Source organism: Mytilus californianus, unplaced genomic scaffold, assembly GCF_021869535.1.
Source record: "Mytilus californianus isolate M0D057914Y unplaced genomic scaffold, xbMytCali1.0.p SCAF_11, whole genome shotgun sequence".
In the NCBI taxonomy this organism is placed as follows: domain Eukaryota; kingdom Metazoa; phylum Mollusca; class Bivalvia; order Mytilida; family Mytilidae; genus Mytilus; species Mytilus californianus.
The window spans coordinates 17,803,804-17,875,892 of NW_026262593.1; the positions used below are offsets into that span (position 1 = coordinate 17,803,804).

Sequence of the window (72,089 nt, forward strand, 5' to 3'; positions counted from 1 at the left end):
TAATTTTATTGGGTTGTAATAACGTTCATCGAGTGCACATTTTTAATATGAAGTGCTCTCGCGTTTCATATAAAATGTGCTCCGATCAACGCTTTTACACCACAATTAAATTACAAACAGAAGCATTCAATTCTTAATTACATTTCAGTTACGATTTGACACCGGTCGGGTCAAACCAGAGACTTTGAAATTGGTATCTGCTGCTTCTCCATCAAGCAGGTGACATTTAAGATTATGAGCAAGGAATGGTTTGCTCGGAATCAGAAAAATGAGTTCAGGTAGGGTGACATGTCTTCCTGTGGACTGTTAGCTGTCAGCTTGTTCATAAAAAAAATCAGGCAGAGCAGGGTATGATTATACTTCAAGAACATCGTCTTGATTATGTAAACACGTAATAATTTCCACCCGACTTAAGAGGCCCCTCATGGGGGTGTCCAAGTTAGTATCACATAATCACATTTTTTTTGCCAATATAATCACTTAATCACAATTTTTTTGCCAATATTATCACATACTCATTAACTATTTTTTAAACAAGATTATCAAATAATCATATAATCATGAAATATTTGATCTGGTAATCAAATAATCACTATAAAAACGGCCAAGTAATCACATAATCAAAAACCCCATGAGGAGGCTCACTTTATTGTTTCATCGTTCCATATCAAAATGTAATTCACTTTCTATATCTTTTTTGCTATTTACCAAATTCACAAAACTCTGGTAAAAAACTCATCAAAGGTAACAGGCTTATAATTGCGTACGCCATATGGACGTTTTCGTCTTCAAAAACTCATGAAAGATACCAGGCTTATAGTTTGTACACCATCTGCGCGTTTTCTCCTGCAAAAACTCATCAGTGATGCTAGAATAAAAAAAGTAAAGGTACTTCATATATAGAATAAACTTTAGGTAAAAAAAAATACCATGCATGCACTTTTGCGTTGACTATTGTGTGGAAACAACAATCGACCACCGAGGTTTTAGCTATCATGTATTGAAACATGAAATGCAACAATGAGGCCCATCATGAACAAATAAAAGGATATGTCATCTCAGGAATTCGAGTATTTGGCAAACCTATAAGACCGGCATGAACTCAAAATGAAATGACAACAGGTACATTAACAGAGTTTACATAAAAGTGGTACTCAAAAGATAAATTTTAGTTGGGGAGGATGTAAGGTAGGCAAGAATGTTCAGCATGGTCCTCATCTGTTTGACACCTTAGCAAACAAATCCGTAGAAAAAAGTTTTCACTTTTTTCTGTTTTGTTCTTTCTTGTTTCTAAGGAGATCTGTCATTTTTTGTTTATCAGCCTTTAAAAAGTGTACTTCATGATTTGTATATGCTTGGCAAGTTTGACGCATTTATTGCTATCATTATTATTAACATTCACCGGCGCCGTGCTCGTTAGCTTGAAGATGCGTTATTTGCTGTTTTGATGGGGTCTGATTGTTGGCTGATTTAATCTTCGCCAGCTTGAGTCTGGTCGTGAAAATTAGAGCCAAAAACATAGCTTTGTAATCCTTTTCACCCATTTAAAAGTAAGGATAGTCAATAATCGACCCTTTGCAAGCATGGCTTTTTTTTACATTGGTTGTTTCAGACTGTTTAAGTATTGTAATGCAGTGTGGATATTTTACGCCGCTAATGGTGTTTTCTGTTCAGCATTGTATTGCAGCATGAACTTGCATGGGTATTAGATGTTGTTTCAGTGCTGTATTCCACTAATAATATTTGAAACTGATCGTGTTAGACTATTAAATTGTTGGATTACACTAAAGCTTTTCGACGCTGCTCTTGTTAGAATTATTCAGTACTGTATTGCAAAATGGCTATTTGACGCCAGTCCTGTTAGTTTCTCTCAGTTTTGTACTGTAATATGCATATCAGACACAGGTCGTGTCAGCTTGTTTTGGTATTGGATTGCACTTGTGCCTTCTGACGGCGGTCATGATACCCTATTACAGTATTGCAGTATTTCACTGGTGGATATTTGACGCATGTTGTGCCATATCATTTAATTAAAGCTGGTCGTGTCAGGTTGTTTCAAAATTGTATTGTACAGTGGATATTTGACTCTGATCGTGAAAAGATTGTCTTGATATTGTAGAGCACTAAGACTGTTTGACGAAGGTCGTGACAGGTGTTTCAGTATTGTTTTGCACTAAGGTTTTTTGGTACTAGTCGTGACATGCTGTTCCAATAGTATATGGATTATATTTCTCTAGGGGTATTTTACGCTGGTTTCGGTATTATATATCACTATAGATGTTTGGTGTTGATCTTGTCAGGTGATTTCAGTATTGCATTTTGCAATGACTAATCATATTATAAACTATAGTATGAATCCCACTTAAATCGATGATGAACTCAGTATACAGTTTCTTCACGATTAGTATAATCCAAAACACTAAAACTTAAACAATGTTAAAATCTGACATGTTTCCAGTATTGAAATTGCTTGTCTTAAGTTTTGAAGATGAAGAGTAATCGAGAAAAACGATTGGTATGCGGCTTTTTGTTTGATATGTATTTACAAATAGTTCTTATTACACTGTCTGTTTTGGGAATTTTAGAAATGATTATCATATTTATGACTTGATACACTCTTTCCATGGAATAGTGGCGGATTAGCTCAGATCTTATAAGGGGTCAAGCGATAGTCATTTAAAGAGATATTCTTGTTTAGCTTTCAAACTAAAACATTTTTCTTACGATTATGAAGTTTAACTAAGACTTTCTTGGTGCACCTAAATAGCGACACTTTGGATTTTGTTGCTTTCCGTACATGTCTGGCGTGGATTTCAATTGTATTTAGCATTGAGCACTGATGAACGCTCATTTTCTCGTCCTGAACATGCATGAAATATTTGCCACTGGACGTTAAGCAACCAAAAATCAATCAATCAATCAATCAATCATGAAGAAGATTATTGAAGAAAAGTACTGTGAACTCGTCAATAAGTTGGTACAATGTATGCAAGACTTCGTTTCACTACGAACTTATGACGTTCTACAACAGTTGTTTTACATTCTTTCTGTGTCCAGTATTTGCCGACTTGTTTTGATTACTTCTAATTATCCCCTAATAATCAATATGTCAATAGTTTACTATTAATTGTCCATTATTACTGAACTAGTACATATTTTTGTTTAGGGGGCAGCTGAAGCACGCCTCCGGGTACGGTATTTTCTCACTGTATTGAAGACCCATTGGTGGCCTTCGGCTGTTTTCTGCTCTTTGGTCGGGTTGTTGTCTCTTTGACACATTCCCCATTTCCATTCTCAATTTTATTCTCTTAAATGTACGTATTTTCTTTTTTTACCTTGAATTAGTAAAAACATCAGGAATTACACATAAAAACATAAAATTTAAAGGGAAACCCCATATTTTTATACCCGATATTTTGTGTTTTATGACACATAAAACAAATGTTGACCTTTATATCTTAGTGTTATCTAGATCTTTTAGATAAAGTTATACAAAATACGAAGGTGCAGTACAGAAGTAGTTCAACAGTACACACCTTTAAATACTTAGTCAATGTATTAAAAGCATGGGAACAAAACCTTTTTTAATGACTTTTAACTGTTTCTTCTACAACGATTTAGATAATTTCTTTAAGCAGAACAGGTAGATAAAAAACATTCCAATGAACATAACGAATGAGATTTTTAAGTAAATATTAATTTTCATTTTACTGGGTTTTTTTTAAACATCTATAAACTAATCTACCGTAGATGCGTTCTGTAATATTTAAAAATGTTTTCGAAAAATTTAGTTCAGTATTTGCAGGAATGTAGTACCAATTAAGTATTAGCTCACAATATTTTTTTATATTTTATTTGCCACTAAATGTCACAAAAACCAACCTTTTTTTAACGAATCACATGTATTTTGAGTTGTTTTTCTTTACCGCTAACAGTTGCCTAGCTATCAAGCTTAGGAGTAAACTGTTGCAATTACCGTGTTTTCGTCGTATTTTGTAACTTTATTTGTTTGATCAAACACGGTTGTAAAAATCTATTTGGTTGTTTTATGCTTCGGTGAATAAAATGAAGAAAAACATTTCATTAATTTATTCTCACGGAAAAAATTGTAAGATTATATAACATGAACTTTTACAATTGTATTATTTTAAGGTATGTGTTCTTTGGGCCAATGAAAACATATATACAAGACAGAAGGAAGAAAAACAACTTCCGCTATTCAACGTCTTCTCAAAATTTTTGTATTGTTATACAAAATAATTTTGTATGAAATATTTATATATATAATTGTAAAAAAACTATATTCAAATTGCTTTAGTTCTCGCTCTGTGTTTTTGTTCAGATTACTTGTCCTCTACATTTGAATGGCTTTATTGTCAAAAACAATATCATGTCAAAGAACTTCTTCAATTTATTTTGTGGTAGTTAAGATCTAGAGAATATGTAAGCAGGCTTCACAAAAGCATACCCACTCTTCATTTGTAAGAATATGATAAAATCGATATTGTGACATGGAAAAAAACCCCGCTTTGTAAAAAAATATCATCATAGCACTGTAATTCAGTGGTTGTCGTTGGTCGCTGTCTATCTTATTTGTTTTTGGTTAATTATTTTGTACAATATTTTCTTGGTTGATTGTTTTTACATTTGTCATTGTTTAATTCGGGGCTTTTCATAGCTTACTATACGGTATAGGTTCTCCTCGCTGTAGAAGGCAGTGCGATGACATATAATTGCTTACGTATAGGTTCTCCTCGCTGTAGAAGGCAGTGCGATGACATATAATTGATTACGTATAGGTTCTCCTCGCTGTAGAAGGCAGTGCGATGACATATAATTGATTACGTATAGGTTCTCCTCGCTGTAGAAGGAAGTGCGATGACATATAATTGCTTACGTATAGGTTCTCCTCGCTGTAGAAGGCAGTGCGATGACATATAATTGATTACGTATAGGTTCTCCTCGCTGTAGAAGGAAGTGCGATGACATATAATTGCTTACGTATAGGTTCTCCTCGCTGTAGAAGGCAGTGCGATGACATATAATTGATTACGTATAGGTTCTCCTCGCTGTAGAAGGAAGTGCGATGACATATAATTGATTACGTATAGGTTCTCCTCGCTGTAGAAGGCAGTGCGATGACATATAATTGATTACGTATAGGTTCTCCTCGCTGTAGAAGGAAGTGCGATGACATATAATTGCTTACGTATAGGTTCTCCTCGCTGTAGAAGGCAGTGCGATGACATATAATTGATTACGTATAGGTTCTCCTCGCTGTAGAAGGAAGTGCGATGACATATAATTGCTTACGTATAGGTTCTCCTCGCTGTAGAAGGCAGTGCGATGACATATAATTGATTACGTATAGGTTCTCCTCGCTGTAGAAGGCAGTGCGATGACATATAATTGATTACGTATAGGTTCTCCTCGCTGTAGAAGGAAGTGCGATGACATATAATTGCTTACGTATAGGTTCTCCTCGCTGTAGAAGGCAGTGCGATGACATATAATTGATTACGTATAGGTTCTCCTCGCTGTAGAAGGAAGTGCGATGACATATAATTGCTTACGTATAGGTTCTCCTTATTGTAGAAGGCAGTGCGATGACATATAATTGCTTACGTATAGGTTCTCCTCGCTGTAGAAGGCAGTGCGATGACATATAATTGATTACGTATAGGTTCTCCTCGCTGTAGAAGGCAGTGCGATGACATATAATTGCTTACGTATAGGTTCTCCTCGCTGTAGAAGACAGTACGATGACATATAATTGCTTGCATCATTTGGTCTCTATTGGATAGTAGTCACATTGGCAATCATCTTCTTATTTTCCATAGACTCTTGGTATTTTATTACTTGTTAGGTCTTAAGGGCCATGTGAGCTTTATAAGCATTTCTTATCGTTTATCTATCCAATCAGATGGAAAACATAGCCACTAGATTGTGATTAACCGATCTACTGAGGTTTTCTAGATGTTATTAACTCTGGTTAAGCCTATTATTTTCTCTACCAATTACACCCATACTGTTTACTTAAACACTTAAAGACCGAAAGAACCTGAATGACAGATTTTATATCTATATATCCATTATCGACCAAATAATTCAAATGTGAGGAATAACAAAAGCTCCATGAACGGAGTGTGTGTGTGTATGTGTGCGTGCCTGTTTGTGTGTGTGTGTGTTTTTTTGGTTGTTTTTTTTGGGGGGGGGGGGGGGGGGGGTATTACAATTACCTTGTCCGTACAAGCTAGCGCATTCGCTCTTATATAGTAAACAGCGTTGAAAGTGAAACGTCTTAAATAGCCCACAATAATTTTGACTTTATGTGATTGCATGGTTGGTTCATTCCTTATTCAAATCAAAATCGTGTTTTCAGCCCTCATTGCTTAAAGGAATCCAGCTCAATTTTGGATCCGAATGACCTCGTCATACAAAAGATTAAGAGTTAGATTATAGCACAACTAACGAAAAAGTAGAAAATATTTAATGGCACAATGTCAGTTAACATCAAGTTCAACAAGTTGTCCGTTTAATATAGTAACAACAGGAAATTCACTTTCGGGATTCCTCGGAACTTGAGGGGGACAGTCAATACAACCGCAACACTGATAGGTGAATCTGAGAGGATCGAAAGGTAAACCCGGAATCCTTCGGATTTGTAAATGATGTTGACAGCAACTCATAATACATTGGCATGGTCCTTCTAATGGCTCTGTTGACAAGAAGGAAAAAAAACCATGAATGTTCAAAATTGAATTTATACAGTCAATATTCCTATACATTTGTATCGTGGAAAAAACATCTACAGTTACATCTGGTTTTGTGTTTTATGAACAGAACACAATGTCAAATAGCATTAACTTTTCCAACATTTACTAAATTACAGTTTCATCAAATTTCTTATAAAGCGTTTATAATATATAATTATAATTTATTTCGCGGGATTTAATTTCATTCTAATTTAAAATTTTATTTCATGAATTGCTTTGGCGCATCAACGTCATGCCAAAACACGATGTCATACATTAGTAAGAAAGAAAAATGTCAAACTGAAGCTTTATTCCGTTACTTGTATGTAGGTGTTGTTTTATTCTCGATTTTATTGTATTAAATGTAATCGAACATCTGTTGAGTTCAGCAAGTCGAAATGGCGGCTCACTCTTTAGTTTTAACATAAACATAAATATTTAGGATTTGACGGTAAAATTGTAGTAATAAAAAAAAATGTACATAAATATTGCATTTGAATAGGACACTGACCAATTATCTAGGAGAGTATGGGTTTTAAATAAATTGTTTGATTCTAAATTATTTAAAAAGATTTAGTTTCAGAAAGAAAGAAAAAAGAAAATTTTGTTTCCATTTACAAAAAAGTCAATGGTCGGTGTCTTACGATTTATCGTAAAAAAATCCTGTATCTTACCAGTTTCGCCTAGAGGAAGAATTGCTTGTGTCGCCACCATTCCAACGAGAGTCCACAAAATAATAAGCTGATGCATACTAAAATAAAACGTATACAATATTGTATGTGGATGAAATGAAATAAAATGAAATTTGTGCAACCTTATGTATTATATATTTAGTACAAAGTCTGGGGGAGTTTTGACAAATCAGTGACTTATTTTAGTGCTAATCAAACAACTCAGAATAAATATAGCTTAATTAATTATAAAACTAAAAACGTATTATTTTCTTTTTGATGCAAGTTAGTGGCCTCAGGAAAAAATTATATCTGAAAATAGTTTTTTTTGCTTAAAGAAATGAGCCGAAAAAGAATAGTTGTTTCATCACATTCTGATGAGAATAAGGCGTTTTCACATGTTCTCGATATGCATAATGGGAAGGTTGGTAATGTAAAGCGATTTAGCTCTCATTTTCAAAGTGTATAGTATGTAGAATTTTCCTTTCAAATTACTTTTATGAACCTTTTCCTAATTTTATTCTAAACTTCAGTTGATTGCCAATTAGACAACTATCCACCAGAGTTCAAATGATGAAGATAAGAGCATTTATAGGTCACTGGACGGCCTTCAACAATGAGAACTAGAGCTGTCCGCATAGCTGGACTAATACCCCCGTACTTGCATTTTATTTGCTGCTCTAAAATTCAGTATTGGGGCAATGACATTTTGCGATATTTGGTTTTCAGCCTTTCATTTTATATAAGCATTGCCTCTGAGTTAGATTGACACATGGTTACTGATAGGTTAATCTGGAAAAAAATATATTGACCCAGGAACAAATTCAGAAATTAAAGGTCAAGGTCAATGTCAGTACTATGCTTCTGCATACACATTTTTGTCTATCTAGGTGCTACAATACAAAGTTATGCACCAACAACAAATCAGACAATGTTTTACTATCAAAGGGGTCAAAGGTCAAATTCAAGGTCAGAAAGACCTTACTTTGATTTATGACCCCCCACCCCCCACCCCCCCAAAAAAAAAATCCCATGGTGTACCAGCATAAGTTTGGTCAACCTTAGTTTTATGGTACAAAAGTTATGTGCAGGACACAATTGAGACATTGAGGCAAGGTTTAACTATCAAAGGGGTCAAGTTCAGAGTGACCTGATTTTGGTATATGACACCCCCCCCCTTTCCCCCATGCCCATGATGCAACTGCTTACCAAGTTTTGTTAACTTAAGTTTAACGGTACAAAAGTTTCAAGCCAGATACGAAGTGTACAAGGTTTTCCTATCATAGGACTCAAAGGTAAAATTCAAGGTAAGAGTTACCTGACTATGATATATGATATATGATATATGACACCCCCATCCCATGAGGTATCAGCCTACCAAGTTTGTTCAACCTAAGGTCTATGGTACAAGTTATGTGTAGGACAAAAATCAAACACGATTTAACTATCATAGGGATCAAAGTCAGGGTCGGAGTGACCTGACTTTAGTATGTGACACATCCCCATCCAATGCATACTATTAAGTTTGGTTATCCGAAGTTAAACAATACAAAAGTTATGAGCGGATACAAATTGTACAAGGTTATACTATCATAGGGGTCAAAGGTCACATCCAATGATTTATCAGCATACCAAGTTTGGTCAACGTAAGTTCTGTGGTACAAATTCTGTGTAGGACACAAATTAGACATGGTTAACTATCATAGGGATCGAAAGTCAAAGTCAAGGTCATATATAGTGAAAGTTTGGTTATAAGTTAAATGGTACAAAAGTTTTTGAGCTGGACACAAATTGAAAGTTTTTACTATCATAGGGGTCAAAGGTCAAAGTCAAGGTCAGAGTTACCTGACTTTTGTATATATATGACACATCCCACCGTAGCCCATGATGCAAAAGTTATGCACCTGACGCGAAGCAGACAGACATTGTGATTCATAAATACCCCTAAGGGGGTAAAAAGACATACCGTACAGTCAGCTATAAAGGTGCCCGACATGAAAAATGTTTCAAACGAGAAAACTACCGGCCTAATTTATACAATACAATTTACGAAAAACAAAAATGGCAGATATGAACGAACGACAACCACTGAATTACAGGCATATAAAGAATGGCGTCTTTACACTTAGTCCATTGGATGTGTACTTATTGATAATTAAGTCTCAGATACATGATTTTTTTTAATTAATTGCTATTAGCTTTGATCTGGATTTTAGTAACTGTGAGATCTGTACTTTGTGTCTTTAGTGTTTTTGTTAATTGTTTTTGTACTTTGTGTCGAGCTGATGAGTCAAGGCTTTCTCAAATGATTTTTATAGTTAGTTATTATGTGGTGATGTTACACCACTGTCCTGTTTCCTATGTTATGGGGAGGGTTTGGTGACCGCACACGTGTTTATCCCCGCCACATTCTGTATGTCCATGTCCATAATGTCCATGTCCCAAGTCAGGAGCCTGTAACTCGGTGGTTGTCGTTTGTTGCTGTATATCATATTTCTTTTATGTTTATTATTTTGTACGTGAATCAGGTCGTTAGTTTTCTCGTTTAAATTGTTTTACATTTGGCATAGCGGGTACTTTTATCGCTTGCTATGCGGTATTGGTTTAGCTCATTGTTGAAGGACGTTCCCCGGTGGCCTATAGTTGTTATATGACTTTTACGTCATTTTGTCTCTGGTGGAGAGTTCTCTCATTGGCAATCATACTAAAATCTTTCTATTTCAAAAACTCAAGCTTATGAAGCCGTAACTCTAAACAAATTCTGATCGATATCGTTATTAGGTTGATTGTAAGAGAATATATAAATAAGATGTGGTATGAGTGCCAAAGAGACAACTCTCCATCCAAGTCATAATGTATAAAAAGTTAACAATTATAGGTCAAAGTACGGCCTTCAACAGGGATCCTTGGCTCACACCGAACAGCAAGCTATAAAGGGCCCCAAAATGACTAGTGTAAAACAATTCAAACAGGAAAACCAACGGTCTAATCTATATAAAAAACGAAAAACGAGAAACACCTATGAATCACACCAACAAACGACAACCACTGAATAACAGGCTCCTGACTTAGGAAAGGTGCATAAAAATGCAGCGGTATTAACAGGCACCAACCTTCATCCTAACCTGAGACAGTAGTGTAACATTACAACGTAAAAAGACACACTATAAAATATCAATTGAAATTGCTTAACTGGATCAAAAAGACATTTAAAAAAAAAACAAGTAAACATACACTGAACGAATAAGTTTGACCTATGACACAATATAAATACAATATTAAAACGTGGGTGCCTATATAACATAGACGTTACAGGTAGTAATAAAAAAGATGTAGGAAGAGTGTAAATAAGACAACTCTTACCTTGGACAAAATGGCGTTAAATAAAACAACGTACACAGGTAAATTCTAATATAATAATTTTGTTGTTAGGAGTACGGAAGTAAACATTTTTTTACAAAATTAATAAGTTTATTGGTCCGAGTACGCCCACTTCCGAGTTCGTTGCATTTCCGTCAAAAACATTGCTTTTACAGCCGGACAGCAAATCTCATAATGGCGTCGATTTTATTATTCTGGTCACGTGGTTTTCAGTTAAAAAAATGACAATTTTTAGCAACGGCAATGACGCCACGAAATCGACGGCGTAAAGATATTTTATGAATGTATCATGCTTAACCAAATATATCATTTGATACGGCAGTTTTCAAACATTCGTGCGCTTTGGGGCACCGTCACTTCCTTCCCATGTTGAGCGGTTGAAACAATATGATGCTATATTGCAGGAATTTTTCGGCAAATTAAATTCTTATAATTGATATTCAGCACTGCTGTCATTAGGGCATTGTGATTAAGAACCTACGGAACAACAATTATTTCTGGTTTATCCTGCATAATGACGATCACGAAGGCGCTTGATGAACTTTAAATAGTGCAGGGATACAGGTGGTCCCTAGCTCTATCTGGTAAAAGACGTCATAAAGGCGCGCATAATTGACGAACTTACCCGATGAAGGACATAACTCAAAAGTGGTCTATTAGCCAAAGTTAGACTAAGGGATATGTTCTGTCTGCTGCAGTCGCACTACTGCCATTCGTACTCTTCTGCGATGCAGGTATCCAAGCAAGAAGACTTTGTGATGAAAGCTAGAAGTTTCACAATATTTAACATTTTACTTTATATGGTTTTTGTGTATTCCTAGTGGTAAAACAGATTATTATAAGATCTTAGATAAGATATTCAATCAATAAATCAATGATATTTTTTTTATCTAAACGTAATAAAACTTACCTTGATATATTTTTCACCTGAAATGTCACATAAACGATCTCGTATCCGCCGGCAGTTTATGAAACTGTGAAACTTGTTGTTTTCTCTTTATACATAGTGTTAAATAATTCGGTTGAACATTTCCTACTATTTCTTCAAAATATTTTGTTATAAACATTTATAACGTGACAAAAATAAGGTTAAACATTTACTCTAACTGTTGTCCTTTCCATGTAAATTTTCGTGTATATGATTTTATTTATTATCGAGATGATGCGGTTTGCTCCGCCTTTGTGTGGTATTTGGCTGAAAGGATGAGAATTACCATTCTGACACATTTTTTTAATTAAAATACCTTTGCAAAAATAGTTTGCAACATTAATAGAATTACGAAAAACATCAAGATCTTTATAAAAAAAAATACAAAAATTATTTTACGGTTCTTCTTTCAAAAATTTTTCATATTAATATATATATTCTAGATAAATTGCATGTGCAGAGTAAAATAAAAAAAAATCACAAATATGAATTTGCCCTCACAATTATATATGAGGGTAGTAATGGGGGTACCTTCATGACGAATAACGGTAAAAATTCTTGCCAAATGAAGTGAACGGTAATTTTTGGTGCATGACGATAAAATGCACACTTTCTTTTAGACGATAAAAAAAATCGACTGATTTTGACGAATCACGTTAATTTTTTTCCAAAAATAACGGTAACGATAATTATTTGAGACCTCTGACGAATCACGATAAGGATATTTTTACGAATCGCGGTAAAATTTTAACCAATTTGACGCTAATTGAAGCCGAAAATGACCGTTTGACGCCTGACGGTAAAGGGCATTTCTACCCTCATATATCGTGGCACATTAGTTTCCCCCATCATATTTGACGTAGGTCCTTTCATTATACTCTCTGGTCGTCCGGCTTCCCGTACACAATGACCACATGCATGGTGTAAATGGTTTGTCTGTCACATTTCTCTTCTAGCTTATAAATGGTGCACTCTCTGAGGGTGCACTCTTTCTGCGTATATAACCTTTTTATATATATCCTGAAGATGCGGATAGAATTTAGATTTTTTCGATTTTTATACCAATTGTTCTTATAGTTGAACTCTTGTCGATTTAGGGAAAATTTCCAATATAACATGTATGTAGGAGACAGGAATTGTCTATTAAACATCTCTTATAAATCTTATTATATGTCGGTTTAAAGTTTATTAGAGCTTATGTTATGTCCTTGTTTGTACACTATGCCGACTCTAAATAAAGCTTATTTATTATTATTTATTAAGATACAAGATACTTTATTGCGCCAATCACAGCGCCCATTACTGAGCAGATGATCATATCATTTATTAACATACAAGATACTTTATTGTGTCAATCACAGCGCCCATTACTGAGCAGAATACCGGTAATCACCGTTATTACAAACCAATGTACTATACAATATTTTGACCTAAATAAAATAACAAATTAATTGGTAATTAATGATTTGTATGATTGTAATATCCCATTGTAGAACCTTTTTAATTGGTAAAACATTTTCCATATAGGATACTATAATATGTGTGTCTGCTTTGTTATCTCCTATCACAGTTTACAAACGGAAAGACGCCAAGCAATTTTACAGCTTACTAACAGGTTCATGTAGAAAATATTTTTATGTTCCTTACGAAGTCGAAGGGGACTTTAGGTTTGTCTGTCTGTCTGTCTGTCTGTCTGTCCATCCGCCAGTCCGGCAAATCAGTTTTCCACACTTTTTTTCTTCGTGTTGAAAGGTATTGATTTTTCATGACAAGTTACAGATCAAGTTTGAATTTTGTTCCGGTCTGATGATTTTGTGCATAGTTTTGATCCTTTGACTTAGAAAATTCACTCAAATAATTAGTTTTCCACACTTTTTTTCGTCATGCTTGAAGATATTGATTTGATAATTGGTATATAGTTTTATCATGATAAGTAACAGATCAAGTTCGAATTTTGTTCCGGTCTAATGATTTTGTGCAGAGTTATGGTCCTTGGACTTAGAAAATTCAATCAGATAATCAGTTTTCCGCACTTTTTTCGTCATGCTTGAATATATTGATTTGATAATTGGTATATAGTTTTATCATGACAAGTTACAGATCAAGTTTGAATTTTGATCCGGTCTTATGATTTTGTGCAGAGTTATGGTCCTTACACTCAGAAAATTCACTTGAATAATCAGTTTTCTGCACTTTTTTTCGTCATGCTAGAAGATATTGACTTGATATTTGTTAAATTGTTTACAGAATGACAATTTATAGATCAAGTTAGCATTTTGTTCCAGTACAATGAATTTTAAACCGGTAGGGGACTATGTATTGCCATGCAATACTCTCAGAATGCTTGTTCACATTTTTTTCTAATTAAGTAAAATTCAACGTAGATATATATATATGTGTATATCGTTTGTTCATCTTATTCCCCGAGCCGTTGTATCTTGTAAATAGGTTATAATATTCTAAAGGTGGCCATTGGGGTACATTTTCCCTTATTTTATATTTTATATACAATTACCAATTAATCTAAAAACCTATTTTACCGTAAGAATCCAGTGTATACACATCTTCTTTCAGCTATAAATTGCATATTTTAACTCGACATTGATTGACACTGATAAAGTCATCTCTAAATGTCTAAAATGCTTTGTTGTTGGGTATATAAATGCGGTAACAGTCCTTCAAACATAACCAAACATTCTGGTATTTTTTTAGAAAAGCATGGTCCATGGTCTATTTTAGAGACTGTCATACAAGTGGGACGTTAAGTTAGCTAGTATGCAAACCAGGTTTAACCTATATTTTCTTCGGAAAAAACCTTGTACCAAGTCAGGAATATGTCAGTTGTTTTCCACTCGTTCCTCAAGTTGATAGCGTATGCTTTTGTCAGTTTTTATAGACTCACCCTTTTTGAATTTTTGAATATAGCTCGGAGTTTGATATTTTTGTTATACTTTTTTATCGTTGAAATTCGACTTTGAGCTAGTTTTCAGACTGACAGTAACTGCGTGTTTTCTTGAGCCAATACTTTGTTTCGTTTCGTTTAAATAATATCAATCTTATTTGAATATATCATTACATAACAATTATATTGCGTATGTATGAAATAAATAACTGGGATCCAGAAACAGCAAAACTTCCTTTACAAACGGTTTCCCAGTGTACAAGTAGTTTTCTTACGTGGTCTCCCAGTGTAAAGGTCGTGTTCTAACGTGGTCTCCCAATGTACAAGTAGTGTTCTTAAGTGTCTCCCCAGTGTACAGGTAGTGTTCTTACGTGTCTCCCAGTGTACAAGTAGTGTTCTTACGTGGTCTCCCAGTGTACAAGTAGTGTTCTTATGTGGTCTCCCAATGTACAAGTAGTGTTCTTACGTGGTCTCCCAGTGTACAAGCAGTGTTCTTATGTGGTCTCTCAGTGTACAAGTAGTGTTCTTACGTGTCTCCCCAGTGTACAAGTAGTGTTCTTACGTGTCTCCCCAGTGTACCAGTAGTGTTCTTACGTGGTGAAAACATAAATTGTGGTATGCTCTGTATCAATTGCAGAAGTGTGAAAAATTGGACGGATAATCAGGAAAATACTAAATAACCATATACATATGGTGTAGTGTGTACAAGAGAGGCGAAAGATACCAAAGGGACATTCAAGCTCATAAGTCGAAAATAAACTGGCAACGCCATGGCATAAAAAGAAAAAGACAAACAGACAAACAGACAAACAACAGTACATAAAACACAACATAGAAAACTAAAGACTGAGCAACACGAACCCCACCAAAAGCTCGGGGGGGGGGGGGGATCTCAGGTGCTCCGGAAGGGTAAGCATATCCTGCTCCACATGTGACACCCGTCGTGTTGCTCATGTAAGTACAAACTCGGTGATAAGACTAATTCGGTAGGTCACATTTGGTGAAAAGGGGACGGGATTGTAGTTACGACAATTGGAACATATCCGCTGTCATCTGTGAAACGGATATTCCATAACAGTCAAAAACCAACTCGTTATGGCGTCCATAAAATTAACGGAGTGATGATTTCAACTTCACCGCTTATAACTCTTGGTTTAATAGCTTCCTTGTGAGCTGCAACCCTCTATCAAGGAAATCATGATAGAAGATACAAGGCCTCGAACAGTGTGAAATACGAAGTCTTTTGGTAGTTGTTGTTTGTGCTTAGTACAAATGTGACTGGCATGTCTGTTGTGAGATGTTGTTTGTGCTTAGTACCAATCTGAATGGCATGTCTGTTGTTAGTTGTTTGTGCCTAGTATCAACCTGAATGGCATGTCTATTGTTAGTTGTTGTTTGTGCTTATAGTACAAAATCTGAATGGCATGTCTATAGTTAATTGTTGTTTGTGCTAAGTACCAATGTGAACGGCATGTCTGCTGTTAGTAGTTGTTTGTGCTCAGTACCAATCTGAATGGCATGTCTTTTTTAAGTTGTTGTTTGTGCTTACCAATGTTAACGGCATGTCTGTTGTAAGTTGTTGTTTGTGTTCAGTACCAATGTGAATGACATGTCTGTTGTTAGTTGTTGTTTATGCTCAGAACCAATCTGAATGGTTTGTCTGTTATTAGTTGTTGTTTGTGCTCAGTACCAATCTGAATGGCATGTCTGTTGTTAGTTGTTGTTTATGCTCAGTACCAATCTGAATGGCATGTCTTATGTTAGTTGTTGTTTATGCTCAGAACCAATCTGAATGGTTTGTCTGTTGTGAGTTGTTGTGTGTGTTCAGTACCAATGTGAATGGCATGTCTGTTGTTAGTTGTTTTTTGTGCTTAGTACCTATATGAATGGCATGAATGTTGTTAGTTGTTGTTTGTGCTTAGTCCTATATGAATGGCTGTTAAATTGGCTTGCACTTTTCAAAAAGAAGAAAATTTTGCTGGTTTATATTACTTTTGAAAGTTTTTTTTTATTTGTTGACTTGGCTTTATTTTTATTTTTATGCATGTTTATTTTTTTTTTCAAGATGAGAAAATTGATTTATGTGGTCTTAATTGTGTTTAAGAGTGTTGTTTTGTTTGATTTTGCGTGGGTTCTTGTTATTGTTTTTGCTTGTAATGTTTAAATGTATAAAAAAGGAGATTTGATTGTAAATAAAAAGGACAACTATGAGTTCCTTTAAAGGAGTATAGCCAGTTACCTCATTAAACGGCCTTGTAAAGGTGCAATTTCATAACTTCAATTATTTGAGTAAATTTAATAGATATAAGAAGATGTGGTATGAGTGCCAATGAGACAACTCTCCATCCAAGTCAAAATTTATAAAAGTAAACCATTATAGGTCACAGTACGGTCTTCAACACGGAGCCTTGGCTCACACCGAACAGTAAGCTATAAAGGGCCCCAAAAAATTACTAGTGTAAAACCATTCAAACGAGAAAACCAACGGTCTAATCTATATAAAAAACGAGAAACGAGAAACACTTATGAACCACATCAACAAACGACAACTACTGAACATCAGATTCCTGACTTAGGACAGGTGCAAACAAATGCAGCGGGTTTAAACGTTTTAATGGTACCAAACCTTCACCCTTTTTCTGAAACAATAGTGTAACATCACAACATAGAAAGACACACTATAAAATATCAACTGAAATAGCTTAACTCAATCAAAGGACATATTAACACCAATGAACATACACTGAACAAATAAATTTGACCTATGACACAATGTAAATACAAAATAAATAAACTAAGGGAAGAATAATAAAAGTAACATGTTATATCGGTAAGAAATGTTAAACAATTAAAGAAAAACAATATGCTCGAACAAAAATACCATCCATTTGCAATAACTTTAAACACAGGTAAATGAAAATAATTTTGTTGTTAGGTATACCTGTACAGTACCAATAGAGAAAAGAAATATTAATGTCTGTATTTTGAAAGTATAATAAGAAAAATTGTATATCTGCTTTATATATTATAAATATATTATCCTGAAATAGGAATATGTTTTAGTCTATTTTTCTTGAAATGCGTCACGTTTTTCGACCTTTTTCATGATTTCACATCACGGTGGCGCCATCCCTCACCCAATGGTGGTTGAAAAGAAAATAATATGGTATATAAAGAATATTTCTCAAGAAAAAAACTATTTGTATTTATCAACTGCATATAAACGTCGTGGTAACCAATACTGGTTTTAATACAACGGGGTGAAGGCGCCATCGATCTATTGACGATTTGAGAGAGCATATGTACAGCTATTTACGCTTGTTGCGCCCACAACAGTGTCTTCTAGATGGTTTCAGCCTATTATTGTGGACATAAAGAATGAATTTGAACGATGTTTGTGTTTTACTTGTGGGAATATCAAACACTTTGAATTGTTCCTCACTTGTTTTTTGACAATGTTTGATGAATGAAAGTTATCAAACATTTTAGCTGTGATGGTTTTCCAAGGTCTTGATAATCTGAAACAATCGTCTGGATCAATGGAAGGAACAAGCCCCAAACCAGCCTGAGGGTAGGAATGCCCTTTACCGTCAGGCGTCAAACGGTTATTTGCGGATACCGTTACAGTAGCGTCAAATTTGTTAAAATTTTATCGTGATTCGTCAAAATATTTTTATCGTGATTCGTATGAGATCTCAGAAAAATCTGTTACCGTTATTTGTGGAAAGAAGTTAACGTGATTCGTCAAAATCAGTTGATCTTTTTTATCGTCATAAAGAAAATGTACATTTAATCGATCGTCATGCACCAAAAATTACCGTTAAAGTCATTTGGCAAGATTTTCTACCGTTATTCGTTATGAAGGTACCCCCATTACGACCCTCCAACCTTGTACAAAAATATAAGCTTTTGGATTGTACGTCTATATTGTAGTTCTTGGAGTTCTGGTTTGGAAAGCATGTTCTTTTAAACTGAATTTTACTGTCCGTTTTGCTGTGTGTTTGTTAATTCCACATTGGCTAGATGTGTAGAGGGAGGGTTGAGATCTCACAAAACATGTTTAACCCCGCCACATTTTTGCGTCTGTACTAAGTCAGGAAACCCTAGTCTTTGTTAGTCTTGTGTGGTTCTTAAATTTTGGGTCATTTGAATGTTTCAAAGTTTAGTGTAGCGTCCATTTAGCTGAGCTAAATTACATTATTGTATAGGGGTCAGCTGAAGCCCGCCTCTGGGTCCGGGATTTTCTCGCTGCGTTGAAGAACCATTGGTGGCCTTGGGCTGGTTTCTGTTCTTTGGTCGGGTTGAGGTCTCTTTGACACATTCCACGTTTCCATTTTCTCTATTGTTAAGCATCTATCTTCCCTTGTTTTGCAATCGCCTGGTAGGAACATTGACACGTATGGTTGTATTCTTTCTATCTTGTTGGTATCTGCTACACTGTAGATGTCCCATACTATTCCATCGTAGAGCGTACTAGTGAAATGTATGCATTTTTCGTACATTTCTGAGGGTATTACCTTGTAATGTTCCTTCTGAGAAAACCTACGGTTGAATTTGCCTTTTTTGCTACATTTTTATATGTGGATCCACTTCGTGTTCGTCTCCCTTTTTAAATACACATTACTCGAGATATTTGCATTGAGCCATTCTTCCTGTAATATTCCAGTATCTATTGATGTTTGAAAGAAATTGCAATTAACCTGGTGCTATTTCTGCCGCACGTTCTAACAGTATTCTATTTGGTATACCGTCTGGCTCAGATGTTTAGGATGAATTCACAATTTTGAGTAGTTTTGCAAGTCCTTGTGTTGTTATGCTTAGTTTATGTATGGATTCTTTGAAGTATTTTGTTGTTTTGGGTATTGATGTTGATTGATCAATTGTGAAGACAGATCTAAATTGTTGAAATAATATTCCCTTATGCTGTCACTGGTCAGTTTTTTTTTTTCTTTTCTTTACTGGTGATACTCCAATATTAATTGTTTTCCTTGATTTGATGTACTTCCAGAATGGCTTGGTGTTGTTTGTTTCAATGCCCTAGCTAGCTTTGATGATAGTATCATTGATGTACGAGTATTCTGCCTTCCTGACTTTTTTTTAACTTTTTTTGGAACTGTCTATAATTTGTCCACTTTTTATAGATATAAGAAGATGTGGTATGAGTGCCAATGAGACAACTCTCCATCCAAATCAAAATTTATAAATATAAACCATTATAGGTCACAGTACGGTCTTCAACACGGAGCCTTGGCTCACACTGAACAGTAAGCTATAAAGGGCCCCAAAAATATTACTAGTGTAAAACCATTTTAGTACGTTTAGCTTGTTGGTATAGCCTTTGTTTCCTTTTGAACAGCTTCCTTATTTTGTGACTTATCCACGGTATGTTGTTCTTGGAGCGGATTTCTGTAGATAGTATCATGTTGTGTTTATGCTTTGAAAATGTTCATTCTAGAGAGTGTCACTCATTTCTTGTACATTTATTCCTTTGTTTGCATCCGTCTGATTTTCATTGATTTTATAGTAATCTCTTCTTTTATGATGCTCCAGTTTGCCTTCGAGTAGATATAACATTTCCTTTGTTTGCTACGTTGGTAGTATGGTTTTCCCTAGAAAAAGTAATAATTTAAAGTGTCATCAAAAAGTTTGCCAATTTATACAAAAATATTGTTTTTTTAAACAAAAACCATCTATAATTATAACGTCACAAATACGGTGAACTTTGAAAATATTCTTGAACTGAAAAATTGGACATTATTTTATGAACGCATGTTTCCATGAATAACTTGTGACTTGTCTTACTATTTGAAAAAGACAGGAATTCCTGAAATTATTATGGTCAATTGATAGTTTTTTTCATATCAAATTACAGTAATATTTTATTACAATTGTAGCTAGAAGTGGCAGGTGGGTTTGTTCCAGCTTGTCGGTATTTTGAAACTAGGCCGGTAATTACTGTACTTGATATATTCAATTCATGTGGTTTTATTGCTGGTTTTGATTGCTGGTTTTGACTCTTATTTGTTTATTTTTCCCCCAATTGTTCATTAAATCATTTTAATCTTTGTACATACATTTAATGTAATTATTCAGCTCAGCTTTGCAGGCGATGCGGTTAGCTATAAAACACTATTCCATTCTATTCCATCAAATTTTTGCAACATTATTGCTGTTAAATTTTTTAGACTTTTAGGTCCAAACTGATTATGAATTAATTAGTGAACAAAAAAAATTAGACTCCTTTGCCATTGATCAATTACAAGTCATCGTACGCCTTTAACCATAAACACATTTGCTTGTTCATTTATTCGTGTTTGATTGTTGTTGTTGTTGTTGTTTGATATATTGGTTGCATGCAGTACCAAGTGGTACCAAGGATTGTCACGACTGCCTGGTCTGATATCTATTACTTCTTGTCACGTGGATTTGTTGGTTTAGACATGGGGAGATTCATATGCATATGATTCTTAAGCACTGTCCCCTGGTGTCTCCTCCAGCTCAGCGAACAATTTATCAAAATGGTTGCCTCCCATTGCGTCACACTGCCGCAAACATCCTTATTTCAGAGAACTCAACATTTAAAATCATCTCAGTTATATTGTTTTTGTCATTACCGCCACACCGGTAATATTGTATTCTTGTACTGTATTGTTTAACTGAATTATGATTGTATCTTTGCCATATTGCCCCCTGACGGACCTTAATTGGAATAAACACATATTGTATTGTATTGTATATATTTGTAGCTCTAAAATGTCGTAATTTATTTTGGATTCTAATTTCTTTGAATGGTATTTAGCGTTACATGAAGCGGACATAAGCTTAGTATACTCGATTACCAGAAGCTGGACAGGTGTTTTTTTTCTCTATATGAGAAGCGAATCGCTCGGCTAGCTAATCTTAACTATTAAGGTTACCTGGAACATAATATATATTAGTATAATAGTCCAAGAGGTTACCGTCCAAACTAGAGGTTATAAAAAACTATTAAAGTTGTAAATTTGTTAATCAATTTATATTGAAGACAGACTTGTAAAAAATAGTGTACAATGGTTTGACATAGGTCTTAACCACTAGACCACGAACTCACACTAATAGAGGAGGGATTTACAGAAGGTAACAAGTGCGGGATTGACTTCCATGTTTCCTGATTACCCTCAAATTGCGCATGTGCAACTAAAGAACAGGAAGTTCCATGAACACAATTTACGAAAAATGCAAATAACTGTGACAACACTGTCAGATCAAATTTTCACGCTAGACGTGAGCGATGATTTAGAATTAGAGAATTTTAAAGCATTGTGTGAATTTGAAATCGGCATACCTGCTAAGGAAATTGCCATAACATGGAACGGAAAACCCATTCAAGAGGATAAACGCTCCCTGTCAAGTTATGGGATAAAACATGGGGACATGTTACTCCTTCAACATAATAGAGGTGCCCAAGGTTTACAACAGTCTATGCCTAGGCAAGGAGGTAATCAAAATTAAAGTAACAGGGCATGAAGATTTTTTTTTTCAAAATCATTTACCTAAGTAAATGAAAGTAAAAAGAAAAAAATACACTTTCCTTTTGAAAAGCAAATCTAACAGTAACACTCTTGTTGAATGTGGGTTGGTGGTCTAGTGGTTTAGACTGATGGCTACAGTGCTGAAGGACCTGGGTTCGAACCTGACTCAGGGCGTTGGAAATTTCAGTACATTAGAAGGGTGATTTTCACCCTCCCACACACATCTATGGTACATGTGGTACCCAGACCGGAGTTTAAACCAGAATGGGTACTTTGGGGGCCTCGGTTGGTCAAAGTGGCCCCCGACTTTGACCAGGAGATCAATGTTTAGATATCTCTTTGGTTTGTCTCTTCCTGCCGAGTTGCCTGGTGGTTCTCTCTGAGTACTTCGACTTCCTCCACCATAATAACAGACTTCCCGCTGTCCTAGCTCTCCTGTGGTGTTGGGTTGGGGATTTGTCTGTGGTGGTGGGTTGTACATATGACAGTGACACATCTCCATTCATCCTGTTAGGGAGTGTACATGGATACCACTGTACCCTCGCAGCTTTCAGGGGGAGCTCCGAATAACGGAGGTATCAACCAGTACATACATGTACAGTATGGCACAAATAGAACAGGCAGTCAGGGGTTATACAATCCACTAGCACTACACCCGGGACTAGAACATTTACACCTCTGGCAATCAAAACTTGTACATGTAATCCAAAATGCCTGTCAGACAAAAAAAAAATCTTGGAGTTACCAAAATAGAAATTGAAAAATTCCCTCCTTACTATTTTTATCCAAGCAGATCAGATTTCAGGAATTTGAACAGATTTTGTACATGTTTTGAAAATAGAATGAACATGATGAATAACTGGGTGGACGATATCATATATTGATTGCAAATAATCCCATACTTTCAGTTATGATTTCTTATACTTACTAGTCCGAATAAAATTTTACTAATCGGGGGCATCAGTCGTGATTAATTTGTACTACTTAAATAGGTGATTATCAGTGATCTGGAAGGATTTTTATGCCCCCACCGCTACGGTGGGGGCATTTAGTTTTACCCTTGTCCGTATGTACCTACGTCCGTCCGTACGTCCCAAAATTGGTTTCCGTTCTCTAACTTGAGTTTGCCTCAACCAAATGTTATGAAACTTATACACAATGCTTATTACATCAAAACACAGATCAAGTTTGAATTTTGGTGGCGTCACTTTAACCGTTCTAGAGTTATGCCCCTTTATTTCTCTATGGGCCATGGGCCCCCCAAAAATAAATTCAATGGGCCATTTTTAGAATTAATGGGCCATGTTGTCAAATGAGTGGGCCATTCGTTTACAATAAAAAAAAATAAAAAAAGTGTATATTTCACTGTACTTACAAGTATGATTCTAATTAATATCATGGATATTGTTCCTGTGATTTTGTAATTTCAATTTCAATGAATATACAATAACTTCTTCCAAACCGGGCAATATTTACGATAACCTTTATTTACAATGTTAAAACTGGTACTGTTCCCTTGTTCATGTTCATGTTTTTTTTTACATTAAATTTAGGTCTTGTCGATACCATACTTATTTCAGACGTTCCGTATTAGAGGACGTTTCTGGCATTTCCTCTGCACTTGTATTATTATTACTTCATCACGATGACAAGAATAACAGTAGAGAGCAATGTTAATTGATAAGACACAACAACAATTCGCTGAAGGCATGTTTACAAAATGTCAAAACGAGCCAAAGACCAAAAAAATTGACAAGGACAGTTAAGCCCCTTTTATGGAGACAAATACTATGCTATTCATAAAAAGGCTTTTGGATTTTTCAATCGAAATAATGGCAAGCTTACTTAAAAGATTATAATTAGAGAAGAATTCTCACCTGTACTAGCCAATTTTCACAAATTTAAAGTTGTTTATTAAAAATTATATCATGAATGATGGTTAATTACGTTTTTTGGGTAATCAGTCATACCGCATGTTGCTATTATTACCATAGGAAAACACCTGAGAAGTCCCAAAAATATATAGGTGCTCCTATCATTGGAGTAAACACTACACAGTTGTGTACTCACACATGGCGGCACGAAATACGATCGGAAATCCATTTGACGATATCTCAACGTTTCAAAACGAAGTGAAAAATATCATGCACCACGCGGGCGCTTACATTTGTCACTCTATGCGCCATTTCTGGTCGATAAGCGCAATTGGCGCAAGGTGCACATCCTTCCCGATCACTGGATTATTAAAGAAAGACAACTCTTACTTCCAACCTTTATGGACATAATGTTACTTGAATCAGTGATTTAGAAAATCACTCATTTAAGTAAGTCCCCTGACTGTTACATGCTCTGATCATTATTTCCTTCAATAAATTAAAATACATTGTGATTATTATAAAGCATGGTTATTGATATATGTCTGAGCAAAGGCTTTGAAGTGATGTAGAGAAGCTGTAATAACACCCTTTAGTTATTACAGGCATATTTTTTTCTGTAATAACATAGATGTACTATGTGTAACAGGGTCGTATCTTGGATTAAGAAATAACTAACTCTGTTCTAGGGTTCGGATGATTTAATACCAGTAATAGAAAATAAACTCTGAAATAACAATATCACAATCATAAATAACAGTTCTATTTTATAAAACCCAATTATCTTAAATTACACATTATCAGATATTGTAATAGTAAAATACAATGCTCATAATTACTGTGTACTATACTACGGATTAATATTATCTATATTCAGTAAGATGATGTCACGTGTACTTTTATTTCACATTGTTTTTTTTTAACTTTTATTTCTCATTGTGATACACTACTACACAAGAATGTAACCCTTAATCATAAATAGTGTATTATATAATGTTTACTGGTAAACTATGTGTACGGTACAAACCTAAAGTTAAAAATGCATAAATAACATTAAACTAATCGGAACATTGGATATTATTTTTTCTTTACATACAATCACATTACAACAATCATTAAGTTGTTAATACTATTTTTATAAAGACTAATTAAGCCAATATATTAAATATGCTTAAAATCGCATATTTAAAGGGAAATAATCCATAACGTTCTGTTTACAACATTACATAATTAAAATAGATTGACTCTTACCACTTGTGGAGTGAGTTTTACTGGTAAGGAGTAGGCACAGCTCATAAGCAATACTCTGTATATAACTACATCAATGGAGTCCTCAAACCAAAATGTAATCATAAACATTCGGACTCATGAAATATTAAAATATACAATATGACAAAATAACTCAAGTTCATTCATAGTTATACTTCTATCATTACAGTGTATAATATAAGTGTACTAATAAATATCAACATTAACACTTTTCCTTATTTGTTTAATACATGTATGCCGCCATTTATGAAATATCAATTATCTGTGTCAATAACCAAATAGCTGCGCAAATTATCTTGTTCTATATTCTATCTTGACAAATTAACAGTAGATAATAAAATATATGTAGCACGAAGCTAAATAAAATATTCTCGGGTACATCTATCATACTAATGTAATAACCAATCTTTACGAGAAGAACGAAGTCATACAATAGAAACTTTGCTGAATTTATCATTTACATGTGAAAATATTAATTATATAATAAAGAATATAACTTACATTAATCAGATATATGTTGTGTCCACAATGAATGAAAATAATAATATACAGGTGATATAACTCGGGACACACAATATCATGTGGCTGTCATTTCAAGTTCCCGTTCAAATCTACCTGGTCAATACAAAATATAAATTGACCGCGAAATCACAATGACCAATCAGATACGTAATTTTAAGTAAGAACCTTTTGAATATTCATGAACTAAATATAAAATGTAAAGTGTAGATTTGGATTTAAATAATCAGGGGCGTAGCTGCCGTTAGGCACTTTAGGCACGTGCCTACACATAAGTTTTTCAAAAAAAAAATTTTTTTTGTATTAAAAAAGATAATGACAACGTTATCTGTAGATGCACGTGAAGTCGTCAAAATTCTTTAATTATCAAATGTAATTTGTACACTAGTATATCATCCTTAGTGAACGGAGTATTGGGTAGAATTGTATGTATGGTCAGAAAGGGGATGTTAACTCCGATGGCTAGTGTAGAGAGAATGCCACGATCTTTGCAGGTTAAGAATACTTGCAACAACTCTTTGAGGGGTCCGTAGGTGGTCTGCTGAAAGGCAAAATTTCTGTCCCTATCCATTAACCATCATTTACCTAGCTGCGCTACGCGTCAATAGGTAAACTCAATTTGCGACAGTAAAATCTACGTTTTACGAAGGCCAAGCTTAAAATACAATACAGTTATCTCCTAATTTTCTAATGGCATTTTCAAATTTTCAGACCTTCATCCTGGACGACCCCTATTACAGGACCTAATGGCTACCTGTATTTATTGTAAATTTGTTTTTGTCCTGAACATGCATAACTATTTGCCACTGGACGTCAAGTTAGCAATCAATCAATCAACTAGCTTTCAGTAACTTCGAGTACTCTCAGATCTCCTTGTAATGACCATAATTATTCCTAAGCAGGTAGGGATTTTACAGTAGAGGATATCAGAAAATATGAATTTCTTGAATTTTGTTACGATAGTATGAACAGAACTGAACTTCTGCATTGAGCATCAACTGTGTGTGAGTGTATGTGTTTGTTTGGCCGGGGTGAAGGTTTAAGAGGGTGCACTTTTTACCCCAAGAATCAAAAGATGTCTAGCCCAAAGGATAGTATTATTATATATAGTAATCTCAGTGTTTACGTGCCTATTCTTTTATATGTACTATCAATTAACGTATATATCAACTATCCTCAATCGGAAAAGAATAGATATGAAAATACTAAATAGGATGTACTGCTTAATTAAAGGGCTACGCTGATCTACGCTGGGCAATGCATATTGGAAATAATTTTTTATTTTTTAGATTTCCGATCGCACTGCTCTAATTCACCAATTATTTATAATTCTTCGAACTTTTCTTCATGTTTATTATCATGATATTAAAATAACCAGTAAATATAATATTTTTTGTACACAAAATTCTGCAACTAAAATGCTGAAAACCGTTTTCCGTCGGGGGGCTTTGCCCCCCTGAACCCCCTACCAGGGCTCTGCCCTGGACCTGCTGGGGCCTTAAGCGGCCCCCAGACACCCTGCCACAATTTGTGCCTACACTTGATTGGATACCAAGCTACGCCCCTGATAATAATATTCCTTTATCAAAATTCAAGAGTTAAACGTTTATAATAAATACAATTCATTTAAAGTATTTTATAAAGATATTTTTACTATATTTAAACAGAAGTAAAAATGACACTACTACATATGCATGATTGGCAAACTATGAACTGTTATATCTTTCTAAAGTTTTGTATACATAAAGACAATAATAATATTAATAGAACTTGTATACAATTTAACAAAACAAAGGATGTATATTGCCCCTTTGAAACATGTAACATACATATGTTGTCACAGTTTTTTGATTTTTTAGTCCACAATAACAAATGTATGTTATTTTTCTCTAATAACTTATTTAAGTTATACCCTTGACTCAATGACTGACAAAACTTGATAAACAGGACAGAATTTCCAATACCTTAAAAAATATATTTTTGTTAACTTTTATGTGAATAGCATGAGGCAAACAAAAATGCTTGTTTCCTGCCTTCTGACTGACCCCAAGTTTGATAGCTACCCTAAAATATTTTATTGCCTTTCCAAAAACTTATTTAAGAATAAGTGTTAAGAGCCGGCCCGTCTTATTTGACTACTAAAAATCTGATTTCCGCTGGATTATTCACTCAAATTTGTAACTAGATTGACACATATTGAGTGTAGAACTTGTTAAACCATTGAAAATCATAAATGTATCATCACACATGCGCTAATTACTTGAGGATGCAGAGGTGTACAAAACTCAGAGAAAACATGAATTTTTTCCAGATTTTGTTAACATGCAAAATATAAAATGAAATTAAGAAATAAAATAAAATCCAACTCACCCTATTTTAAAATGGTTGGAGGCAGGACACAAACATTTGTGTGTTGATTCTGTATAGAAGTGTTTAATATCTGTTTATTTGCTAACTTTACTCTTGATTATTTCAGGTTTTGACATAGATTTCAGCAGTGTACCAATACCAGGAACCAGTCAACAGTCAGCAGCTAGAACCCAGCCCCCGGACCCTGAAGATCCTGCTTATATCAGAGAATTACTCTTGAAGAATCCACATGAACTTTCACTTCTAAGGGAAAGAAATCCAGAATTAGCAGAGGCCTTAATAAATGGAACCTTTGGTATTCTTACTTTATATTTTCAGAATATCTCTAATGTTTATAATATTTATAAGATGAATGATTTTCCAAAGAACACCACAATCTTTAAACATTATAGAACAAAGCTGTCAATCATAAACAGTAATGGACCTCATTGTAAGAAATATTCAATTAATTTTAATACATTTCAGGTCTCATCCTGGTTATGAATTGTTTGGAAAAAGTCATGATAGTTTAAATATTAAAATAAGGAGATAAAAAAACAACTATCCACCAGAGTTCGAATGCTGTGGATATAAGCGATTATAGGTCACCGTAATATAGTGTTATTAACTGGCTGTTTCTGTATTGGCCCTGTTATAGATTCGAGAATAGCTGTATTGGACCCGAGACTCAAAGAGTCGAGGGCCAATACAGCTGATCGAGAATCTATAACAGGGCCAATACAGAAACAGCCAGTTCATAACACTTTTATTAAATGATTTAAATTCTTCGATTAAACTAAGAAACCTATCGTGAAGAAGATACAGAAATTCATGACATTCATAGCTGAAATTATCTTTTCAAATTCACGATGGATTTTTTGTCAACATTGAGTCATTGTCAGATGTAATTTCTGAATTCTCTTCCAAATACTTAATCTTATGCTATTACAATTCATTTTATCTAGCAAATATAAAGTAGCTGGGAAGAAAAAATCAGACAGTTTAACTATTTTTACTCTTGGTTCGTCTGCGTTCTGTTGGTTGATCAACGGAAATGAAACAGTGATAATAATCGAAAGCCGTACTCGAAAAGGCTGTGAAATATTTCCGTTTCAAGACGTTACAAAACACTGAACATCATTTAAATTTTTTTCTATGATTTTAAGTTGAAAAATATGATACAAATGTATTTTATGCATAACGATACGTCCAAAGTTAAGCTTAGCTTAGGAAAATTGAAACCGGAAGTGAAAGTCCCATATTAGGCCATGGGCCAATACTGTTTTTTTTCAGTATTGGCCGTTTTTTTCCGTATTGACCCTGCCCGAAAAGCAATATTAACTCCTGATTTATATCGACAGGGCAATGTCATCAGTATTACACATGCTGATTTATCCGTATTAGGGCTGATTTGCTCATATCATTTAATAATTGGACGTAATGCCTCAACAATGAGAAAAACCTATACAGCAGAGTCAGCTATAATAGACCTAACATGGAAAATGTAAAACTATTCAAACGAGTAAAACTAACTGCCTAATTAATAACAATACATTTTACAAAAAACAAATATTACAGACACAAACCCATGACAATCACTGAATTCCAGGCTCCTGATCACTTTGGACAGGCACATATATAAAGAATGTGGCGGGGGTTAAACATGTTTGTGAACACTGAACCCTCCCCTGACCTGGGACAGTGGTGTAGCAACATTACATTACAAGAACAAAGTAAAAACCAGTTGCAAATGACTTAACTCAATAGATTGATACGAAGCTCAAAAAAACTAACATAAAAACAATGGACACTAAGCACCGATATACATGTAAAAGTACTCATTGTAACTGAAATCTAGTTCAAAGCTAATAACAACTAATAAATAAATCATGTTCTCCCATTTAATATAAAATAAGAAGATGTGGTATGATTGCCAATGAGAAAACTCTCCACAAGAGACCAAATGACACAGAAAATAACAACTATAGGTCACTGTACATGTACAAGTCCTTTCTTTCAAACACTAATTGAAGTACATGTATACGTGACAATTGTGTGTTAGTTTTATAAAAAAAACTTTAAAATTGTTATAAATATAAAAATAAGAAGATGTGGTATGATTGCCAATGAGACAACTCTTCACCAGAGACAAATGACCTACAAATTTTCTTTTATGGATATCCAACATCTCCTTGGACCATGAGAGCTCGGCATCCATTGTTGTCATAAACTTTTTAGAAAATCTCCTCTGAATCCACTGCTTTACCAGTTTAGACCAAACTTGGTCTGAATAATTCTTAGACCATTTAACGTGTTTAAGACATCTAGACGAGTGAACCAACACCTTCTAATGGTACAGGCTGGTAGAGTAATCAGGATGGATAAAGAAGTATGCTGCGGTTGTCTTAAAACCTTGGGAAAATATAACTATAAAAAGACAACAACATCCTGGATTACTGCAAGGAAATGCTTTATTCTGGTCTACATGTTTCGCCACTTACGGTGGCATCTTCAGGACAATTTAATGATAGGAAACAAGTGAAGAAGTACAAAAAATGCGGTTCATATATGGGGTAACAAAAAGGTTAACAAGACGTAACGTCACAATTATTGGTTTGACAATGTTAAAGTGAAAGTAAAAGTTAATAATGAATTGTCAGTATCTTTTCCAAAATGGACATCACCTCACTGGACATTCTGTACACCGTAAGTGGCGAAACATGTACACCAGAATAAAGCATTTCCTTGCAGTAATCCAGGATGTTGTTGTCTTTTTATAGTTATATTCTTAGACCATTTAGTTTAAAAGTTTTGATTTTGTTCCTGCCATCAACCAACATGACCACAATTGGTAAACAAGAACACAAGGGCAAATGCCAGTTAGAGTCTAATATCTTGAAAATTATAAAATATACATGACATAAAAGAAAATTTGCCGGTAAATACTTGACATGTCAAGATCTACATACTTTCTACATCCATCAAATTGTCAGACAACTCCTCATATATAAGAGTCTTATTTTAAATGTAATTTTTTTACCCATATTTTGCACTTTTGTCAATTTTTTATACGACCGCAAAAAAATTTTTGTGGTCGTATATTGGTATGACGTTGGCGTCGTCGTCGTCCGAAGACACATTGGTTTTCGCACTCTAACTTTAGTTTAAGTGAATGGATCTTTATGAAATTTTACCACAAGGTTCAATATCACAAAAGGAAGGTTGGGATTGATTTTGGGGGTTATGGTAATAACAGTAAAGGAATTAGGGGCCAAAAAGGGGCCAAAAATAAGCATTTTTGTAACTTCCAGACATAACTTGTGTGTTAGTGTATGGATCTCTCTGACATTGTACCACAAGGTTCCATATCACAAAAGGAATGCTGGGATTGATTTTGGGGGTAATTGCCTCCAAATTTTAGGAATTAGGGGCCAAAAAAGGGGCAAAAAACAAGCATTTTTCTAGTTTCATGACAATAACTTGTGTGTAAGTGTATGGATCTTTCTGAAATTGAACTACAAGGTTCCATATCACAAAGGGAAAGCTTGGTTTGAGTTTGGGGGTAATTGCCCTAAACGTTTAGGAATTTGGGGCCAAAAAGGGGCCAAAAAACACATTTTTTTCTAGTTTCCAGACAATAACTTGTGTTCAAGTGTATGGATCTCTCTGAAATTGTACTGCAAGGTACCATACCACAAAGGGAAGGCTGGGATTGAGTTTGGGGGTGATGAATCATAATGGGGGTTCATAAAATTTTTGGGGGGGATTTTTTTTTTTCCTTTTTTTTCTTTTTTTCCTTTTTTGTTTCTTTTAAAATTTTCCATTTTAAGTTGGTAATTTCTGATTTATATTTAAAATCAAATAATAATGATATGGTAGGAGATACACACCAAACAGGATGTGTAAATTATTATATAATAAGTATTGTGCAATAGCAAGAAATTTTCAATTGCACAGTATTGCACAATAGCAAGAAATCTTCAATTGCACAGTATTGCGCAATAGCAAGAAATCTTCAATTGCACAGTATTGCGCAATAGCAAGAAATATCCAATAGCACAATATTGCGCAATAGCAAGAAATTGTCAATTGTACAGTATTGCGCAATAGCAAGAAATATTTAATAGCACAGGATTGTGCAAAAGAAGATACTTCCTATAAATTGCTTATTTCTTGACCAATTTCAATGGGGTTTTATTCTTGATTTCATGGGGTTCTTTAATATGCTGAATCTAACCGTGTATTTAGTTTTTGGATTTTGGGCCCCGTTTTTAAATTGGTCCACATTGAGGTCCAAAGGGTCCAAAATTAAACTTTGTTTGATTTCATCAAAAATTGAATTATTGGGGTTCTTTGATAAGCCGAATCTAACTGTGTATTTAGATTCTTAAATTTTGGTTCTGTTTTCAAATTGGTCTACATTAAGGTCCAAAGGGTCCAAAATTAAACTTAGTTTGATTTTAACAAAAATTGAATTCTTAGGGTTCTTTGATATGCTGAATCTAAACATGTATTTAGATTTTTGATTATGGGCCCAGTTTTCAAGTTGGTCCAAATCGGGGTCCAAAATTAAACTTTGTTTGATTTCAACAAAAATTGAATATATGGGGTTCTTTGATATGCTGAATCTAACCATGTATTTAGATTTTTGATTTTTGGGCCCCGTTATCAACTTTGTCCACATTGAGGTCAAAAGGGTCCAAAATTAAACTTTGTTTGATTTCATCAAAAATTGAATTATTGGGGTTCTTTGATATGCCGAATCTAACCGTGTATTTAGATTCTTAATTTTTGGTTCCGTTTTCAAATTGGTCTACATTAAGGTCCAAAGGGTCCAAAATTAAACTTAGTTTGATTTTAACAAAAATTGAATTCTTAGGGTTCTTTGATATGCTGAATCTAAACATGTATTTAGATTTTTGATTATGGGCCCAGTTTTCAAGTTGGTCCAAATCGGGGTCCAAAATTAAACTTTGTTTGATTTCAACAAAAATTGAATATATGGGGTTCTTTGATATGCTGAATCTAACCATGTATTTTGATTTTTGATTTTTGGGCCCCATTATCAACTTTGTCCACATTGAGGTCAAAAGGGTCCAAAATTAAACTTTGTTTGATTTCATCAAAAATTGAATTCTTGGGGTTCTTTGATATGCTGAATCTAACCATGTATTTAGATTTTGGATATTGGACCATAATAGGTGAATGTCCAATTTAAAATTTTTAAGTTCTTAGACCACATTCAATCTGTGTTAGAAACCTATGCTGTGTCAAATATTTAATCACAATCCAAATCCAAAGCTGTATCAAGCTTGAATGTTGTGTCCATACTTCCCCCAACTGTTCAGGGTTCGACCTCTGCGGTCGTATCAAGCTGCGCCCTGCGGAGCATTTTATTTTAAAAATGTAAAAGATAAAGAGAAACTGTGTACAGCAAAAGTGATGAACATACCAAGATCTAAATGACCAATATTGTAAATCTACTACTTATTAGAGTAATTGTCCTTGAATGACAACTTTTGTATATTTAGTGTTTTTATTGAAGAATACTTGATATAATAGACATGATAGATAGAACTGAAAACAGCAAAAAAGATCAAGAAGATATAGAGTAAAAAAACTGAAGCGTGAACACAATTACTTAAGATCTATCAGTTTAGTAGAAATGTACATTTTGTATGGCCTTTAGAAATGACATACATCATGTACATTAAAATCTTTGTGATTATATTAATAATGATACATTTTTTATTTTTGCTATAAACTTATTTCCAGAAAAATTCAAAGATGTTTTACAAAGACAGACAAGAGAAAGGAAAGAAAAAGAAATGGAGAGAATACAGTTAATGAATGCAGATCCTTTTAGTGCTGAAGCTCAAAAGATGATAGCAGAGGAAATCAGGTCCAGTGGTAAAATTCTAAACACAGTTGTTTCCCCTTTGTTTGTTTCTTATAGGACTAAAAATTAATAGAGATAAAGTCGACTTAAACAACCAACCAAAAATAACATACACATTTATGGCTAATAACAAGTTTGAAATACATTACTAGATATATGATGTAGCTCTAAACTTTACACTGAGATAAACAATAGCTAAAACTAGTAAATAATTATAACTACTGATACTGAAATGATCATTTGCTCAAAAAAGTTCCTTTAATTATGCCACATTTGAGACTGATATCATTATAATTTTTAGAAAGATATGATCATGCTTCTTTGTATTATTTATTATTATAAATTAAGTGATTTTGTATGTGTGTGTTCAGAGGTTAAAAATCCACTAGCCTGACACTAGAACATTACACCTCAGGCAGTCAAAACTTAAGGGCTATTCCATTAAAATGTATGTGGGAGGGTAGGAAGGGAAGTTTAATTATTGAATGTGGGTCATGGGTCTTTTTTCAGTATGCGTCTATTACCATTATCTAAAAAATGGTTCTTGGTTGTAGGTATATTTTGAAAGTCCGTTCCTACCCTCCCACATACATTTTAATGGAATAGCCCTAATTCAATTCACCTTTTTAGAATCTAAAGGATTATGGGTAATCTCATTGTTCGTACACCAAAATGAACATAACGTTACATGTTTGGTTGAATTACCATTGTTTGGCACGTTTGAAACCAATCACAACGTTTTGGAGTACACTTTTGAAAGTCTTCCAGAATGTACTAGATTCTGAAACAGCGATTATACCCATCGGACTAGTAAATAAAATTCTTGGTGTTACCAAAATAGAAAGAGGAAAATCCCTTCCTCACTATTTTTTATTTTTGTCTTAGCCAATCAGATTTAATGACTTCATCAGTTGACCATCCAGGATTCCAGGAATCTGAACTGATTTTATACATGTTTTAAAAATAGATCTAATAACTAGGTGGATTGGTATCTTGTATTGATCGCAATTCACGTACTTTCAAGATCGATTTCTCAGAACTCTTAGTACTGGGGATATTGTACATTGCTCATGACGTGACTTTCAATTCAAAGTTCTGGGGTGTATGATGAATTGATCAATATGAGTTTTCTTGGCGGACAGCATGAAACCATGCAACAAAACATTGCTAATTATTTATAATGGGCGCTCCAGGTACATCATCAGTTTTGAAACTAAGAACTGTAGATATGTGACTATATTTGTTCCACATAATATATGTTCCACATGGAACAAAGGAGTAGATAACAAAAATTCCTTAAGAACTTAAATTATATAATATTTTTTATGCCCCACCTAGGGGCATTATGTTTTTCGATCTGTGCGTCCGTTCGTCTGTCCGTCTGTCCCGCTTCAGGTTTAAGTTTTTGGTCAAGTTAGTTTTTGATGAAGTCCAATCAACTTGAAACATAGTACAAATGTTCCCTATGATATGATCTTTCTAATTTTAATGCCAAATTAGAGTTTTTACCCCAATTTTACGGTCCACTGAACATAGAAAATGATAGTGCGAGTGGGGCATCTGTGTACTATGGACACATACTTGTTTCCTTCTTCATCATGTTCATAAAATAGTTTCCTGGAACAAAAAGCCCCTTAAAATTTGTTCTAGTATGACTGGAAAGTATATGTATATAAAAGAGTGATTTTTAAAGGTCGTAAAAAAATACATGTGTATCATGTGATTTTTTATACGACCGCAAAAATTAAAAATGTTTTGGTCGTATATTGGTCAGTCAGGGGACTTATTGAAATAAGTGATTTTTAAATCACTTATTTAAGTAGCAAATTCCAGGTTTTGTCAGAAATTGTCATTTTGTAGTTTTACCAAAATTTTAAACACAGAGGTTTAAATAATATCTTTTCATTAGTAAAATTGAAAAAAATGAACTTCTTTTAAGCAGCAAGGTTTATGCCTTTGATGCAATCATTTAGCTGCAAATTCTATTTTAGTTGAAAAAATGCTATAGAAATGGCTTTACATAATGAACTGATACTTTCTTAACAGATTTTTCCCAGCAGTGGGAGTATTTTTCCTGTAAAATTCAAGGTTTCATCTTATAGATTATGTAATAAAAATCCACTGTTCGCGATCAAAATTTCACTGTTCGGGGTGTTGAAATTAGTGGGGTTATTAAAATAATGATACTTAAAGAAGTGACTTTTTTGAAGGAAATTGAGGTATGATACTTAAACAAGTGATTTTTATGTCATTATCCTAGATTTAGTACAAGGTCATCACCTGACATGACCCGGTCATCCTATCAACACAGATGTTGGTTCTGATAATTTTAGCAACATAATTAGTCCCTGGATCATTAGTATTCTATATTTAAAGCTACAATAAAATTAAATCACTTAGTCTAGTGATTAATTTGTACTACTTAAATAGGTGATTATTAAAGAAAGACAACTCTTACTTCCAACCTTTATGGACATAATGTTACTTTAATCAGTGATTTAGAAAATCACTCATTTAAGTAAGTCCCCTGACTGTTGGTATCACGTTGTTGTCGTCATCGTCAGCGTCGTCCGAAGACAGATAGATGGTTTCTGGATAATAACTTGAGTATAAGTAAATAGAAATCAATAAAATTTTAACACAAGGTTTATAACCACTAAAGGAAGGTTGGGATTGATTTTGGGGCATATGGTCCCAACTGTTTAGGAATTAGGGGCCAAAAAAAGGGCCCAAATAAGCATTTTTGTAGTTTCCAGACAATAACTTGTGTTAAAGTGTATGAATCTCTCTGAAATTATACCACAAGTTTCCATACTACAAAGGGATGGTTAGGATTGACTTCGGGGGGTAATGGCTCAAACCATTTAGGAATTAGGAGCAAAAAAAGGGGAAAAACAAGGGTTTTTGTCGAGCCTGCGACTTTTGTCGCAGAAAGCTCGACATAGGGATAGTGATGCGGCGGCTACGGCGGCGGCGGCGTTAGCTAACTTCTTAAAAGCTTTATATTTTAGAGGGTGGAAGACCTGGATGCTTCATACTTTGTATATGGATGCCTCATGTTACGAAGTTTCCGTCAGTCACATGTCCAATGTCCTTGACCTCATTTTCATGGTTCAGTGACTACTTGAAAAAAAAGTTCAGATTTTTTGTAATGTTAAATTCTCTCTTATTATAAGTAATAGGATAACTATATTTGGTATGTGCTTACCTTGCAAGGTCCTCATGCCCGTCAGACAGTTTTCACTTGACCTCGACCTCATTTCATGGATCAGGGAACAAGGTTAAGTTTTCGTGGTCAAGTCCATATCTCAGATACTATAAGCAATAGGTCTAGTATATTCGGTGTATGGAAGGACTGTAAGGTGTACATGTCCAACTGGCAGGTGTTATCTGACCTTGACCTCATTTTCATGGTTCAGTGGTTATAGTTAAGTTTTTGTGTTTTGGTCTGTTTTTCTTATACTGTATGCAATAGGTCTACTATATTTGGTGTATGGAAGGATTGTAAGGTGTACATGTCTAGCTGGCAGGTGTCATCTGACCTTGACCTCATTTTCATGGTTCAGTGGTTATAGTTGATTTTTTGTGTTTTGGTCTGTTTTTCTTATACTGTATGCAATAGGTCTACTATATTTGGTGTATGGAAGGATTGTAAGGTGTACATGTCTAGCTGGCAGGTGTCATCTGACCTTGACCTCATTTTCATGGTTCAGTGGTTATAGTTGAGTTTTTGTGTTTTGGTCTGTTTTTCTTATACTGTATGCAATAGGTCTACTATATTTGGTGTATGGAAGGATTGTAAGGTGTACATGTCTAGCTGGCAGGTGTCATCTGACCTTGACCTCATTTTCATGGTTCAGTGGTCAAAGTTAAGTTTTTGAGTTTTGGTCTTTATTTCTAATACTGCATGCAATAGGTCTACTATATTTGCTGTATGGAATGATTGTAAGGTGTACATGTCTAGCTGGCAGGTGTCATCTGACCTTGACCTCATTTATAGGTTCAGTGGTCAAAGTTAAGTTTTTGAGATTTGATCTTTTTTTCTAATACTATATGCAATAGTTCAACTACATTTGGTGTATGGAAATATTTTATGATCTATATGTCAGTCACGCAGGTTTTATTTGACCTTGACCTCATTTTCAAGGTTCATTGCTCAGTGTTAAGTTTTTGTGTTTTGGTCTGTTTTTCTTAAACTATAAGCAATAGGTCAACCATACTTGTTGTATGGAAGAATTGTTAGCTGTACATGCCTGCCTAGCATGGTTCATCTGACCTTGACCTCATTTTCATGGTTCATTGGTCAATGTTTAGTTTACTTGGTTAATGTTAAGTTTATGTGACAGTTGTATTAAAGCTTTATATTTAGGACTATCAACATAATATCAATGATTAGTAAAGAAGGTGAGACATTTCAGCGTGTGCACTCTTGTTCTAGTTAAAGGACAATTGAGACAATTTAAAAGCAGTGTAAGGGAGGTAATCCAAATCAATTTAAATAACAATGTTTGATTACCTCCCTTACACTGCTTGTAAATTATGTATTAAGAAATGATGATTGTCTGAGATACTGACCATAACTTGAGGGAAAGAATTTGTTTTTGGAATTTGGAATAAGGGAAAGGGGGGAGGTGAGAAAAATTGGAGGGGGACAATTTTTCTCATTTCAGATTTCAGAAATTAAAAGAAAATTTCTTCAAATATTTTTGTCAATTCGCATAGTGTTTTGCACAAGAGCAAAAAATTGAATATAAATTCAAATCATATAACCAATTTGAAGTTCTTTGACTACAGTTATTCTGTGTCAGAAACCTATTATGTGTCAAAAATTTAATTACAATCCAAATTCAGACCTGTATCAAGCATGAATATTGTGTCCATTTTGGCCCCAACTTTTCAGGGTTGGACACCTGCGGTTGTATACAGCTGCGCTCAGCGAAGCAATTTATTACACCTTGCATTTTGAAATGTAATCACATGAACATGAAGGTTTATACATGCATGACACTTTTGTTTCCATTTACATATAATTATTATTCCAGGAACTTCTCTTACATAAAATTATTCCTGGGATTTCTCTTCTATTATTATTATTATTATAACATGAAATTCTCTTTTATGGATCCACAAAAATTGGTACCCGCGAAAAAATAAAATGAATCTACAGTGCTCTACTTTGAATTTTCAATATGTTGAATGAAAACAAATATTTTTCGCCAAACTTTATTAAGATACTACTGCACAGACTGATTCAGTCAGCAGTCAGTTGTATCATGGGTGTCCTTTTCAGATCTGTTAGGCTCCTACTTCTTGTATGTGGATACTTTTTGTTAAGGAGAGGGGGGGTATGAATAGCACAACACATTCAACTTGTTGTTTGTTGTTTCATGTCGCTTTGGGGGCTCAACTGGTCTTACAGAAAATTTTTGTTTCAATGAATGCGCTTGTCTAATACAAGCAGGTTATGCTTGGTGTGGATAACCTCTTATCATATTTTGTTTGAATTCAGTTTCAATTGAAGAGTTTTTTAAGGTACATTCAGCTTATTTGAACATCTTAAACAATATAAACAATATAAGTCAATATGTGGTATAGCTAACAGATGAGCAATACAGTCTCCTTGGAGCTTCGATTTAAGATAGCTTTATACTCTTCATTTTTTTCTTTGAATATGTGTTAGGAATTTATCACTTCTTAATTATAGGTCTTTTAATAAAAGTTGTTTACATTTACAGAATGAAAAATGTTGAATCAAACATGGAGACAGCAATAGAGTATGCCCCTGAAAGTTTTGGTCAAGTGGTCATGTTATACATTGATTGTGTAGTTAATGGACACCATGTCAAAGCCTTTGTAGATTCAGGTATAGTACAGTCAGCCATAGAGTACTGATTAACCTACAGTCATGAAAATCTTTGATTCTGTAGAGATTCATATTATATACTGATCATGCTGATAGTGAGGTTAACAAATGTTATACCAAAGCTGTTAGAAAGTCTTACATGGCAGGATAAGGCTATAAAGGATTCAAATAAGATACCCAAGTGTATCATCATTAAATAGTTTACAAATGTTATATCAAAGCCATTAGAAAGTTTACATGGCAGGATAAGGCTATAAAGGATTCAGATAAGATGCCCAAGTGTATCATCATTAAATAGTGGAAAGTTATCATGGTTATCAATGTTTTTTATTGCACCTTAAAGTTTCAAAAATAAAATTAGACAGGATAATGTACAGTCATGATAAAAATAATCAAATTAAGTCTTGTTTCAGTGGTTGTATACTTTGTAAATATTATAAGAACTTTATTGATGTTACAGGTCATCCATAAACTGAGATTCACAAACTCATGTTTCGTTTACTTGAATCAATATAAGTAGGAATTATTTTGTTTATAGAAAACTTATTATAGCTTTATAATAATGATTCAAGGTGCTCAGATGACAATAATGAGTGAAGCTTGTGCAGAAAGATGTAATATAATGAGACTGGTGGACAGACGATGGGGTGGCATAGCCAAAGGTGTGGGGACACAACAGATTATAGGCAGGGTGCATTTAGGTAAGTAACAGTTGGTCAGGGTGGTATAGCTAAAGGTGTGGGGACACAACAGATCATAACCCATGTAGGGAGGGTGCATTTAGGTAAGTAAAAGTGGGTCAGGGTGGTACGGCTAAAGGTGTGGGGATACAACAGATCATAGGCTGGGTGCACTTAGGTAAGTCACAGTGGGTCCATCTTTGCAAGCCAAGGGTTAAGATCCAGGCCCTTCCTCTCTACCCTTGGCAGATTAAGCCAACATTTATGATTACAATGCTGTGCCATCTCCCCGTAGATATAAGTGACTACATCATTCTTTGACCAATGGTAGCACTTGAAATCTCTTCAGTGTAGCTAGAGGTGTAAAAATGGTTGTGTCTAAGAGTTTACAAATTTGGTGAAGCAGGAACCAAAAATATGTTGACATTCCAACATTTGCGAGAGAACATACCCAGGAACTCCAATTAGTTGATAAAGAACTTTAAAACTGTCACTAAATATCGTCCAATGTTTTGGGCAGGGTTGGCAAAGTATTACCTGGGCGGGAAAACCCGGGTCTGGGTTTTCCCGGGCCGGGCAATACTCCCAGATATGGGTAATACTGGGCAATACTGGGTAATATGATTTTTCATGCTTATTTTTACACAAAATAGTAAAGACTTGTTGTAGTTTAATAGTAGTATAGCTAAATATATACATTTTATACAGATAACCATTGAGAGTAATTCCTGAAGATTGAAAATTCAATTTCTTCCTTTTCTCTATGTAGGCAGAATACAAGTTTTGCACATTTCAGGATATCTTGTTAATTTCCAAGCTTTGTTTCAATAATCCAATTTGAAACTTTGAAAAAATGCATTTTATTGCAGTGTTTAAGTGAATTGTAAATTTTACTTGTTATACAATCATATTGCTAAATAAACACCCTAAGGGGACATGCCATGAACACTTATAGAAATCAAAAGGCTGATTATTGTTATATAAACAAATCTGTGTTATGATCTGAATAATTACTTATTAATTAGTGATGTACATAAACTTCTGCTAAAACTTAGTAAACATTTTTAGTAATGAACAAAAAATGTTTAAAAGTAATTTTCCTTACATATAATTGTTAATTCTTAATATTAGTTATATTTAAAAAAAAAATTCGTAAGGGTTCCGCGGAACCCAGTGTCTCGCCTACTTTTTCTGTTAATCGCAGACTCAACAAAAATGAGGAAGTAAATCAATAAAAATATTCCTCTTAATACTATCTTTTGATTGTAAGAAGCTTCTGTCCAAGTTTGGTAAAATTCCAGGATAGTTTATGATTTAAAATAACTGTTTAAAACTTTTAACTGCAGACTGAATGTAATGTTAACTGGAAGAAAACAAAATTTCCTTCTAGATACTAGCATTTGATCATAAACAAGCTTCTGTCCAAGTTTGGTACAAATCCAAAATATAGTATAAGAAAGTTATTAAAATTTTAAAAACTTTAACCACAGAGTGAATATGTTGTTTCCTGGCAGAAAATCTAAGTCCATTTAAAAGTAAAATACGGAAAAAATGGATTTATTTTTTTTACAAAATTTCCTTCTAGATACTAGCTTTTGATCATAAACAAGCTTCTGTCCAAGTTTGGTACAAATCCAAAATAGTATAAGAAAGTTATTAAAATTTTAAAAACTTTAACCACAGAGTGAATGTGTTGTTTCCTGGCAGAAAATCTAAGTCCATTTAAAAGTAAAATAAGGAAAAAATGGATTTATTTTTTTACAAAATTTACTTCTAGATACTATCTTATGATCATAAACAAGCTTCTGTCCTAGTTTGGTACAAACCCAGGATAGTTTAAGAAAGTTATTAAAATTTTAAAAACTTTAACCACAGAGTGAATGTAATATTTACCGGCAGAAAAACTAAGTCCATTTATAAGTAAAATACGGAAAAAATGGAATTTTATTTTTACAAAATTTACTTCTGGATACTATCTTATGATCATAAACAAGCCTCTGTCCAAGTTTGGTAGAAATCCAGGATAGTTTAAGAAAGTTATTAAAATTTCAAAAACTTTAACCACAGAGTGAATATTTGTGGACGCCGCCGCCGACGCCGACGGAATGTAGGATCGCTATGTCTCGGTTTTTTGACTAAAGTCGAAGGCTCGACAAAAACCAAATTGAATTCTTTGACTTTAAGTCAACACTTTGACAGAATGGCGATAAGATAGATTTTTAGGAGGATTATTAAGAAAAGCTTTTTACATTTGTCTTATGTGACTCATGTACACTTGTCTTAGAGTTGCTGGATCATTAATATTTTCTTAGATTTATACACTTTATATTAAGAGTCTCAAACAAGCAAACTTATAAATTAAAATACTACGTTTTACTTTTATAAATACATGTATCTTTAATGTATTGCATTTGTGATTAATCACTGAATCTTCTTTAAAATTTAGGCCAGTATTTCATATTACCCAGTATTGCCCAGTAAAACCCAGTAAAACCCGAGTTTTCCCAGTATTTCCCACTGGGCTGGGCAATACTCATAAAACCCGGGTTTTTGCCAACCCTGGTTTTTGGGTAAAGACTTGTTGCACAATTAGCAAGTGCCAATTGTTTATTTACTGTAAATTCAAAAATTATTGTGTATAGATATAAGAAGATGTGGTATGAGTGCCAATGAGACAACTCTCTATCCAAGTCAAAATTTATAAAAGTAAACCATTATAGGTCAAAGTACGGTCTTCAACACGGAGCCTTGGCTCACACCAAAAAGCAAGCTATAAAGGGCCCCAAAAATTACTAGTGTAAAACCATTCAAAAGGGAAAACCAACGGTCTAATCTTTATAAAAAAACAGAAATGAGAAACACTTATGAACCACATCAACAAACGACAATTACTGAACAGATTCCTGACTTTGGACAAGTGCAAACAATTGCAGCAGGGTTAAACATTTTAATGGTACCAAACCTTCACCCTTTTTCTGAAACAATAGTGTAACATCACAACATAGAAAGACACACTATAAAATATCAACTGAAATAGCTTAACTCAATCAAAGGACATATTAACACCAGTGAACATACACTGAACAAATAAATTTCACCTATGATACAATGTAAATACAAAATAAATAAACTAAGGGAAGAATAATAAAAGTAACATGTTATACCGCTATGAAATGTTAAATTATTTAAGAAAAACAATATGCTCGAACAAAAATTACAGCCATTTGCAATTACTTTAAACACAGGTAAATGAAAATAATTTTGTTGTTAGGTATACGTGTACAGTTCAAATAGAGAAGCGAAATATATTTCATATACTGTGGATTCATTTTTATTCGTGGTATACCAGTTTTCGTGGGTTTTGTGGGTCACAGCGAACCACGAATTTAAGAATTCAACGAAGAATAATCCCGAGAAATGTGTATGGAGTCGGATGTTTTTTTCCGGTTATGTTTTGCAGTTCTAGTATAGTGTTGACTAACGATAAACATTGTAACATAACACGTGTTTTTATTGAAAGAAGATACAAGTATTTTGATTAAATCAATAATAAATATATCGAATATCAGTGATAATTAACTTTTTAAAATTGATTTAAACTGTTCATGGAAAATAAATGCAAGTTGTTAATTACCGTGTCATAGTTTGGTTTACTGGTGAATAAAAATCAATAGGATTAACGGTACGGGGATATTGCCCGTAGGTAATATCATTTATGACAGGAACATTTATTTTCACACCTTTTACTTATACTTATATATTATATCGTGATTAGGGAAATGAGCTTTCAATCATAGAGTTTTGAATGCCTTATAAAATTCCGACAAGAATTTATAAATTGTAAAACAAACAAATAATTAGTTGTCTCTGTCCATTATTGTAATAGAAGTTTTCAATGAACACTTTAACCTAGAATGACCAAGCGAGGATTTTGACAATTCAAAACCTTTTCAATGAATTCCTTCTTTTTTGTTTGTTGTATTATTGATCAAACCAAGGAGGTTATATAATCTCCTAAATCAAAAAGAAATCCACAAATTACGTATCTGAATTTTTATTTTGTTATCAGCGATCCATGAATTTACGTATACCACGAAACGTCTTTTTTTTCTATCTACGAAAATTGATACCCACGATAATAAATTAATCCACAGTAGTGCATTTATCATTGCGATTTTGACAATTTAGACTAAAATGCGATTTCAATTTTTGCGATATTGAGAATCCTGTTTAATTTATATAAAAAATTTCAAAATGCGAGTTTAAATTATTGCGATTATAACCTTGTTGCATACTTCGCAATAATAAAAACATCGCAATAATTTCTGAATTTACAGTACATTATATACATTTACACATGATCATCTCAAAGGCGCTTTTTGATTGGATGCAGCCAGTTATAACTGCGACCAATGAAAATCATTACCTTGTTGATCAGAAATTCTATCTTAATCTGCCAAGGGTGATGAGGAGGGGACTGGATTGTAACCCTTGGCTTGCGAAGATGCAGAGGGTCAGGGTGGTATAGCTAAAGGTGTGAGGACACAACAGACCATAGGCAGGGTGTATTTAGGTAAAGAATGTTCTCACTATCAACTAGAATAATCAAACTAGACCTGCCTCTTTCAAAATAAATGAGATAATACCAGATTCAAAACACCTTTGTCTAATTATTGTAATCATGTTGTTATGCACAAAGTAAGACACTGTTCTTCACACCAACCTACAGTTGACAGGGTTCTCACTAAGGATTTTTGAAGGCGAGTCCAGGGACTCGTCATTTTTGGCCATGGTGAGTCCAACAGTAAGATGAAGATATTTTATTGCAATATAATTTATCATTTTAGTTTCCATGATCTAATAAGAGCAATGAAATGACATTTAATTCAGATTTCTTTTAAAATTTTGCCATAAAATGATGATATATGTGTTCAATTTATACAAAATATTTCAGTCTTGATGCATCTTTGGACTCACCAATTTTGTAAATGGTGAGTCCAGGACTCATGGACTCGCCTTAGTGAGAACCATGAGTTGAGATTTGAAAGTGACTTCTCTGGTTCCCAAGTATTAATGGAAAAGCCCTATTAAAGTAAGATATTTGACCTTTATACTTTTATGAAATTCTATAAGTGAACCAACACCAGAAGTGGTGATTGTGCGGTAGGGTAAAACATTTATTCTTTTATGATGAATGAACTTATTGGCTATTTCAGACTCTGAGACAGTCAGGTTGATTTTCTGAATAGCATACAGCAAAATAATGAACTTGGATAACAAGGTCCTAAACAGATAACATGAATAATGACATTATTTTCATTTTGGGTACATAAGACAATGAACTTTACCCATAGTCATATTCTGAAATGAGGAATTACTTTTCACAACTTAGCATGTGCAATATTGACAATTTCCTGAAATTGTGTGCGAGAACAAAAATTCATACATGAAAAAGAGAAATATAATGAAAGGTACTGATTGTAATCTTTTTGATTTTAAACATGTTTTGTTTTGTGATTTGCAGGACAGATACAGATAGGAAAAGATTTTTTACAGTCATCATTTTCTATATTAAAAGATCAACCAATGGACATGTTACTGGGATTAGATATGCTCAAAAGACATCAGGTATTGTTTAATAAATAAGCCATGTAATGGAGTTAGATGTGCTCAAAAGACATCAGGTATTGTTTAATAAATAAGCCATGTAATGGGGTTAGATGTGCTCAAAAGATATCAGATATTGTTTAATAAATAAGCCATGTAATGGGGTTAGATGTGCTCAAAAGACATCAGGTATTATTAAATAAATATGCCATGTAATGGGGTTAGATGTGCTCAGTAGACATCAGGTATTGTTTAATAAATAAGCCATGTAATGGGGTTAGATCGATGTGCTCAATAGACATCAGGTATTGTTAAATAAATAAGCCATGTAATGGGGTTAGATGTGCTCAAAAGACATCAGGTATTATTAAATAAATATGCCATGTAATGGGGTTAGATGTGCTCAGTAGATATCAGGTATTGTTTAATAAATAAGGCATTTAATGGGGTTAGATGTGCTTAATAGACATCAGGTATTGTTTAATGAATAAGCCATGTAATGGAGTTAGATGTGCTCAATAGACATCAGGTATTGTTTAATACATAAGGCATTTAATGGGGTTAGATGTGCTCAATAGACATCAGGTATTGTTTAATAAATAAGGCATTTAATGGGGGTTAGATGTGCTCAAAAGATATCAGATATTGTTTTATAAATAAGCCATGTAATGGGGTAAGATGTGCTCAAAAGACATTAGGTATTGTTAAATAAATAAGCCATGTAATGGGGTTAGATGTGCTCAAAAGACATTAGGTATTGTTAAATAAATATGCCATGTAAAGGGGTTAGACGTGCTCAAAAGACATCAGGTATTGTTTAATAAATAAGCCATGTAATGGGGTTAGATGTGCTCAAAAGACATCAGGTATTGTTTAATAAATAAGCCATGTAATGGGGTTAGATCGATGTGCTCAATAGACATCAGGTATTGTTAAATAAATAAGCCATGTAATGGGGTTAGATGTGCTCAAAAGACATTAGGTATTGTTAAATAAATAAGCCATGTAATGGGGTTAGATGTGCTCAAAAGACATTAGGTATTGTTAAATAAATAAGCCATTTAATGGGGTTAGATGTGCTCAAAAGACATCAGGTATTGTTTAATAAATAAGCCATGTAATGGGGTTAGATCGATGTGCTCAATAGACATCAGGTATTGTTAAATAAATAAGCCATGTAATGGGGTTAGATGTGCTCAAAAGACATTAGGTATTGTTAAATAAATAAGCCATGTAATGGGGTTAGATGTGCTCAAAAGACATTAGGTATTGTTAAATAAATAAGCCATTTAATGGGGTTAGATGTGCTCAAAAGACATCAGGTATTGTTTAATAAATAAGCCATGTAATGGGGTTAGATGTGCTCAAAAGACATCAAGTATTGTTAAATAAATAAGCCATGTAATGGGGTTAGATGTGCTCAATAGACATCAGGTGTAACACATGATTTGTTCAGAATTTTGAGATTGTTGTAGCCTTAATATAAGAGGTGTATTCCTTGGGAAAATAACCAACTATGATCCATCGTATAGAATACTTGTTTGGTTGTTTCACGATGACATATATTCCACATCACATATGATAAATTGATTGCAGAAAACATTTAGATGAGGAGCATATATACACTTGTACACTTTTCGTTTTTGATTTCACTGAAAACAAAGTTGAAGGTACTATGTAAAATAGAGGAACACTGTTGGTGTCCATTTCTGCATTTGAAACTATTTTTCAATAACTAAAAACATACAGTGACATGACTTGACAAGCAATTGCAAGTAGCTATAGGAATGACTTACAATTTGCTATAAAATGAGGGTCAATTTTCTAATATTCCATGCCAAAGCCAACATACTTTATTTTCATAGATCAAAAACTGACCCACAACCCATGTCCAGTAATAAATCTTCACTTTCTATCTCCAAAATTCTTAAAAATGTAAATATTGTTAAACATTTTTATACCCCATCGTCACCAGAGGGGGCATCAAGTGTTATCCTTGTTGGTCCTTACATCCATATGTATGTCCCAAAATTGGTTTCCGTTCTCTAACTTTAGTTTGCCTCAACCAAATGTTATGAAACTTATACACAATGCTTATTTCCACAAAACACAGATCAATTTGTGTGTTGTCACTTTTATTGTTCTTGAGTTGTGCCCCTTTTTAACGTTATATGCAAGCTGGGGTATCATCTGTGAACACATTCTCCATTTATTTAAAATTTTTTAATCAATCCTTTTTTTTCAGTGTTGTATTGATCTAAAAAGAAATGTATTAGTAATTGGAACAACTGGCACAGAAACTAGATTCCTGGATGAGACAGACTTACCAGGCCATGCTAGACTAAATGTAGGTCCAATGTCACCTAAAGCTGCTGAAGAAGAAGATAAATTATTGGCAGAGGCAATACACAAGTCACAAACAGAACAACAAGGTGAGGACACATGGGATATACACAAAATCTAAATAAAACAAGATCTCAATGTCCTGTGTGTTTAATATACACATGGGATTGATATACACAGAATCAAAATAAAACTAGATTGAAATGTCCAGGGTTATACACATGGGATTGATATACCGTTCCTACTCGCTTATTAGTCGGAAAATTGGGAGTAAAATTCATAATCCAGAGAGGGGGACCGACTAATAGACGAGATCTAGCGACCAGAGGACAAATCCAAGCTTGAGAAAAGTGGTCAGGAGTGAATTTCCTGGTCAAAACTACGTTTTTGATTGCCAAACCTACATAAATCAATAAATAAAAAGTTTTTGTTGAAAATAAATGACTACAATACTGTCTTTGTGTTTTATTTGTTCTTTGGTAAACATTTTCTGCAAATTCGTGTTGAAATTCTACTGTTTCCGGTTTGTGTATTGATTTTCATGGTCACATGGTTTTCCTATAAACCCAAAAGAAGAGCCAAGAACCAAAAATGAAAAGGAGATAACAATGTACCAAATATGTGAAAGGATGTTTTCAGCGGAGTTATTGTGTCATTATTGTGATATCATGATATCAATTCAATGCTTATAAATCATATAATAATCAAAAAATAATTTTAAGATTCATTCCCAAAATCAAAATATTATTCATTAAAGTGTCTCAGGTAGACAAAAATTACAAAATTGATTGACAAGCCAATATAATCCATTGATAACCCCAATTAAGAGACAAAGAGTTGTATTTACTAAAGGTGTGAAAACTATCAGTGATAGGTAAACAGATGACACTAATGAGTTGGAGTTAGTTATTTTAATATATTGATTAGCTTCACTTAATTTTTTTAATCCTTTAATCATCACAATATAATAAGAATTATGAAGTATACATGCTCATTTAACACCAAGTTATGTATGCTGTGAAAAATATTTTCATCAAGTCTTGATTGACTTTAAATTTTTCAGGTTCATATTGGTTTATATTCGCTTTTCTCAAACAATAGGTTATTAGTCATACCCTACAAAATCATTGATGCATTATGTAAACAACACATGGCTAATCTAACATTTGAACAGTGAACAAAACAAGAGAAGTGAATACATCTTTATTATTAACAGCAATATAAATTATCATGATGAGCATCAACTAAATTCAAACCAAACAAACATTAATGCAGAAATGAATATTATTCCTGGATTTGCATTGGTTTTACCGGCGTTCAGTTACTGTCAGCTGAAAAAAAAATGCCCAAATTTTGTCCGACTTATACGAGGGTCAAGACTAAATCCTTAGAATTTGGAGCTGAAAAGGGCCCCCGACTTATAGTAGGATCGACTATTAGGCGAGTATCTACGGTACACAAAATCAAAAAATAAAACCAGATCTCAATGTCCTTTGTGTTATTTCCTAAACAAAAATAACTTATATACTTGGAAGTCCTACTGTGAAAGTTCTTTTATTCGTGGGGTACCAATTTTCGTGGTTTTCTTTGATGGTATTATCCACCAATTTAAGTGTCCAACGAAATATAACAACTGTTGTCCAAATCAAGACAAGAAATGATCCCCATGTAGGTTTGACTTCATGCGTACTGGCATATTATGTAAAGAAAACATCTAATATCAAAACATGAATTTTTTATGCCCCCACCTTGCAGAGGGGGTATTAAGTTTTACCCATGTCCGTCTGTACGTCCTGAAATTGGTTTCCGTTCTCTCACTTTAGTTAGCCTCAACCAAATGTTATGAAACTTATACACAATGCTTATTACCACAAAACATGGATCAAGTTTGAATTTGGGTGGCTTCACTTTTACCTTTCTAGAGTTATACCCCTTTACAAATGGAATAATTGCTGAATTTTCATTTCTGTTCTCTAACTTAAGTTTGCCTCAACCAAATATTATGAATCTTATACACAATGCTTATTACCAATAAACACAGATCAAGTTTGAATTTTTATTGCGTCACTTTTACCGTTCTACAGTTATGCCACTTTAAAAATGGAAAAATTGTTGAATTTTTAGTTTCTGTTCTCTAACTGAAGTTTGCCTCAAATGTTATAAAACTTATACACAATGCTTATTACCATAAAACTCAGATCAAATTCACATTTGGGTAGCATCACTTTTAGTGTTCTTAAATAATGTCCTTTTATAATGTCATATGCAAGCAGGGGCATCATCTGTGTCCAATGGACACATTTCCAATTTATTTGCATATGCAACATATCCAATATCATTTGGTTTCATTATTGGTATGGATGACCTCAAAATTGATCCAGAAATGCAAGGAAAAAACACTGAATTGTTCTTTTTTTCACCGATTAAGTTATTTGTGATGCTGAAATCTTGATAATGTTATTGATAAAATAATTTTTGCCACTGTTCAATGGGGTACATCTAGGATGAAACCTGTATGCACAAAAGAACTTGCCTTGGCAGACTTTTACCAGAAAAATTAATCTGAAGAAGTTTTATTCTTTAAATGTCAAAATTGTTATAAAAAAATACAACTGTGGATAAAATCGTGCAGTTGTTGTAATACATGTACAAATGTTTACTTATTGCTTGTAGCATGTGTAGTTCCCCAACTTCCCGTATGAGTGTTTTATCAACAAACCAGTCATTAACTGCTTTCTTGTTATTTCTAATCTGTTACCCTTCAATATACTGCTACCCTTGTATATATATCATCAACAATTTCACTGGTCAATAAGATGGCTGTTCTAAGAGGGAGCACTTTGCCCATTTATGTTTACGATAGGGTCCAGTGACCATTTAAGAGCGATATTCTTGTTTACTATAGGGCCTAGTGTCCATTTAATTCTGATATTCTTGTTTACTATAGGGCCCAGTGACCATTTAAGTATGATTTTCTTGTTTACTATAGGGCCTAGTGTCCATTTAATTCTGATATTCTTGTTTACTATAGGGCCCAGTGACCATTTAAGTATGATTTTCTTGTTTACTATAGGGCCTAGTGTCCATTTAATTCTGATATTCTTGTTTACTATAGGGCCTAGTGTCCATTTAATTCTGATATTCTTGTTTACTATAGGGCCCAGTGACCATTTAAGTATGATTTTCTTGTTTACTATAGGGCCTAGTGACCATTTAAGTCACATATTCTATTGTAATATGCATTAATGTGTCAATTTGAAGGTTATTTACAAAGAAAGTAAGAGAAAGGTAAGATGTTAGATTGACCTTTAGATGACCTCTGGTGTTTTGTGTTTTAGGATTGCTGTCTCATTGCTATACACATTACAACTCTTTTTATTCACATTTAACATATTGGGTTAAAAGGGGGGGGGGGGGGATTTGAAAGGGTTTTGTCATATCTATATCAGTGATTAACAAATCCTTAAACATTGTAGCTATTTATTTCTTCCTCATCTTAATAATGATCACATTATAGAAAAACAACAATCAATGAATCTTTATGATAATATATCTTATTTTTGATTGATTTGAAAAAGAAAGAGTGAAATGTTGAAAGAATGAATGTATCTAACATGTCTTACAATAAGACATTTCTTAAATGTAGATATCTAAATTTGGGAAATTAAAAGTTATGAGTCTTGCATTTTCTGTAAATGATTCTAATGAACGGTTCTTCACTTTTGGATAAGACACATATCACTGTTCTACTTATATGACTTATATAATCATGCATATATTCTTTGATCACCATTGGTGAAATAAAATGTAAATCAGTAAATTATAATGCTTAATTTTTGTAATTTCTTTAATGTTGCTCAAAAAGTGAAAGACACAAGCATTTCTACAAATAAGAAAGAAAATTATAATTAAATAAATATTTAGATAAAATGTGACACTTAATTATTCAGAGCATTTTAAATAATTTTTTTCAGATTTTGCTTATTCTAAAAATAAATTTCTTTCATCATATATTTTGTGTGAAGAGTACATGTATCTTCTCCCATTTTTGACTGACACTTAGAAAACATATTATTTTTGTATGTTTTCTTTTTATTAACATGCTCTTATTCTGATACCCCCCTTCTTCCCTTCTCATGCTTCTTTCTTTTATTTTTGTAGGAACCATTTTGAACCTTTAACTGCTCTGTTTGTTTAAATAAATTTCCAACTTATTTATTTGAATGATCTGAAATAGTCCAAAGTCAAAAGTAATTTCTTCACATTTGCAAGATAAATTGTATACAACTTTGTTCTTTTGGTGTAACAGAGGTATCATTGTCAATCATACCAAATCTCCATTTTATAAATATATATAAATTTTATGTAAATATTTCATGTAGGAAAATGTCCTTGATATACATGAAACAGTAGACTAATGATACAGTTGGTAATAATTATATACTCTGAATTCATTTTATCATTTCTTGGGTATCAATTTTTGGGGTTTGAGGTGAACCATGAATGTTCAATGAAGTATAAATTTCACATAAGATTGTATGCAAACTTTGGCAAAACCACAAAATCAAGTATCAATTAAAATAGAATTTTTCTTCAATCCATAAAAAAATTGGTACCCACAAAAATAAATGAATCCACTGTATCAGATAAACAGTGCTCTCAGTACTGTTTTTCAAGATGACATTTTGTGAAAGGTCTTTGTTGATGAGCTAATATCACCTTTATACAGCATAATCTAGACATTCTTTTTGGTTCGAAAAGGGTTTTCTTTTATTCTACATTTTTTTTAGCAAACAGGAATTACCTATAAGATAAAATATAAATAAAAAACACAGATTTATTAGACTACTATATTGTAAAAAAGATATATATTCTGACAAACACTGATGTGTTTATTTGAAGTAGGAAATTGTCTTTGTATTTAAAACAGCTATATTCTATGTAATTTCTGGGTTTCTAGAAGAAAGTTTTAGGAGTATTGATTCCCAGCTGACTGAATGATATTTTGTTTCTGTACTTTCAATCAGCTTGATCAGTGATTATAATGTTTTCTTTGAAATATTTCAGCGACAGCAGGTGCTACCAGCAATACCAATACAAATTCTTCCTCAAACACTCCATCTTTTCCTGAACAAGTGATTATAATGTTTTCTTTGATTTATTTCAGCGACAGCAGGTGCTACCAGCAATACCAATACAAATTCATCCTCAAACACTCCATCTTTTCCTGAACAAGTGATTAAACCTTTAATGGATTTAGGATTTCCACGAGAGGCTGTTTTACATGAACTGACTTTGGCAAACGGCAATTCTCAACAAGCCATGGGAGCATTATTTGCTAAAAGTTTGAAAGTTCCAGATGGTCCAAAACAGTAGTTATTATCAATAAAACAACAATATTCTTTATGTAATACTTTATACAATAAAATGCCTTGTCCATCTTCTACTGAGGAAATCCTGATATTAGTCTTGTTGGTTGAGCGAAAAATCTATTTACAGTTTTTTGTCTCGCCTTGAAGGAGTCAAAAAGCAAGACATAGGTATGCTGTTGTCGGCGACGGCGGCGTCAACAATGTATTAGTTTGTGATTAGGTCTAGTTCATGGTGAACCACTAGTGGTAGGTCAATGATATTTGGTATGCAGTTGTATTAGCATTGGCACACCTCATTACCATGGAGATTATTTGGCCCCACCCCCTCAGTCAAGGTCTATTGACTTTGAAACTTTGCTTAGTTTACATGTATTAGTTTGTGATTAGGTCAGTTTATGGGGAACCACTAGTGGTAGGTCAATGATATTTGGTATGTAGTTGTATAAGCATTGGCACATCTCATTTCCATGGAGGTTATTTGGCCCCGCCCCCTCATTCATGGTCTATTGACTTTGAAACTTTTGCTTAGTTTTCATGTATTAGTGTGTGATTAGGTCAGTTTGAGGGGAACTGTTAGTGGTAGGTAAATGATAATTGGTATGCAGTTGTATAAGCATTAGCACATCTCATTTCCATGGAGAATATTTGGTCCTTACCCCTCAGTCATGGTTTATTGACTTTGAAACTTTTGCTTAGTTTACATGTATTAGTTTGTGATTAGGTCAGTTTAAGATGAACCACTAGTGTTAAGTCAATGATATTCAGTATGAAAATGTATAGGCATTTGCAAGTTTCATTTCCATGGAGATTATATAGCCCCACCCCTGATCATGGTTCATTGACTTTGAAACTTTTACATAGTTTACAAGTTAATGTTTGTGTTTAGGTTTGTTTAAAGGGAACGACTTATAAGTCAATGGTATTTGGTATGCAGTTGTATTAGCATTGGCACATCTCATTCCATGGAAATTGTTTAGCCATGTACCTTCAGTCATGGTTCATTGACTTTGAATATTTGCATAACTTACATGTTAAAGTATTGCTATTTTGATTTCAACATTTGCATTATCAAAATTACAAAAAGGCGAGACATATCTCTGTGATAACAGTTTATTTATATAACTTTTTATATTTGATTTTCCAATTTTTGTCTAGCCTGTCGCAGTATGCGAGACATAGGGATTATTATTGTGGGGGCAGTGTAAATTATTTGTATAAAGCTTTATATTTCAGAAGGTAGAAAACCTTGATGCTTCATACCTTACATATAGATACCTTATGATACAAAGTTTCCGTCTGTCATATGTCCATTGACTTTGATCTCATTTCGTAGTTCAGCTTTTGCTTGAAAAAAAAGAAGATTGTTTTTGTCTAGTGAAATACTCACTTGTTATGAGTAAAAGGATAACTATATTTGGTATATGGTTTCCTTGCAATGTCTACATTTCTTTCAGGTAGGGTTCACCTGACCTCCTTTCATGGATCAGAGATCAAGGTTAAAGTTACATGGTCAAGGCTGTATCTCAGATACTTTAAGCATTGGGTCAACTATATGTGGTGTATGGAATTATTGTAAGGTGTACATGTCAGTCTGTCAGGTTTCATCTGACCTTGACCTCAATTTCATGGTTCATTGGACAATGTTTAGTTTTTGTGGTTTGGTCTATTTGTCAAATACTAATCATTTTGCTATTAGAAATATGGCTCTATATTTGGTGTATGGAATTATTTTAAGGTGTACCTGTCAGTTTGGCAGGTTTCATCTAATCTTGACCTCATTTTCATGGTTCATTGGACATTGTTAAGATTTTGTGGTTTGCATAAAAATAAGAAGATGTGGTGTAATTGCCAATAAGACAACTCTCCACCAGAGACCAAATGACATAGAAGTTAACAACTATAGGTCACTGTACAGCCTTCAACATTGAGCGAAATCCCTACAGCATAGTCAGCTATAGAAGTCCCTTAATTAACAAATGTAAAACAATTCAAACAAGAAAACTAATGGCCTAATTTATTTACAAAATGATGAACGAAAAACAAAATTGATATGTACAAACGTGCACTGAAAGGTAAATTTTAATAACTGATTCTTAAAGGGGCACTAGCGGTCAAATTCGTGTTCACCGACTTGACTTAAATTCTCATATTTGATTTATAACAGTTATAATAATAACATATTAAAATATTTATTCAAATTATAAAAAGTCTAAAATAAACAATTTACAAGGCATGGGCTAGATAATATGTCTCATTGTTATTTTAGTCTAGACGCCATCTAACTATTGAGTTGAACTCCGAATACTGCCCATGGTCATATAAGTGATATAAACATAAATATAGATATAAATAGATAGCGAACTTGTGCAATTGGATTTTTCTAGGTCTGTTTATTTTCATATTATAGGTTAAAAATATATTTTAATCATCGCTTTTACCTGTATAACAATGAGTTTTTGTGGATCGAATCAGTCAATCAAATGATTTTACTTAATTTCACTTTCAATGTTGACATTATTTTCCTTTAAATAACCGAACACGCACAATTTGTGCGTTATCCATCCCTAACTAAGGGGTTAAATTGAAGTTCACATGAATACGGATTGAACAAGGTCCAATTATTCACTTGCAAGTGAATAATTCATCATCGATTATTAGCTTATTTTGACAAAATTGAACCATACTGGCTGCAAAAAGCGAATTATTATTTCACTATTTCACTTTCATTAATGATTGAACAAAAGAAAAATCAAATTTTAAATTTTTGATATATCTCGTAGCTAGTACCTAATTGAATACTGTAAATTCAGAAACTATTGCAATTTTTTATTCTTGCGAAAAATGCAACAGGGTTATAATAGCAATCATGAAAACTTGCATTTTGAAATTTTTTATATGAATTAAACAGGATTTTTCTCAATATCGCAAAAATTAAAATCGCATTTTAGTCTGAAATGACAAAATCGCAATAATTCTTAATTTACAGTACTCCAAATAATTTAACAACTGTAGAGGAAAAGTTAAATTAACAAATGGGATTGCATGGATAATAAAAACAATATATATCATGGCTTTAACAATTTACTTATTTTTCATGTGTTGCACATTCTCTGTGTTGATTGTTTATCAATGTCACGATCCGGTAAACTTCTGCAACAAACTGGGGTTAGTCAGAAGTTAATTGACTTGCAATCAACAATCCCTCAATGAAATATTATTTGTCAATATTACATTATAGTTTAGTAATTAATGTAAAAAAATATGCATACAGGACTTAGTTGAGTGTATATGCGTGCTTTAGTTCAATAATTTCGATAACATTATCATTACAAGAAACTCATTTATATGACTTTAAAGGGGCATTAGCTGTCAAAATCATGTTCACCGATTTGACTCATATTCTCTTATTTGATTTATAACATACTAAAACGTATATCCATGATATAAAAAGTCTAAAATAAACAATTTACAATGCATTGGCTTTATAATATGTATCAGCATTTTTATGTGTATTTTAGTCTAGACGCAATCTAATTAACCATGGAGGTGTCCTCGGAAGACTGCAGACGGTCATATAACCTGATGTAAACATAAATATAGATATAGATTGATATCGAACTCGTGAAATTGGATTTTTCTAGGTTTGTTTGATTTCATATTATAGATTACAAATATATCCTAATCATCGTGTTTAACTTTATAAGAATGAGTTGTTGTGGATTGAATCAGTCAATCAAATCATGGTTTACCCTTGTTCCACTTTCAATGTTGACATTCTTTTCCTTTTAATAACTGTACATGTCTAATTCATACATAACCCAACTCTAGCTAAGGGGTTAAATTGAAAGTCACATGAATACAAATTTATTGAGGTTGAAATTGACAAATTATTCACTTGCAAGTGAATAATTTATTAGCGAAGTTTCTTCGCTTATTTTGACAAAATTGAGTCAAACTGGCTGCTAAAAGCGAATTGTTATTTCACTATTTCTCTTTGATTAAAGATTGAACAAAAAATAAATATCATCTTAAGAGAATTTTGAATAATTCTTAACATTCTGTATTTTACTGATAAATGGGCCTACTTTTTTAAGTCAACATTACACTTTTACACTGACAGCAGCAATCGTAGGCGAGACGCAGGGTCCCGGGGAACCCCTTACAAATATTTAATCTAAATTGAAGTCTTTGATCATACTGGTTGGAACTCAAAGATTTCTCTTACTACTATAAGACTACATAATTATTTTCATGTAGTTAATATTTTGGAAAAACCTAAAAATTGTGCTAGAAAAAATTTGTTAAAACCCTGATGTTTTCCTTTCGTTAGATGTGTTTGAGCTTTTGATTTTGCCATTTGATAAAGGACTTTCCGATTTGAATTTTCCTTCGAGTCCGATTGTTTTGTTTATTTACTGGGAATTGTTTTGGTTTTGTCAACAGAAATATACCCATCAGTCAATTGGAGCATGGTTTGGCCTTGATAAAATAAGTAATTTTTATAAAATATATTTCACAATATATCAAAATACATGTAAAATGACAAAATGTATAAAAACAGCATCTGCAATTAATATATATAAACACAATCAATTGAGGAAGTACCGGGAAAATATAAAATTGAAATAAACTATGTGTTTACTACATCTTTTTGTCTCGCCTTGACGGAGTCAAAAAGCGAGACATAGATATGCTGTTTCCGGCGGCGGCATCAACAATGTATTAGTTTGTGATTAGGTCTAGTTCATGGTGAACCACTAGTGGTAGGTCAATGATATTTGGTATGCAGTTGTATTAGCATTGGCACATCTCATTACCAAGGAGATTATTTGGCACCATCCCCTCAGTCAAGGTCTATTGACTTTGAAACTTTGCTTAGTTTACATGTATTAGTTTGTGATTAGGTCAGTTTATGGGGAACCACTAGTGGTAGGTCAATGATATTTTGTATGCAGTTGTATTAGCATTGGCACATCTCATTACCATGTATATTATTTGGCACCACCCCCTCAGTCAAGGTCTATTGACTTTGAAACTTTGCTTAGTTTACATGTATTAGTTTGTGATTAGGTCAGTTTATGGGGAACCACTAGTGATAGGTCAATGATATTTGGTATGCAGTTGTATAAGCATTGGCATATCTCATTTCCATGGAGATTATTTGGCCCCGCCCCCTCAGTCATGGTCTATTGACTTTAAAACTTTTGCTTAGTTTACATGTATTAGTTTGTGATTAGGTCAGTTTAAGGGGAACCATAATTGGTAGGTCAATGATAATTGGTATGCAGTTGTAGAAGCATTAGCACATCTTATTTCCATGGAGAATATTTGGTCCTTACTTCTCAGTCATAGTCTATTGACTTTGAAACTTTTTCTTAGTTTACATGTATTAGTTTGTGATTAGGTCAGTTTAAGATGAACCACTTATGTTAAGTCAATGATATTCGGTATGCAAATGTATTGGCATTTGCAAGTTTCATTTCCATGGAGATTATATAACCCCACCCCCTAATTATGGTTCATTGACTTTGAAACTTTTACATAGTTTACAAGTTAACGGTTTTGTTTAGGTTTGTTTAAAGGGAATGACTTATGAAAGTCAATGGTATTTGGTTTGCAGTTGTATTAGCATTGGCACATCTCATTTCCATGGAGACTGTTTAGCCCTGTACATTCAGTCATGGTTCATTGACTTTGAATATTTGCATAACTTACATGTTCAAGTATTGTAATTTTAATTTCAACATTTGCATTATCAAAATAACAAATAGGCGAGACATATCTCTGTGTTAACAGTTTATTTATTTGGAACTAGAAAACAAATCAAGTGTTCTCCTACTGTAAGCCAAGATTTGTAAATAATTTAGTACAATCCTAGATTTACATTCTGCCTTAATATAACAAACAGTAAACACAAACTATGTTTTAGAATAGTCATTATTTCTTTGATACTTAAAAAATGCTTGGAAAAGGGGGGGGGGGGGGGGTTATTCGATGTTTATCTGCCTTCAAACCAGGAATAGAATGTGTAATTTCTGGGGATTTAAACATTGTGGTCAGAAGGAAACATTTCTTGCATTCCCAACAACGGGGGAAATTGGTTAAAAGAGTACCAGGGACAAATATTAAAAGACTCAAGTTCACGGTGAAAAACCTTTGTAAAATGAATGAAATTATTGAACATCCGGAACATAAGGGCTTTTTTTTAATATTAATTCCGACACGGTTAAACAGGCATCCATCTAAAAATTTAAAATACAAGTTTTTTTCTTTAAATACACTTGGCGTGGTCGTTGGAAAAGGGAGAAAACGAGGTCATGATCTCCCATAAATAATATTTTAAAATATGTTCCACCTTTTCATCTGTATTTATAGGTTTTGGTTTTTCTACAAATTTGAAATTATTTTATATTGTAATTTATCTATTTCACTTCTTTGTTTATACCACTATATTTTTTTTGCCTAGCTTCGGTCGTTCATTTGCTTCGAGTTTAAGAGAATTGTATAGGTATTTCGTACTGCGGGATGAGAGTTAGTTTGAAATCTGGACCGGTTTTATGTAGTTTGATCATTTGATGTGTATGCATTTAAATAAATGGATAGTGAAATTTCATGGTAATTGATAATACATTTTGTTTTAGTCTTTCATTATTTACTAGTTCAAGGAGGCGGGGCCCGACAATGCTGTCACAACTTCTGAAGTGGGAGTGAATTCAATAGTTTAAACTCGTCCATTTTTTCTATCAGAAGTGGTCAACGGCGGGATTGGATAGTGAAATTACTAAAAAAAAATCCATATGGTTAATCTGGGACTATTATACTAATATATATGATAACATGAAATACAGAGTTATTCATGAAGGCAATCTCAGCGAGAGTTTTGATGTCAAAACTGGAGTAAAACAAGGCTGCCTGCTATCACCTTTTCTTTTCCTCTTGGCAATAGACTACATCATGAAAGAAGCAACTGAAGGGAAAAGAAATGGAATCCAATGGACAATGTGGCAACAACTAGAAGACTTGGATTTTGCGGATGATATAGCCCTTATATCCAGTACACAACAACAAATGCAAGAAAAAACATCCCTTCTCTCTTCAACATCTATAAAGCTCGGACTCAAACCAAACGAAGAAAAGACAAAAGTAATGAAGATCAATACCAAAAGTAAACAACCAATAAAGATGAACAACACCAATATAGAAGAACTAGAGGAGTTTACTTATCTAGGAAGCATTGTCAACATAGAAGGGGGTACAGACGCTGATGTAAAAGCAAGAATCAACAAAGCCAGAGTCATCTTTAACATTCTAGGAAAAGTATGGAGTGCCAAGAACATCTCAAGAAGCACAAAAATGAAAATTTTCAACTTCAACGTAAAATCGGTGCTCTTGTATGGATCAGAAACATGGAGAACAACTAAAACAATGTCGTCTAGACTCCAAAGATTCATCAACTACTGCCTAAGGAGAATCATGAACATCAGATGGGTCGACAAAGTAAGAAATGAATACCTATGGAAAAGATCTGACCAAGAACCTATTGGCATCCAAATCAAGAAAAGAAAATGGGTATGGATAGGTCACACGCTTTCGAGACGCGACGGCCATGGGATGTGTCGGCCATACCGTCACATCGTTCATGGGACATATCGGCCACACATTGTGAGACGTATCGTCCACACTTTAAACAATTTTTTTTATCGAGGTTATAACATAAAATATAATAATAAAATAAGTATTTATTCATAATTATAACATTAATATGATTTTGTAGTATTTTTTTCTGTACAAGAGATCTTATTTATTCTTGTAAAAATTATATTTGCTTGATCATCATCACTCCTGTTTACAACTTGTTGGGGTCATATTATGTAAGTATATTGATTATTTCTTCATTATCAGTTATAAACAATTTCTGAAGAATCATTTTTGTTGTAATGTGATATAAAGGCATCTTATTTTATATGAAGTTTAAACTGTAGGAATGTTGACTGTCGCTGTCGATGACGATATATAAATACAAGCACATGTTACAGATCTTTTTATTATATCTGTAAGAAAATATATTATTCTAAACAATAAAAATCTTCTCAATCTCAGTCTTGGTGAAATTTAAAACAGGACTCAGTGTTAAGGTTAACTCTAAGGAAGGCAGTTCATCAAGTTCGAGTTATATTTGTCTAGTCCAAATAATTATGACGTCTTGAAAGGCTATTATATTTTTTTTCTTTGACGCGATGTAAGGCGTCAAAGAAAAAAAATATAATAGCCTTTCAAGACGTCATAATTATTTGGACTAATATTTGTCATGATCATCAGATACATAGTTTAATAATTCTGTATTTTTTTTTTTCTTTCTTATAGTTTAAAGTCATTCCATTTGCTGAACATATTTCCAAGACGGAGACTACTGTAGAATTTTCCAATAACATAACAAATTACCCGTAATATCTGACAGGAATGTGCACCCTAATAACATGATAAAAGATGGCCAGTTTCATTTTTATCATACTGAATGTTCTTTTTGCTTAAGTTTGTTCATTGTGTTGAATACTATTTGTTGAAAATTTAAATGTTCCCATTTTTGTGCATTTGTTGATGGAGAATTGTATTATGGACAATCATACCAATATACTCTAGTATAAGAAACAAAAAGATAATATTTTTGTTTAATATATTTTATTTATGCATTCAGTCATACAGTTAAAAAAATATACAACAAACATATAAACCATACATCATACATACACAAAACACTCATATATATTATTCTTTTCGTTCAGGCATGTAGAAAATCAAACACATCGAAATGTAAGAACATACATATATACATATGCCATTGAAAATTCATCTTATATACATTTTTTAAATTAACAATCTCATTTTTTTCTCTCATATGCTCATGTCACTCATTCATTTATTCCACTGCATACACATGTTTCATTGACAATCATACCATGTCTTCTTATTTCTATAAACCAAAAAAAATTACATATATATATCTATATATATATACAATAATTTGTGACATGTGTAATAACATTTTAACAAAATACAAATATATAACTTAAAAATAAACCGACCCATTTGGTCTATAAGTCACTTTCAAAAGCATAAAATCATATATAATACATTTCTTTATATGATAGAATCATGTGCAAAACAGTGTAGCCGATACCATTGATTGGCGGGCTGAAATACCCCATTGACTGGGTCAGATTAGGTGAACGTTCGTCTGTAACGCCCACAACTCACGACGTATTTACTATAAACATTTAAACTGTGGGGTTGCCAAAGGGTCTCAGTATATATACGAACTACAGTGCACAGTATATTATATACATATTTTATTTGCGATCATAAAATGTACGAAGTCGTCCATTACTATGTAAATTGGGTCGATTAAAAAAAAAGCTGAATATGTTTCTGTTGCCAAGGGTTTTTCACAAGTATAGTAGTTAGCAGAAAAGATCATCAAACTATACATTTTATACTATTTGAAATTCACAAAATACTTATTTAATTATTTCGACCAAAAATCATTGTTTTTTACGTTCGTAGTAACGTAGTACATTCCATTGTCGGTCACCTGTGTCAATTCACGTGCACACTACAATTGTTGTTGTATTTAAATATTTCGGCCAATGAAATGAGACGTTACAAGTTGTTTGTTTGTGATACGCCAGAATGTTATCAATGAATTATCAATCGCTAAACTTGACTGCATTTCAGTGTACCTATTCAAAAACGTAAATGCAAATTTCACAAGGCTTGATCCAAATAGCCTTTTTACTGTCTAATAACTTGCAAGTACGAAAAAGACAGGAAAGAAGTATATTTTGTCTATATGTTTTGTGTTTGCACACTTTTTAAAGTTGATCATGCATTCGTTCTAAAATAAAATTTTGACCAGATAAAAGTTAAAAGATGACATAATTGGACAACCGCAATTGTTAAATCGTTTTGACGTCCGAAAAAAAGATAATAATCAACACATCCATTGTAACTTTTAAAGCCAGTTGAATCCTTTTTTGCTGAAAGAACGTCCGATATCATAAAAATTCATTATCAAAACATAACAAAAACACAAGTAAAGAACGTTTAAGTATTCAATATAAATCAAAACACAAAGGTTATTCCTGATTAGTTTTTCGAATTATTTTATTTAGGCGTTCAGACCCTTTGGTGACCCCACAGTTTAAATGTCTATAATAAGTACGTCGTGAGTTGTGGGCGTTACAGACGAACGTTCACCTAATCTGACCCAGTCAATGGGATATTTTAGAGCGCCAATCAATGGTCTCGGCTACACTGTTTTGCACATGATTCTATATCTATTATAATTATACCTTAACTGTATACGAAAACCCGTCACTGCTGACTAGCTTCTTGGCTCTTTTCATCGTACCGTTCTCCACTACCTCGAAGGTTACTGGTCTGTCCTCTACAAATGAGTCTGAAAGCTCTGGATCTTCAATATCACTGAAAATAATGAAAATTACATTTGTAACTTTAACAAAACTTAGTTACAAGTTAGAGATATTATCTTGATGGCTTTAACAGATTCAATATTTTATTATAGTCTCACCACATACAAACATAAAAAGAGATTCACTTGAATAAATTTAAAACATTAAAAAAATTACATTGTATGCACCAATCTTAAAAAGATTTATGAGAGACTTTTAAGATATGACATACACATATAAACATATTTTTACACCGTTATATTTAAAATTTACAATATACACCAGTTTGACTTAAAATTATTAAATACTTCTTTTGCCTGAAAATAACATTATTAACTTTAAAATAATTTATTAATAATTATTACATTAAATTAATTTGAAATAGTAATAAAAAATTAAGAGACTATAATAAAAAATATGATTAATTAAACCAAATACCTCTCAACAAGCTGGTGATGGTGGTGCTTCTAATACTGCTGGAGCCTAAACGAAAAACATATGTATAAAAGTCGTGAAACAAAATATAATTGTGTATTTTTGCACAAAAAAAGTATAAAAAAAACGTCAAATATAATATAATATTATATGTCAAAATATAATTCAAAATATATAAATTCACATTAATATTTGTAACATTGTTTGATAATTGGCAATCACGTAAACTAATTAAAGGATTAACACCTCCGAAATGTGTATACTTTGTATTTAACAGAGACACGCGCCCAATGATTGGATTAATATGATTTATGATGGGTACGACATGATGAACAGCAATTTTCCAAATGAGTGCCACCGATATTTCTGGTTACTTTTATAAAGCAAGGTCGGTACATCAAAAAGACTGCTCAAACAGCTTGTATTTTTACAAGAATTTCACTACCAAATGTATGTTTGCACTCCGCTTGAACTCAGCTTGGGTGTTGTATTTTTATAGTGATCTTGAATTGTATTTCCATTACAATTTCTTGACAAAAGCATTATTAATACTTGTGTTCATCAAAGAAGTAATAATAAGCAATTAACAATCTTCTTAAATTTCAAACTTAATCATTACTTGATTACCTTGTTTTATATTTCAAAACTGAACTTATTGTTTTAATTTTGACAGAAATTAGTCTCCCATTCGGATATAGTCATTCATATTTGTTCATTTGTTCTGTTTGTTATACGCAAGATATCAAAAAATCATTTAGAAAACAATATGATATTTTAATATTTTATTAGATTAAACACATTCATTTATGATATATATATAATGAGTAAACAAATGATATAACAAAATTAAACATGATAAATAATATAAAAACAGTAAAGTTTATTTAAAAGTTATAATAACCATCTATAAGTATCAAAATAATTCATATATAACATCTATATAAAAAAAAAACCATGGACGATACGTCTTCACAAAGTATGGCCGTTTTTGACATATGGCCGTTTCATCTTTTCGGGGTATGGCCGTTTCATCCTATGGACGTCATGGCAGTATGGCCGTCACGTCCTGCATCGGGTCACACACTGCGAAAACCAACAAGCAGCATTACAAGGCAGGCACTTAAGTGGAACCCTCAGGGAAAAAGAAACAGAGGACGACCAAGAAACACCTGGCGCAGGGACACAGAAATTGAAATAAAGCAGCAAGGATACAACTGGAACACTTTAGAAAAGCTGGCACTAAATCGAGTTAGATGGAGGGAGTTCGTCAATGGCCTATGCTCCCCGGAGGAGCCAAGGGCCTAAGTAAGTAAGTATATGATAGTCCCAGGGTTAATGTACTAAAAAATAACAAAGTTCGCTCACTCGACGAATAAAGGAAATATAACTATTCATGATACAAAAGTAAAAATTCTTATGTGGGAACTTTACAGAATATGCATATTTTTTAATGAATATAGAGAAATGGCCTTACATAACTGAACTGCAGTCAAGTTTAGCGTTTGGTAACTCATTGATAACATTCTGGCGTGTCACAAACAAACAACTTGTAACGTCTCATTTCATTGGCCGAAAGATTCAAATACAACATAGTGTATTGACACAGGTGACCGACAATGGAATGTACTACGTTACTACGAAAGTAAATGTTTTTTTAATGCTGTGTCGTTGCCTGATTTTCAAGTAGTGGGATCGAAACATTTTTGTTTGTAAAACAAAAGATTGAAATGTATCATCGGCGAGGATTTTTCTTTTACACTGATGGGGGGGGGGGGGGGGGGGGGGGGGGGGTCGGACCTTTATCGGGACTCCAGGATCAGGATTGATCCTTTCAGGATCCGGGAATTCTTTTTTCGAATTTCGGGATGTCGGGATTTAAATTTCATTGAATTCGGGACCTCAGGATTTCATGTTTTTAAGCCCGGGATTTCGGGATCAGGACCCCTCCGACCCCCCCCTCACTGATGTGTAGAAATTTATAAAAAAAAAAATACTTGTGAGTAATGTCGTTGTTTATAAGGAAAATTTGTCTTTTGATTTCATTCTTAAATGAACCTACCGGAAGAATAGAACTTTGCATAGCATGTTTTTTCCCGTCACTTTCACGGTGTTGTTTTGTGCAAATACAAAAATAATATACATGTATACATGAATGAAAATGATTTATTACAAGAAACATACACATTTTCATTTAAAGTCTCTAAAAGTTACGAAAGCCAAAAGTAGTTTTAATCTATAATTATGGCACGCCTGAACTACTTTTATACATAATCCTAATTTATCTCAGATAAACTAGGATTTTCTCAGATAAACTAGGATTATCTCACAATTTACATTAAGCTCAGATAAACCGGGATTATCTCGATTTTTTTTCTGATAATCCCGGTTTTTCTCAGAATTTTCAGATAAACCGGGATTTTCTCAGCTTAATGCATATTTGAGATAATTCATTATATTCCTCACAAAATTAGATAAATAATTAACTGGAGAAAATCGGGGATTATCTGAAGATTCTGAGAAAATCCGGGATTATCTGAAAATTCTGAGATAATCGATTAACTGAATAAAAGGAGCCAATAGAAAGTCACGACACATTGGAGGAAAGTTTCATGGTCATAAGGGATAAGATATAGAAACAAGTTGCTTTTAAAAAAAAAAAAGACAATACGTGAACCTTAGAACTTTTTTATTCTAATTATTAATTCAACTGAATAAGAAATTATATATCATTGTTTGCATGGTCATGTGTGTGGAAGATAATATTTTCTTTTTATTGTAAATCATTACAATTTTGGCATGTTGAGAGAAGTGTTAAATATAAAGCAATGAGGAAAAAAATAGATTCCCAGACGTATAATTTCTTAAAGAATAATAATGATTCAAAACATGGGGGACACATGTACCTTCTTCCAAAAATTCATAAAATTAATCTAGAAATAAGTAATGAGGCATTGCGAACTGGTCAGCTAGCAGGACACATTAATGTTCGTTACCGACCAATCATCAATAAATGCAACTCTTCCGCGAGAGATACTTACTTGATCTAATTATAAAACCATTATTGAAGAGGCATAACTTTTACATTCAAGATCAAAAGATTCCATTCATAAAATAGAGTCACACGAGGTCAAAAAAGAATGCATTCTTATTGCCTATGATGTACGTCAAGGTACACAAATATGATCATTGATAATTTAGAAGAAACTGTTATCAATGCATTAGCATTAATTGACACACAGGAGAATATACTTTAAAGATTCTCAACAAAATAGATTTAACTGCATTTGTTAAATTAATTTTTAGAAACAATGAATTTGAGTTAAATGGACTGTTATACAAACACATTATAGGAGCGCCCATGGGTGGTATATTTTCCACAACATGCACAGATCTGCATCTGTCTGTCCTATTCATTAAAATCTTAGATAAGTTCCAATGGAGAGAAAACATCAAATTACACTGTCAATAGGGATGACGGTTTTATGGTCTTCACAGGCAAATTAGAGCAAGTTGAAGATTTCTTTATCCTAGCAAACGAAATTGACCATCTACTTTAGTTCTAATATGAGGTGTCGACATCTAGTATGACCTATTTAGAGGGTGGTAAAGGGTTATTTTCGTGCAACGTTTTCGGCCTTTTTATTTCACGTGATTTCGTGTTTCGACGATTTATTTCTCGTTTTCTCGTGTTTGGTTCGACGTGCGTGCTTCGTGTTTTCCCTTAATCATTTTCCGTGTTTCGTGTCGGTACTCTTATTTTCTAGTAGTGATAGATATACAGAGTGGTGATAGATATACAGAGTGGTGGTAGATATACAGAGTTGTGATAGATATACAGAGTGGTGATAGATAAACAAACGATCGATAGATATAGTGGAGATAGATATACAGAGTGGTGGTAGATATGCAAAGTGGTGGTAGATATACAGAGTAGTGATAGATATAAAAACGTAGTGGTATATATACAGAGTGGTGATAGATATACAGAGTAGATGTAGATATACAGTGTGGTGGTAGATATACAGAGTAGTGATAGATATACAGAGTGGTGATAGATATACAGAGTGGTGATAGATATACAGGGTAGTGATAGAAATAAAAACGTAGTGGTAGATATACAAAGTGGTGATAGATATACAGAGTGGTGGTAGATATACAGAGTGGTGATAGATATAAAGAGTGGTGATAGATATACAGAGTAGATGTAGATATACAGTGTGGTGGTAGATATACAGAGTAGTGATAGATATACAGAGTGGTGATAGATATACAGAGTGGTGATAGATATACAGAGTAGTGATAGAAATAAAAACGTAGTGGTAGATATACAAAGTGGTGATAGATATACAGAGTGGTGGTAGATATACAGAGTGGTGATAGATATACAGAGTGGTGATAGATATACAGAGTAGATGTAGATATACAGTGTGGTGGTAGATATACAGAGTAGTGATAGATATACAGAGTGGTGATAGATATACAGAGTGGTGATAGATATACAGAGTAGTGATAGAAATAAAAACGTAGTGGTAGATATACAAAGTGGTGATAGATATACAGAGTGGTGGTAGATATACAGAGTGGTGATAGATATACAGAGTGGTGATAGATATAGAGTAGTGATAGATATGCAGTGTGGTGATATAACAGGCACGTGTTGATTTTCCTATTGGTATAGTAGGAAATTGTTGAATGTCCTATAGATATAAAAGGTACGTGTTGAATTCCTATTGTTATACTAGGAACCTGTTGAATGTCTTATGGATACAGCAGGTACGTGTTGAATTTCCTACTGTGGCTATAGCAGTAAATTGTTGAATATCATTTTGGTATAGTAGGCTCTTGTTGAATGTCCTATACCATTAGCAGGTATCTATTGAATATCCTTTTGGTATAGTAGGTACTCATTGAATGTTCTATAGTTATAGCAGGTAGTTGATGAATGTCCTTTACATATATCAGGTACTTGTTGAAGGTCCTATAGCTATAGCAGTAAATTGTTGAATATCCTATTGGTATAGTAGGTGCTTGTTGAATGTCCTATAGTATTGATAGGTAGTTGATTAATGTCCTTTACATATATCAGGTTCTTGTTGAATGTCCTATATCTACATCAGGTACGTGGTAAATACCTATTATTATAGTTAGTAGGAACTTGTTGAACGTCTTATAGTTATAGTAGGAACTTGTTGAATTCCTATAGTTATAGCAGGTACTTGATGAATGTCCTATAGATATAACAGGTACGTGTTGAATTCCTATTGTTATAGTAGGAACGTGTTTAATGTCTTATAGTTATAGCAAGTACTTGTTGAATGTCCAATATCTAAAGCAGGTACTTGTTGAATATCCTATTGGTATAGTAGGGACTTGTTGAATGTTCTATACCATTAGCAGGTAAATGTTGAATATTCTATTGATATAGAAGATTGTTGTTGAATGTCCTATATCTATATCAGGTACGTGTTAAATACATGTTGTTATAGTAGGAACTTGTTGAATTACTATTGTTATAGTAGGAATTTGTTGAATGTCCTATAGTTATAGGAGGTAGTTGATGAATGGCCTTTACATATAGTAGGTACTTGTGGAATGTCCTATAGTCATAGATGGTAATCGATGAATGTCCTAAAGTTATAGCAGGTACTTGTTGAATGTCATGTAGTTAAACCAGGTACTTGTTGAATGTCCAATAATATTACTAGGTAGTTGATTAATGTCCTTTACATGTATCAGGTACTTGTTGAATGTCCTATAGCTATAGCAGTAAATTGTTGAATATCCTATTGGTATAGAAGGTTTCTTGTTGAATGTCCTATATTTATATCAGGTACGTGGTAAATACCTATTGTTATAGTAGGAACTTGTTGAATGTCCTATAGTTATAGTAGGAACTTGTTGAATTCCTGAAGTCATATCAGGTACTTGTTGAATGTCCTAGGGTTAAAGTAGGAACTTAATGAATGTCCTTTACATAGAGGTGTAAATTGTTGAATATCCTATTGGTATAATAGGCTCTTGTTGAATGTCCTATATATATATATATATATATATATAGCAGGTACGTATTGAATTTCCTATTGATATAGTAGGAACTTGTTGAATGTCCTATAGTATTGATAGGTAATTGATTAATGTCATTTACATGTATCAGGTACTTTGTCGAAGGTCCTATAGCTATATCAGTAAATTGTTGAATATCCTATTGGTATAGTAGGTTTCTTGTTGAATGTCCTATATCTATATCAGGTACGTGGTAAATACCTATTGCTATAGTAGGATGTTGAATGTCCTGTAGTTATAGTAGGAACTTGTTGAATTCCTATAGTTATAGCAGGTACGTGTTGAATTTCTTATTGCTATATCAGGTACTGTTGAATGCCTTGTAGTCATATCAGGTAATTGTTGAATGTCATATAGTTATAGAAGGTACTTGTTGAATGTACTATAGTCATGGATGGTACTCGATGAATGTCATATAGTCATAGCAGGTACTTGTTGAATTCCTGAAGTCATATCAGGTACTTGTTGAATGTCCTAGGGTTAAAGTAGGAACTTAATGAATGTCCTCTACATATAGCAGGTACTTGTTGAATATCCTATTGGTATAGTTTGTACTTGTTGAATGTCCTATGGATAAAACAGGTACGTGTTGAATGTCCTATTGGTATAGTAGGTACTTGTTGGATGTCCTATAGATATAACAGGTACGTGTTGAATTCCTATTGTTATACTAGGAACTTGTTGAATGTCTTATGGATAAAGCAGGTACGTTTTGAATTTGCTACTGTTATAGTAGGAACTTGTTGAATGTCTTATAGTTATAGCAAGTACTTGTAGAATGTACTATATCTAAAGCAGGTACTTGTTGAATATCCTATTGGTATAGTAGGTACTTGTTGAATGTTCAATATATATAAAACAGGTACGTGTTGAATTCCTATTGTTATACTAGGAACTTGTTGAATGTCCTATAGTTATAGCAGGTCCTTGGTGAATGTCCTTAAGTTATAGCAGATACTTGTTATAGTCATAGATGGTACTCGATGAATGTCCTATTAATTTTCCGTGTGGGCCATGGTTACCAGAAGTAGAGGTATGCATGGAATCTAAAATTACCCATAGCACTAGACCAGTAAAAGTTTTGAAGCATTAGGTAGAAGGTGTCTGGTTTGTCACAACGACCACCTGAACTATTACCGGCTGTGGGCCATGGTAATAGAGGTAGAGGTACAGTTAGGCATTGACCTCTAAAATGGACC

The 72,089-nt window shown here is 33.4% G+C and overlaps 1 protein-coding gene and 1 long non-coding RNA gene across 5 annotated transcripts; one reads left to right on the forward strand and one right to left on the reverse strand.

Moving 5' to 3' along the window:
* Positions 1–6,476: 6,476 nt before the first annotated feature.
* LOC127720734 (uncharacterized) lies at positions 6,477–11,921 on the reverse strand. 2 transcript variants are annotated; one of them, XR_007990970.1, is made up of 3 exons: positions 11,718–11,921; positions 7,430–7,506; positions 6,477–6,718 (listed from the first exon to the last, which is right to left on the reverse strand). It is a non-coding gene; the product is annotated as an uncharacterized LOC127720734 (long non-coding RNA). The 2 variants fall into 2 exon arrangements; XR_007990971.1 differs by lacking the exon at positions 11,718–11,921 and adding an exon at positions 11,433–11,524.
* A 9,877-nt stretch (positions 11,922–21,798) lies between these two features.
* LOC127720714 (protein DDI1 homolog 2-like) lies at positions 21,799–53,957 on the forward strand. 3 transcript variants are annotated; one of them, XM_052227478.1, is made up of 9 exons: positions 21,799–22,114; positions 28,287–28,475; positions 33,935–34,061; positions 39,794–39,921; positions 40,494–40,622; positions 46,126–46,229; positions 48,454–48,640; positions 51,813–51,839; positions 53,719–53,856. In XM_052227478.1, the coding sequence occupies exons 1-8, from the start codon at positions 21,853–21,855 to the stop codon at positions 51,830–51,832; spliced, it is 1,146 nt and encodes a 381-aa protein (XP_052083438.1). In that variant the 5' UTR covers positions 21,799–21,852; the 3' UTR covers positions 51,833–51,839; positions 53,719–53,856. The 3 variants fall into 3 exon arrangements, with proteins under 3 accessions (XP_052083438.1, XP_052083439.1, XP_052083437.1); XM_052227479.1 differs by lacking the exon at positions 53,719–53,856 and adding an exon at positions 53,619–53,655; XM_052227477.1 differs by lacking the exon at positions 51,813–51,839 and having other exon boundaries at positions 53,719–53,957.
* Positions 53,958–72,089: the final 18,132 nt, after the last annotated feature.

What these genes read in the sequence shown, in the direction of transcription:
- LOC127720714 (XM_052227477.1), top strand. Translation starts at nt 21,853, where the DNA reads ATGCAAATAACTGTGACAACACTGTCAGATCAAATTTTCACGCTAGAC. An exon ending in GTCTATGCCTAGGCAAGGAG is followed by an intron (nt 22,115 to 28,286) that starts GTAATCAAAATT and finishes TGATTATTTCAG; the next exon opens with GTTTTGACATAGATTTCAGC. An exon ending in CTTAATAAATGGAACCTTTG is followed by an intron (nt 28,476 to 33,934) that starts GTATTCTTACTT and finishes ACTTATTTCCAG; the next exon opens with AAAAATTCAAAGATGTTTTA.